At 33.1% G+C, this 72,089-nt stretch overlaps 1 protein-coding gene across 1 annotated transcript; it reads left to right on the top strand.

The window, feature by feature from the left end:
• The first annotated feature begins 11,557 nt into the window (after positions 1–11,557).
• Positions 11,558–51,550, top strand: LOC127726239 (carboxy-terminal kinesin 2-like). Its single transcript, XM_052233546.1, has 9 exons — positions 11,558–11,644; positions 15,700–15,747; positions 23,249–23,432; positions 33,514–33,816; positions 40,889–40,952; positions 42,579–42,616; positions 43,345–43,416; positions 44,180–44,230; positions 49,814–51,550. The coding sequence occupies exons 2-9, from the start codon at positions 15,724–15,726 to the stop codon at positions 51,307–51,309; spliced, it is 2,232 nt and encodes a 743-aa protein (XP_052089506.1). The 5' UTR covers positions 11,558–11,644; positions 15,700–15,723; the 3' UTR covers positions 51,310–51,550.
• The last annotated feature ends 20,539 nt before the right edge of the window (positions 51,551–72,089 follow it).

Genomic DNA, 72,089 nt, shown 5'->3' with positions numbered 1-72,089 from the left:
GTAAAAGGATAATGCTAGATAGAAATCGGGGTAAAAATATTTTAAAACATTTGGAATTGCATGAAATCAAACCTAAGAGACACAGGGTGCAAAGATAAGGTAAACGTCTCCTACTATGCATGCATCACCCGTTATGGAAATCCAAATTCATTTAAGATGTCGCAATCAGGAATAGGGCACAATCAGTTTACAGATCAACCGACTATTATCGTATTTTGCGATCTTAAATCAGTGACACCTAGCGCTAGTGAGTTGAGACACAGACACATTGTATCGATCAATTCATAATGGCGTTATAAGAACTCATCAAAGATACTTACGTATACAGTGTAGAATAACAGTCATACAAAAAAAAGTAAAAAATATTTGGCAAGTGCTTTAATTATTTGATCGGCACGACACTCGATAAAACAATCAATTATAGCACAATATTGCACAAACTACTTACATTTACTGAAAGCTAGTTCAAAGCCATTTACAATTGATAAATAAGTCATAATTTAGAAAGACCGAAATATAAATTAGTACACATCCAACGGATTCAGTATGAAAACTCAACATTATATATACCAGTTTTATAGTTTATCACGCCAGACAAAAGTTCATCTAAATTAAACATCATGTCATGAAGACATTAACAGTAGATAGATATAGGAAGATGTGGCATGAGTGCCAATGAGACAACTCTCCAGTAAGGGCTGATAAACAAAAAAACCGAGTGCAATACATATAAGTAAACGTTACCTCAAAGAACAAATAAGTTTTAATGGATCATAACTAGGCATAAGGTCTCTATAAACAATTGTGTTATTAAGTGTGTACAAGTACAACCACCAATGCAAAACAAAATTTTGAATCTATCAATTATTTAGTTATAATGGTCTTGAATAATTCATGGTAACGAAATTTCTGAAAAGTTATTTACCAGATATACATCAATTACTATACCTGACATTTAAAGAGTTACTGCAGACATGGGCACATGGAACGGGCTATGAAATAATTTACACCATAAGAAGCCGTTATTTGTTGTACCGACCCACTAACTGTGAAACTACGTTACGTTTGTACTAAGGTTTCTACAGGTATACCGCATGTGGAACGGAAATAACAAAATCTAGCATAAAACAGATATTGTAGGTTTTTTTTAGAATGATTTAAAGTAAAAACCAACAGTTGAATCTTGGCATTATGACTTGAGAATGTTTGGTAAAAGAGAGGCGAAAGATACCAAAGGGACAGACAAACAACATTATACAAAACACAACATAGAAAACACGAACCCCACCAAAAAATGGGGGTAATCCCAGGTGCTCCGGAAGGGTAAGCAGGTGAAGCTCTACATGTGGCACTCGTCGTTTTGATCATGTTAGTTCATAACCCGGTGATAAGTATAATCGGGGAAAGGGGGAAAGAATTGAAGCTAAGACAATTTGATCATATCCGTTGTCAACCGACCCTTATTGTTTATTTCTAGATGTTAGTTACTTAACCGTAACTGTGTATCCTTTATTTCAGGTTCGATGGGAAAGATACGTTCAACATATGTTATCTACAATGAACGTTGCAAATATGTATAACTACAATAACCATGTAATCAATCAAGAAATCAAACATCATGTCAATTTCAGAGAAATTATTGTTTGAATCAGAATATTTTGTTTAAAATTTAAATCATCAATATAAGGCTAATTCATTTCAATAAATTTGAGTTTTTGGATAAATATGTTATTATATATTACATACAATTTTGTTATGCCATACGTTTGAATAATTAGGTAAACCAGGTTTAAACTATGCAGTTTTTGTTGTAGAAGACTTTGCTATTCCTTGTGCAGAGCAAATCTGAGAAAACATTTGTTGTTCTGGTATGTGACCGAGTACAACTAGTTCAATAATATAAGCCCAAGCTTTACAGCAGAAATACCAAAGACTACCCCAACAACGTGTATAATGTTTGATCTACGGAGTGGTAAGTCGGTCAGCATTGTTGATTCATGTGAACGCTGGTTTCTCTCGGTATTAGCTAGCTACATAACCAGGTTTAATTTTCATCAGGCAATGTCTGTTCCAAGTTAGGAATATGACAATTTTTGTTCACACGTTCAGTTGGCTAATGAGTTTGAGTTTGTCAATTTTTATATACATTTCCTTTTTTTAAATGACTATAGCCTTTATTGGGAATACAATGCAAGAAGACTCGTGGTCAGCGATTATAAATCAGTTTGCCTGTGAGGAAATAAGAAAATATATTTCCGTTAGAACTATAAATACTAGTGCAGTTGACGTCCTGACCTGGACTTAGAAATACAAATCAATGACATAGAAGTCGGATCCGAGTACATACATATGTGTGATATCTTTCAATCTAATGTCTAATCATGCATTAAAATACAAATCTGTGATACCGTAAGACCTCTTGAAATATGTACATTTTCTGAAAAAATATAAACACGTTTTGCTAATTAAAGAAGATAAACTGTTTATCAAAAACATGCATTGCTCGTGATTTCCGATCAAACATCAATGTAAGTGTAAAAAATATTTACCCTTGTCAATACGTATGGGCGGAACTTATCTATAATATAACACAATCCACATTCCAATATAGAAAGTAAAACTACAAGACAAAACGTCCATCACCTTACAAATGAAAACAAAATGCACACAAAACAAATATTTAAAAATATGATATCCATGCATATGGGTCACTAGAAAAAAGCTTATAAAGAAAAATGCATGGATTTTTTAATGAGTGGTTCTATCCTTTATGTTCCTAGAAATAGCATTTTACTAAATACAAATAACATTGTTCCAAATTTTTCCGATTGGGTTCCATTGTTATATCCTCCAGAACTAGAAATTAAAGAAACAACAGACACGGCTTCCTCTGCCTCATTTTTAGACTTAAACCTCGAATTTTCCAGAAGCAGTCAACTCAATACCAGATTCTATGACAAATGAGACGATATTAATTTTGAAATTATCAATTTCCCAAAACTTAGTAGCAATATACCAACTGCACCTGCATATCGGATAAACATTTCACAACTAATTCGGTATTCAAGAGCTTGCAGCTGCTACTCAGACTTTTTAAAACGTCACCAGTGGCTGATCAGAAAATTGATGAACCAGGGTTTTGTCGAAGACCATCTCGTCCTTTTTCTAAAAAAGTTCATCGGATGATACCAAGACCTTGTTGATCGATAGTCCGTATCAACTTCACAAATAATACACGATGGTCTCAGAGTATAGAGTTTAGGTACTGGCGTTGTTTATCATATTAATTACGTGTTATAGTGTTCTTCTATTTGTCTTAGTAAATTATTACTTTTATTTTTTAGTCTATTTTTGGTAATATCCATTTGACGTGGCTTGGTGCTTATACATCCCGTCATTGTGTTATTGTGCTATTGTAAATTTTTGTATTCCTGTCCTTCTTTTTGCTGATGTACTTTGTGTATATACCTTGTCTTTTTCGTTGTTGACATATTTGTTTGTTTTTAAAGTGATTAAGATTATAGCACAATGTTGCCTGTTGTATCCCTATTTTTGACATTTTTACTTATTATGTCTGTTTGTTTTGTTCACCCATTTTTGTCAATATAATGAAATTGTATGTGACTGTCATACAAGTGAGAGGTTTAGTAAGCTATAAAACCAGGTTTGATCAACCATTTTTTACATTATGAAATGCCTGTAGCAAGTCAGGTATATGACAATTGTTATCCATTCGTTTGATGTGTTTGATCTTTTGATTTTGCCATTTGATTAGGGACTTTTCGTTTTGAATTTTTCTTGGAGTTCGGTATTTTTTTAAAATTTTTTTTTACTTTTTACTTCCTGATCAGGTGCTGTTGTTTTTTTTTTTTTTTTTTTTTTGTTTTTTTTTCGTTTTCTTAAACAGCTTCATTTACAGAATACTTGAAAACCATTTTCAAGTTGTTTTTATTTCAGATGTTCTGTTTCGACCATAATTATGTCTGTTTGTTTAAATGTTATTTTCCATCAATGCAATCCAAGAATCCATTTTGATTTACTTTAACAACAATTTCAAGCACAGTTTTACTTTCCTTTCCCCTCCAGTGTTTTCCTAAAATACTATATCATTTTTGTAAAGTATGTTTCTTTAAACGTACAATACTTATAATCGCCTGACTTACTACGAATAAATATTTTTAAACTTTCGTTAATCTTTAACCTATTTACATACATATAGCAGGATTAATCGTAATGTCAAATACAGTTGATGATTTGTTATCAAAGGAGAAAACTGAACCCAAAATGAATATTTTTATATATTTAACGAATTGATATATCTCAGTTTGTGTAATAGAACATGAAAGAACGAAATATCAGATGTGAATTGATCAATGAGAATTAAAACATTTCATACTAACCGTTTATCTGTATTTAATTTCAGGCGTACTGAAAAACATAGTAAAATGGACAACTGATAAACACAAGTGTTCTGATTAACTAGCGTCTATCTCAGTGAGACGTGAGAAGAAATGTTACGATCTTGACCTTTATAAAACTTTGTTAACATGTTGATGAACTTTTAATAATAAAGTTCTCAGCATCCGCTATTCTATAATGTTATATTATCTACATAATTAATCAGTAAGTGCAAATATCAAGAAAATCGGTAACTTTCACTGCTGGTGGACGTTTCGTCCCCGAGGGTATCACCAGCCCAGTAGTCAGCACTTCGGTGTTGACATGAATATCAATTATGTGGTCATTTAAAAACTTCCTGTTTACAAAAATATGAATTTTTCGAAATACTAAGGATATTCTTATTCCAGGCATAGATTACCTTAGATGTATTTGGCACAACGTTTTGAAATTTTGGGTCCTCAATGCTCTTCAACTTTGTACTTGTTTGGCTTAATAACTATTTTGATCTGAGCGTCACTAATGAGTCTTATGTAGACGAAACGCGCGTCTGGCGAATTAAATTATAATCCTGGTACCTTTGATAACTATTCATTCCGAATTACTTTATCTCACATGTTTGATTTTCGTCTCATTCAATGAAAATGTTACGTCATTGATTATGGTTATTAACAATTTATATATGTTTTGCCATTACTTTTACACATAACCAAGTTAGACAATCAGGACAATGATACCTCAATATTTATCTTATTTTTACATAATATGGGGATTATTATGCCCCAACACTATCGAAATATACTTTAAACCAATATTAGGTACTAACAATGGGGATAATTATGCCTCTGAAACACTCATTAAAAAACGACATGATGTTGTCGTTGACAAAAAAAAGAAGATAAACTGACATGTGTAAATTATCGGAATATATTCATGTTCGGGATTTATTATTCCCCAACACTCTAACGCACTAACAATAATTAATCAAGATGCAAGCATATGCAAATGTGTATGCCTAGGTACATTATGTACATGTAAACACTAAATCGCCACTCGACTAATGCTTGTGAAGCTTGTTTTCCCTTTGACAAAGATGTTCTGATATATCAATTATCACATTGTGAACTCTAACGTCCGAGTGTCTGAATAAGGTGATCTTCAGTTTTGTAAACCTTCTGTGCAACTAGCCCTAATGCGAAAGCTATGACCATTATTCAAATCTGAATTGTATACAAGTACTAAAAGTATCTTTTTAAAGCTTTTCTATTCTCCCTCACAGAAAAAGCGTCTTGTTTGTTACTCTTTTTAAATTTTCTATAAAGAAATTCCACGTAACGTTCCAGAGATAAGACAGGACAAAGCGAAGCTCTCGAAGCAAATAAATCAATATCAGCACCTTCGAGAAATGGGTCTGTTTTGGAAGCTTTCAAATGAAAGGTCACTTTATCCATTTGAAAACGGATGTTTTCGATACACACATTGCATTCTGAATCAAAAGAATTTAATACTGTAAATTTACCATACAAACTATGCAGTGACACATGCTGCTTCCAAAAGAATGTCTATATACGGCGTGTAATAGCCTTTCCTCAAAAACTGACAAATATCATTTAGTATCGTGGAAGTTATTGTCAGTCTAGGTTTTGTTGATTTTTTTCTCATTTTCTTTATTCCTCTATATCAGGTATCGAGTCGATAAAGTTTATCAGAACCATCGCTAAATATTGAAGGCTTCCCAAGCTCTAAATATTTATATCGTATTCCACACATATTTCTTTAAATGGTATAACATTTAAAATGCAAGTTTTTGAAACAATATGTAGTGAAATAAATTAATGATTCATCAGTTAACGGAGGCATATCTGAATTTCTCCAAATCACCCCAGTCATTCGTTAGAAGGTGGCATAAGCAGAATACCTACACTCATACTGTGTACGTGTTCTGGGTGTTATTGAAGTTTCAAGTAAAAAGTTAAATCACAAAAATACTGAACTCCGAGGAAAATTCAAAACGGAAAGTCCCTAATCAAATGTCAAAATCAAAAGCACAAACACACCAAACGAATGGACAACAACTGTCATATTCCTGACTTGGTACAGGCATTTACTTATGTAGAAAATGGTAGATTGAACCTGGTTTTATAGCGCTAAACCTCTCACTTGTATGACAGTCGCATCAAATTCCATTATATTGACAACGATGCGTGAATAAAACAAACAGACATAATAGGTAAAAATGTCAAAATAGGGGTACAGCAGTCAACACCGTGTCACAACCTTAATCACAACAAAAACAAATAAATATTTAACAAAGAAGCACATTTTTAACACCAGGGCTTTGCTTACTTGAAAATGTGAAATTGTTTTAATTGCAGCTAACCAAGTGAGTCTACGCATTAGTTTCATAATATCTTGCACCTTTGATCGCCCTTTGTTTTTCTTAGATAATGGTATATTCAACCTATTAAAAATTAAGGTGATAATTGCCGTAGTTCTGTCTCCTGAAGGGTCAGTTACTTGAATAGTTAAACAATCATCAATTAGATGTAGTATGACTGGAATATTGTAATTGTTCTTGGCTATCCAAAAAATTGCGACCATAAAATTGTCAAAAATTTTAGGTGACGATCGTGAGCGACAACAAAGACGCACATTATAGTAATATAAATTTCTCCTTTTGGTACAGTGTACATGATGCTGCTCCCTTTTGATCCCTAATTGTTAAAATGCATCGGCCATGCCAGCCTTATTTGATATTGAAAATCGTCCGAATTCTTTAATTGCGTTGATAGCATATGCCAGCGAGCATATATCTTTATCGATTAAATCATTAATACTTGAATGATCTTGACTTTCATGTGGAGACGACAAATCAACAATTAGCCTCTTTTCCCCCAAATTTTTGCCTTCCACTTACCCTATTTGGTTCACACGATACCTATCAAAAGAGAGCTTTTGAAATGGTCCCATGAGATAACCTTTATCAACCTCTTGTTTAATTATACTATCAACGATGCCAGGATTTCGGAAAGCTGACTGTAGATTTTTAAATTCAACTGTTGGTAATTTTGTTTTCGACACTGTCCTATCAAAACCCGTCTAAAAAATATTTTACAAATTTGACAAATCTGGATGTTTTGTTAATTCTTCCTTAAGGTTATTTACGTTGATGTGAGATAATGGAAACTACGAGTCACCTAGCTGTTTTGACTTTCAGCTTATCAGCAGTTTTGTCTTGATTACTGGTATCCTAGTTATTATTAGCACATGACTTAAAGCCATGACCTCTACTTTTACACTTAAGACACCCATGCGTAAATTTACAATCTTTCACTTTGCATGTTCCATAATTGAAGTTATTGCAAAGACCATAACCCTCTACTTGAACTATGCTCCTCCCATACCTATCTTTTGTTTTATCTACAACGCGAGCGTTCGTCGTGTTTTGTTGGGCGTATTAAGGAGTTTCTTGGTATACTTGTTTTTGACAGAACTTTTATGTGTGGTCATAATCTCAACAGAGTTCGCATTCTCTACTTTGCAAACCATTCATTAAAAAATGCAAAAGACGATCGTCTACCTTTCCCCCAATTAATGGCGATGTTATTTTTTATATATAGCTCGCCTTTTACGAATTAACGTATTTAATTCACGAAAAGCGTAGCTTTGAGTGGATTGAATATTTTAATGAGTAAGGCGTGGCTATATATGATTTGTAAAATTAATGGCCGATGACACATGCAGGGAGTTAAACTTAACTGTACTTTTCATGAATTAAGTATGTCAATCAAATAGTGGCGCTTTCTATGACAAAATGTTTCTAATTTTCAAACAATGAACTCATGGATCGGACTTTTTAGTAGGATTTGATTTAATGATAGATTGAAATGTAAACGAATTGTTGCCATGATACTTTCATCATGGTCTAAACCCCCTCCCTGGGCGAAACTTCTTGAGGGGATTGATGCAAATATTGTTAGACGTAAACCATGCTGCCTGCTTTCAAAACCAATAGGACTTGTAGTTTTAGAAGAGTTAAAGATGAAAACTTTTTAAAACATATTGTGAAGGTATTCTGCCTTTCCAAACACCATGAAAATGATCGATTAATAGAGGGACTTTTGGTTGTGTAAGTCAGATCCAGAAATAAATATTTTAAGCATGCTTAAATCAAGGAAATATTACTTTAAACATTGGAGGAAATGAAACGACTAAAAATCCAGTGACAATCTTTTGGAATATTAAGTTTGACATAATAAAAACAAGTATCCATCAATTCATTAATATTGCCTCTTTTTTATAGACCACGTTATTCCTTTTTGTAGCTTTCCTCAGGCATTCATTTGTTTCAAGTATAGGAAACCATTTGTTATTTAGGGTTAGGTTTACAAGTTTGGCTAGTTTAAGGGGAAGCCTCCCCCTTTTTCCCGATTTTTTTTTAATTTACTGTTGTGTATGCATTTCTTTTAAAATTTATTAGGACATTTTATGATCATTGATTTCATTGTTTACTAGGCCAAAGAGGCGGAGCTAGACAGTGAAATAATAAACTTGAGATGGAAGTTAGATCACTGGTCTAAGCTCCTCCCATTCTTTGCTTTTCCTATGACAAGCGACACACGGCGGGACTGGAGAATGCAATAACTAAAAAATCATTCAGTTAACGCACTCCTCTAAAGATATCTGGAGTTAACTCACTTGAAGATCAAAGGAAAAATTACCATTCATGTTACAAGTTCTATTATAGCATCGGCGGCATAAGCCGAAAATAGTTTGTGATCTCGATAAAAGCTTGGTCCAAAATGATAGGCAATATCATTAATATCGGCCTCTTATTAACCGAGTTCATCTAGACGTTGGAAGTACACTTTAAAAATGATGTTCCTCAATTTCCTGAAAGCCTTGTTGACTCATCAAGTGTCAGACTTTTTTCAATAGACGAGGATCCCTCGGAGCTGATATATTTACAGTTAGCCCTTCAGAAAAGACAGAGCGTGTTTTGGGAACCTCGTTATTTGGATAAAGTAGAAATGATAAGTTTATGTACTTACCTTCTAAAATTTGTTTGCGCAGGGAAGTCGACACGTAGCCCATTTATTGTTGCTGCTTGTTGGAGCATCTTCATTTGCAAGAAGTCCTACAACCATAGATGACATCGACGACATTGCTTCGTTTGCCGACATAAATAAAGTCAATAGTAGTTTACCGTTGATAAGTAGTTATAAATCGATTTAACTGAAACAAATCCGTGTCACAAAACAAAGCCGGGGGAAACACATCAACTAAGAGGAAAACAGAAACACTGAACTGCTACAAAAACAAACGCCAACATACAAAGAAAGTTCTAAAAATTGAATATAGATTGGGATTGTGTTTTTAATGTTTCTTTCTAACCATAACAAGTATATAAATATTGAATTGTGTTAGTAATGGTGTAAATATTTGTATATTCTAACCATGTCGGCTTTTCCTCTAAATCAAACTGTGTAAAAACAAATTAAACGCGGAAGTATTGTCCTTCAGCATTTCTTCTGTACGTGTCGGTCCGTTATTCTCATTTGCGTGTTGGTTAGTCTTCACGAAAAGTTGCTCATTGGAATCGACTGGCACATCATTGACATTACTATCATTTGGTTCCGGAGCAACAAGGGGATCACTTTGTGTTGCATTTTGAATGTCCTTTTGATTTACAAAATAAAGTTGTCGCATAATGTCCAATCTCCAGATAGACATAACGGAAATTCCTATTTTCTTCAATTGGCTTACATTATGTAGTTTGTTCTAATGCTTGGGATCATATTGAACATACCGCGTGGGACGTTATCAGGTCATCGTCCACTCATAATGAAACGTTTGGACAGATCTAGATATCAATAATCCCAGTAAATATGAAAGTTGATAATGAATGAATATGAAATGATATTAAGTTTAGTCTAAATAGAATCGACATGACAGCTCCATTGCAAATTATCACTGGCAAAGGTCATGTGCTATAAGTACACCCTTCATGCACGATGCAACCTAAGGTTGAAAATAGTTGTTTGTGTATAAAACCAATTTGTTTCAGTTAACCTGTATGTATTACCTCTATTCGTAACAATGAAATAAACTTTTTATACATTTCGTACTTCTGAAGCGCTTTTCTAAAACGTATCCGTTAAATCATTTGCAAACTTGTATAGACGAGTAGGGTAAACAATCATATCTAAATACAGAATAAGAGGAAATTTTTTTTAGTTAATATCTATAAATAACTGCTCTAGTTATTTTCTGTTTGTGTTCTAAATCTAAACATTATATAAGATAAGTATATTATCTAAAATACATTCTTAAAACAGGCATGCTACTTCCAACAGCTACATGTTTTTCCGAGAAAATTTGATAATTGATATTTCATCAGACCTTTTCTTCATAAATTAGGCACTTAGATTGGATATAGGTTATTATGCAGGTTAAACAGTATATACATTTGGACAGTTCGGATACAAGAAGGTGTGTAAATATATAAAGAAGTATATGTAATGACAAAACTAACATCCACACATTCTAATATTGTAAAGGTACTCTGCAAAGGGGTATACATAAGAATGATAAAATGTTGTATGATTATCAATGAGAAAAATCTCTCCCCAACTCAAATGATATTAAAGTTAACAACTATGGCTGATTATACGGCTTTCAACAATGAACAAAACCCAGGCCGCATAGTATGCTTTAAAAGGCTCCAAAACGACAAATGTAAAACATTTCAAATGAGAAAAACAAACGGCCTGATTTAAGTACAAAACAATAAAATAATAAAAGAGTTGTTTAATACATTAACAATTCTAGTAACACGAATTCATAAAGTATCTTTGCGATTAACTAAGGCCATGTAATCTACTTGTTCGTTTTTACAAGTTAAATCGATTTTGAATATTTCATTATGTCTTTTTTCAAATTGCAACAATTGAGACAATGTGGAAATTATAATACATGACATGTTTTGATTCTCGGATGTAATGCATTATCGTATAAATAGGACAAGTTTAAGTGCATTTTCAATATATTCAAGATAACGTTAAAGGGTTACAATATAAATTATTACCTGTAGAACTAACTGTAACTTTAGAATGAATGATATATGGTATTCATGTTTGTGTGTTAATACATTTAAAGGGTACATCATATGCACTCAGTTCAGGAATACTTGTATTTGTTTTTTTCGGACTTCTTCGAATCAGTGTGCTCTTATTCATAATTAAAGGTAGGTTGAATTTTCAGCACATATCTAGTTTGAGTATTGTTTGACAACGACTGTCGCTTTATTTTAATTTTAGACAAAATAGCTATGAATGCCAGACATTGATGGATTTAACCTATAAAGCAATGTAGCAGGAAGATATATAGTGGTTTGATGCCTTTTATTTTACTGACATTTCGTTGTGATATATTTTTTCAAATACTGCTATCGAAGAATTTACTGTAATATCATGCAAAACTGTTGATACTGGTAAGTATAACGCCGATCTGATTTATCTTTAGCATAGTGAAGATAAAATAAAATGGTCCCAATACAAATTCTCTGAAAATTGCGAAAGAATTCTTCATGCATAATACACTTCTTGATATACGTGTGAGTGGATGTATACATTTATAGAGTACGTAACCTGACCTACAAAATATTGTATGAATATAATTTTTCTGTTGGCTTTTAAAAAATGTCTTGTTTTCATATACAAAGGAAAGTATGTACATTTTTTAAAGCTTATTATATTTAAATTATAATTGATGTTACTAACATTCTTTCTATTTTGTTTTTTATAGTCTAGTCAGAACATGAATTTAAAACAGGTAGTAAAATGTAAAAATTATGTATACTGAAAAACGTTAAAAACGCAACGCACATTTTGGTGATTTCTTTTATTACTCCTTTTAGAACTATTATTCATTATTACCATACTTCGTTCTGGTTTAAAAAAAATCAATACCTGACTTACCTCATGTTATTGAACATACCGGATTATTGAAGTCAAAAATTTGCAAACACAAATTGGAGAATCTTACATTGTTGGGCTACATTGAGACGAGTTACACATATATTATGGTGTTAGCCTTGTATTACCACGTGTTATCCACTGGAGAATGTCTGTCATAAAGGTGTCAACTGTTAAGACGTATATAGTGCTTGTATTTACTGTTTTCCTTATTTAAATATTGGTGTTGTTTAGTACACTTTTTCGTCATATAATTATATACCGAGTAGTTTTTTAAAGCAATTGCTTTCATGCTATGGCATATAGCCATCTTTTTTACCCAGATCAAGCAAAAGTGTTTTGAGCAGATTCTTCGTAAAAATCCCGTGCATGTTTTTTAATGAAATACATTAATTGAAACAGTAGAAAAAAAATTAGTCGGTATGTGAGGTTTCAACATATGTTTTTGTAGATGTATTATTGTTTTTAAGAGGACAACCAGTTGACTATCAAAAACACTTAAAAGTCCGAGTGAAAAAGTGAATTTGTATACCTGCGATTTCGTTCTTGAGATGTTTCAACAAAGAATCGAACCATGTGTCAGTTGTTGATTCGATATTGAATATTTGGCTGAATTATCTCTTATACGGTTTTATGTTGTTTAATTCGAGATATGTTTAAAGAGTTCAAGGATTTCTTGTTTATTCATAAAATTATCGTTCATACATAAAATTATCGTAAACTCACTACGCACGTTATAGTAATGTAATCTTATCTCGCATTATTTGTTTTAAATTAAATGAAGCACAGTTTACGCGAATTCTGATTACACTTACCCTGTTTTTAATACTTTCTTGATATTACAGGCCCTGTTATTTATTATTAAAGATTTCCGTAACTGCTGTTGATACTGATAGACTCCACTCTGTAAACAAATGATATAATGACAGGGTCAAATGTCATAATGACCCTCTAGGCAATTGAAAATAATTTCTCTAGATATACGTATCTAAAAACAGACTGATCATAACTGACCTTGAAATGTTGTTTGCGCAAATAATTTTGCGGAACGAAACCTGTGTTAGAAACACATTACAAGAAGTTCGTTTTCCTTTTTGGCCATAATTTCGTAAGATTAAAATCTTATAGATGAAATGGACCCGTCCAAACGTGAAAGACACCAAGTTAAGAGTAAGAGATATTCTCAAACAATTTGGAATTTTCATGTAACATAGATTAAAAAAAAAACAGATCGTCCATTTGGATATCAACAATGGGAATGCATGAAAAATTAAGAAACTGATATCCTGTCTTTCCAGTAGACGAGTCTACTTCGTTTTTTACTTTTATATGCGAACGACGTTTTTTGCAATTTTATTTCACATGTTTTCGTGCTTGAAGATCATTATTCATCGTGTTTTCTGAAAGTTGATAAAAAGTAACGTGGAGCTGTTTTTTTTCTTGTTCGTGAAATGACGATTTAATTTTATGTTTGGCCGTGATACCCCTTTTTTCAAAAATATGTGACGATGGCACATATTGTATGTTTAAAACAGCTGAGAAATATATGTTTGGGACTAAGATTTGAGAAATGATGACATAGTAGCATACCAAAAATATTGTTAGTAAGCTGCAATATATAATTATTTATCATATATTTATGTCTTGTAAGATATATTTTTTCCCGACCGACCGGACTTTTCCATGTGAAATTTCTGTAATCCAACAAATAAAAAAAAAACCCTGGCCTTAGTGATGAAATGGATAAAGCCTAAGCTAGTTCCCACATTAATCGACAGTTAACATGCATTTTATAAAAATTGCAGAATCCGGTCCCATCTTCAAAATCGTTAATCGCTTAAATCGGTATGTATAAATAAATGGATCTTTTAAAAAAAACTAAGCACTCGCGTCATGAAAGTCGAAATCATCAACTGAATGGTTAAATTTAATGAAGCTATGTCCATGGATTGTCATGTAAATTATTGCCAAGTAATAAACACTCTACAAGGGGATAATCTATTATGATTTCTTCGGGTGTTATACATTTCCGCACATATATTTGCCTTCCCTGTAAGCAGGATAAACGTGTCGTCCCCCTGGCAAATGTAAAACATTTTAAATATGACTTTCTGCTGGAAAGTCTTTTATTGATATAAAGTCATCCTTACTTCTCACAGGACAAGTCTCCTGTCACGTTTAATTCTTTTACATTTGGATGAAAAATAAAAATAACACAAGTTTGACCTTTCTAAAAAGCTTTGGACTGCTTCGCTCTATCCTAATTTAAGGTAATAGGTGTGCATGTGGTTGTTGATTCAGTATTGGAAATGTGTTTTTTTTTTTAGATATTGATTGATATAAAATGGATTTACATTAAGCTTGTGCGTTATACTGTACACCCATGCTTTTAAAATTTTGTTCACTTTACTTGTTGAAAATTAAAACTTTTACAAATAGACACGACTCTGTAGGTGTGCTTCTCTGGAGATGTGCCTAGATTGGCAGAATTATAAAATACAGATAATGAATTTTTGTAAACATTGTATAGGAACACTGTTGAGCAAAACAAATCGTTCATATTGCAGATTAACAAAGCAAATAAACGCGTATTAATTATTGATATTATAATATTGAATTTCAGTGTGCAATATATGCATAATAAAAAAGAACATGAATTAATGACAGTTGATCGGAACTGAAATACACATAGTTAATTTTCCGGCATTTGATGTCTTATCCTGGGACGAGAAAAGTCTGTAATTCTTTATCTCATTTAAGCCAATAGCTGTTACTGTTACTCAGCTGCATCATAAAGCAACCAATCAGAATCTATATGTGAAAAGTAATTATTTCAAGATGGCGTGTATATCGACTGAAACTAATAGCTCCGCCCCGTAATGCGAAGCAAAACAAACATTAACTAGGCAGCAAGTGCTTTGACAGCCTTTAAGGCTTTGATTTCTTGTGTACAGTATAGTATTTCATAAAGATCAAAAGCCCTTGTAAGAAAGATTGTTTACTTATTTCTAGATACATATGTTTATATATGTATATAATGGGAATACAAGTATACAGAACTTTTCCATTATGCATATTATGTATATGTTCACTGTAAAGGAAGGAGGCATTTCTCACTGAAGGGTGCCTTAATTATTGTTCGTGATCAGTTGACCGGTCAAAGAAGACATCACCTGTTTACCATATATAATAGCACGTTGGACATGTTGCGTAATACATCAAATTGCGAGTTTTTCATACCTTTCATGCATTTACTTTAAATGTTTCTCCATTAAAACATAAAAACATTTTATAGAGAATATATATGCAGCTTATCTAATTTCAGATATAAGTACTGTCAACCATCGCAATGCTTGAATGTCATTGGCCATTAGTAAGTATACTGTTCATTATAATTGTGTTGCAATATTGGATCAGCTCAAAAACGCTATATACAGTTGCGAAGAAGATGGCATTACACATTGCAAAAAATGTAAGTACGGACATGGTGTCAGGTCATACGAGTTTAACAAGATTAAAATAATTACTTATCTATAGAAAAGATATTCAAAACTTTCACCTATAAATACAATATTTAAGAGATCTTACTATAATGATAAATTGATACACATTTAGCAGTAACTTTGTTCAAATTATATTGAGTTTACATGGATCGTATCTCGAGCTCGATGAACAGGATTACCGTTAAAGTAAGACTTGTATGTCCAGTTTAATCAATTTTCTACTGACTTAGTCATATTTTCTATAAAATTAATTTTAGGTAGCGCAATCTATAAATAAAAAAAGAAGGGATACTTTCACCGGACTTCAAATTTAAGACGGTCCTTCGCACCGCTTTCAGCACCTAGGTGCACACAAGCATCTCGAACGTGTTAGAAAAAATACCAATTGTTAACCAAATTATATAACTTTTTTTTTAAATGTGTATCATACGTTATAAATTTTGATAGTTGGATACAAAAACTACCAGAACGTTATCCCGTTCTCGTTAACCATAAGCATAAGATAATAATGTGGTTAGTACTTGTTAGTTAACGTATTTCTAAAATATATATGTATATATATTTCTAAATTATAATATATCCAAATAATACGTATATCAATATAAAATGATCAGTATTGTTGAAAAAGAAGAAGAAGAAAATAAACAGATAAATAAAAATCACAGCAATTTGGAATTTTGGCAATAGCAAAACAAGCCAAAAAAAAAAGATTTCTTACTTACAGCATTCATCAATCGGATTTTTATAGTATGTCCAAAACATGTGCTGAATATCTTCATTAGCTTCAATGCAGAAAGTACATTTATCTGTTTTTTATCGTAATTTTGAAAAAAAATTCATGTGTGCCTATGATCCTATGTATAATCTATATATGTACCCAAGAAGATTTGAGCTTTTTGTGGAGTAAAGGGACATACTGTGCACATTTTTCTAGTTTACATTTTTTTTATTAATCATAGAGACCAATATACGTATTTTTTTAGCCTTTATTATTTGATAAAAAAAAATGTTATAATGTTATTTGGAAGAATTGGTCCATGAATTATAGTAAGACTGTCTAGAGAAATATTATGTTTGATAGATTTTTTATATGAATTTATTGCTGATATAACACCATTTTAAACAAGAAAGTTAGATTTAATTTTATGAATATTTTGGCATTGCTCAAAAGACATTAGCTTACTCTCATGATTTGGCTGATCATGTATCAACACGATACCTTTATCAGCCCAGTCTTTATAGAAAATAGACGTGCTACCTATTTTAGTATTTTCATTATTCCAAACTGAGTCTTTCTTTTTCATTTTTTTATAAGTTTATTTTGCAATTCTGTCCTTGCTTTAAACACCTCTTTCAAAGAAGGGTTTTAACATCTGATAGATGGCCATGAAAATACTAGGTTTTAAATATTGATATTTTCTGTGCTTTCTGCAATTCATTTGAAATTTTTGTAACCATCGGACCCATGTTAGTTTTAGCCCTTTAATTTATTCTTTAATATCAAACATTTTCAGCCCTCTAAATTTATTATTCAGACATAACATTTCTCTTTTAATCTTGTCAGGGTTTATTTTCCAAAAAATGAATACATTGTTGTCATAAGTTGTTCAAGAGAAGTATAGCATGGTGCTTGTAATGTTAAAAACAAATGATTTAATTTTGCAATAACTAGTGTCTTGATTACTGTTATTGTTTTCCATTGCAGTTAGTGTTTGTTTAGACCAAATTGTAATTATATTTTCACTTTTTTTCATGATAATAATTAAAAATTCCATTTTTTGCAAGATGACCGAAAAGTGTATACCTAGTAGTGTAATCCTACTGGAACCCAATTCCCATCCCCATTTACACAAATTGTGTCTTGACTATATTTTTTTACCTATACACACCACCTCGTCTTGTCCAAGTTCATATTGAGACCAGAAATTTCAGCATATTTATGTAATAAGCAAAGCGATGCAATTAGATATTCCGGTGTACCGTCAAGTGTAATTAAAGTGTCATCTGCACTTTGAGAGACAAATATTCTAGATACCAGACGAACCAGAACTGGACACTTTGTCTGAATGGATCAAAGCTATTCGATCATGCATTCAGAAGCGCATTCAAAAACTACGATGCAATATGAGCACAAGAGTTACTAACCCTTTCAAAAATCAGGATGTTGTGGATGCTTTATTCTCTTTGCATGACAAATATGTCGTTGTTCCTGCAGATAAAGCCTCCAATAATATTGTCTTCATATGTAAAAACCATTATTTGCAATGTCTCACAACAGAGCTTGGAATAAATAGAACTACTGGTAACCCTACATATTCTTTATCATCATTTACCAAGGACGAAATTTTACAAAATCACAAATCTATCCTTCTTTCTTTTGGTATCAACATCAAAGAAAACGAAGAAAATTTACCATCATTATACTGGATACCAAAACTACACAAAACTCCATATAAAGAACGATACATAGCTGGGTCATCAAAATGTTCGACTAAACATCTTTCTAAAGTACTGACTACTACTCTTTCAACAGTTAAAGATGGGCTTCAAAAATATTGTGATGAGATATATTCTACCAGTGGTGTTAAACAGATGTGGATTCTCAAAAATTCGAAAGATCTACTGCTTAATCTTCGATCACAATCTTTGCAATTTTGCAGCAACATAAAAACTTTTGATTTTTCTACGCTTTACACTACTATTCCCCATGCTCAGTTGAAAATTCGACTTCACCATCTCATTATACAGTGCTTTTTCTATAAAAATGGGAATCGTAGATACTAACTTCTTGTTTTGGATTACAATAATTCATATTTTGTGAAAAACCACACACTACCAGAAAATATACTGAAGATGATATTATCAAAATGCTGGACTTTTTGATCGACAATATATTTGTTGAGTTTGGAGGATTTATATTTCAACAGACAGGCGGTATTCCAATGGGAACTAATTGTGCACCCCTACTGGCCGATTTATTTTTGTACTCGTATGAAGCAGAATTCATTCAGAACCTTCTAAAAGACAAAAAGAAAAAGCACCTTGCGAAATTCTTTAATTTTACTTTCCGATATATTGATGATGTTCTATCATTAAATAACCCATATTTCAGCCAATACTTACATCTCATATATCCCAATGAACTTGAAATTAAGGATACTACTGATACTAGAAGGACTGCTTCATACCTTGATCTTTTCCTCAATATTGACACAGATGGACGACTTCACACGAAAATCTATGATAAACGGGACGATTTCAACTTCCCAATTATCAATTTCCCATTTCTCAGCAGTAACATACCCTCTGCCCCTTCGTATGATGTTTACATATCTCAATTGATACGTTATTCTCGTGTTTGTTCACACTATATGGACTTCATATACAGGAGTGTGCTCCTTACGCAGAAACTGCTCCAACAAAGTTATGAGGAGGACAGATTAAAAATGACACTCCGTAAATTTTACGGACACCATCACCAATTGGTTGATTCATACGATGTGTCTTTGTCAAATCTAACTAAGGACATTTTTACCACGTGTTAGATTGTGGTTTGTCATTACGTCGTCTGATCTTTAAATTACCGAACGTGAGTTATTCCCGATTGTGACTGTTTTGCTGAGTGTGAAACCTCATTGCTATAAGACGTGCCACGGTACCTTTCTATCCCAAACTCATGTATTTAATTTTGATGTTATATTTGTTGTTCTCGTCGGATTTTGTCAAATGTCTTAACGTATTTTGTGTTATGGTATAGATAATTAATCACCCCCTTCATTTATTAGATTTTAGTTTGGTTCAACGAAATTTATACGATATATTTGGTTTACAGTTTGATTCAGAAGAAACACCGACATAGCTAGATAATACAATTAATTATCTAATTACTACCACAATTTGATATTAATAAGTATTGTAATTTTCATTGTTATTAATAAATGTAATGGCAGTATTACAAATCTATCTTGAATCAATCCTAATCCTATCTTATTTTTGAGAAATATTTTTACAAATTCATATGTGACGTCACTTTGTGTGTTTTTTTAGAATTTCAAATGTGACGTCACTTTGTGCGTTGAGGCTTTAGCTAACTCGGCTGTGTATTTTTATATGTTGGATTAAGTTGTTTTATGTAATGTATCCGTTTTTATTTTGTAGTTAGTCCCCACTTTGGTTTTATCATGTATATCTATTATATAGTCATTTTATGATATTTACTCTTTGCAAAATTATAAATTATTCTAAATAATAAGGATGTTCTTGTCCCAGGCAGAAAATCCTGGCCGTGTTAGGCGCAACTTTTTGGAAGTTTTGGTCCTCCGTGCTCTTCAGCTTTGTACTTTCAAACTTTTTTTATCTGAGCGTCACTGGTTCTCCCATTTATTTGTATTGTGGTCCTGTCATGTGAAGTTGTCGTTTTGGTGTTGTTTTTGACGTTGCCATAAAAGCGGGAGGTTTGGCATGCCACAAAACCAGGTTCAACCCACCATTTTTTTCTTAAAATGTCCTGTACCAAGTCAGGAAAATGGCCATTGTTATATTATAGTTCGTTTCTGTGTGTGTTACATTTTAATGTTGTGTTTTTGTTGTGTCGTTGTTCTCCTCTTATATTTGATGCGTTTTCCTCAGTTTTAGTTTGTAACCCGGATTTGCTTTTATCTCTATCGATTTATGAGTTTCGAACAGCGGTATACTACTGTTGCCTTTATCTATAGCATTTATTATTTATCATTTCTAATAATTAGTAATATTCCAAGTAATTCTGCACGTAAAAGAAAGATGTATGGAGAGATAAAGGATCTCCTTGTCTACAACCTCTTTGAATTTCAAAGAAATTAAGATAAATAAAAAATAATTTTGAGAAACTGCAGAACTTATTTTTGTGTAAAAGGTCCTTATCCAGTGTTTTATAGAGGGGCCAAAATTGAAAAAATTCTAAAAACGTTTTTATTTATATTCCATGATACAGAGTCAAAGGCTTTTATCAAAATCAATGAGGAGCAGTCAGTTCTGTATGAAACTAAATATCATTATAATTTGAGGTAGAACTAATTTTATACGCTCTGCTATGTAGTTCAATGCTAATTTATATGTGGTATTTAGTACGTTTATTGGTCATGAACAGTCTTTGTTTATCTCCCTTTGGTATACAGGTTATAAAACCTTGTCTATGAGACATATAGAATTCCCCATTTTCGTTACCATTAATTATAAATCTCTCCAGAAAACTTGAAAAATTCATTTGTAAAACCATCTGACCCAAATTACATAACTTTGTATGCACTACGTTACATCTCACTGATAGATAGACTGGTATAATTGGATACACCCGGAATTCAAAGCAATGATTTGTTCCATGGATGGTTGTAACTTCTTCAATTAATATGTTTTAAACCATAAAAATGTCCTCCTCTTCTCCATGTAAAATATATAATATTTTAGATTCACACCAATATGAGAATGAATATTCTGTAATTCAAATATTTGAATAGAACTATAATCTTCCGTTCGTCAGTAATTCATACACTGTACTTAAAAGCTAAGTTAACTGCATCTCGTCGGAAATGAGGATTTCAGTATGTACGTTTTATTTGTTTATTTCTTTTATATTGGGCTTTAAATTTATCAAATGCAACTTCGAAAAGTAGATTTTCTTCTGCTGCCTCCGTTATAGAGGAACCATTCAACTGGGCAAATGAAGGCCAAATATATAACGTGCTATATGATTTTGCAAACTGTTTTTTGGCATTGTATGCTTACTGTATAGATGTAGCAATCCCTTAGTTGTCTGAATCAAAACGGGTTTATGCATTACCACCACTACAGCGTCTTACGATAGTAATGGCAAATAAGAAAATATTTTTCCAAGTTACAGACTTCAAATCGCACAATCCATTGGTTCAAATTACCTTTTTACTATCTTGTCGAACACTTCCAAAACGAGTCTATTCTGGTAGTTATTTGATTCTCGGGGGTCACGTATATAATACCCTTATTAACCGTCGTATTATGTTTAATTGTTAGCGGACAGGCATGTTTTCTGAAACATCATTTCTGATGTGACTGTCATACAAGTGAGAGGTTTAGCTAGCTATAAAACCAGGTTCAATTCACCATTTTCTACATAAGAAAATGCCTGTACCAAATCAGGAATATGACAGTTGTTATCAATTCGTTTGATGTGTTTGTTTTTTTGATTTTGCCATTTGATTGGGGACTTTCCTTTTTGAATTTTCCTCGGAGTTCAGTATTTTTATGATTTTACTTTTTTCTACAGGTGGAAAACCGTCGATAACATTGACCTGTGTTCAGCTATTTTTATTTATTTAGTATACTATACAGACCTGCCAATAATCTGCTAACATTATCAAAGAGACAGTATCATGATCATTTTTTCTTTTAAAGCAACCGCTACAAACGTTTTTGAAAATAGTAAATTAAATTTTTTGGGTAACTGATCTCCAAGAGGCGGATAATTATTGCCTAGTGACTTTAGAAAAGCCTTTCTTTTTGAAAACTCTGCTGATAGATGTAATACAATTAGATAAGAAGAAAACAGGAAAACAGCAATTTCTATCTTCTTAAATTGCCAAACACTGCTTCCGTGTTATTCCTGTTAGTCAGGCAGTGCAAATCAAAATAATCTGTTCAACTAAAAATAAGCATAAAAAGGAAGATATCACATAACAAACTTATTCTTTGTCTTTCCTGTACCTTATCTTGTCTGTTAGGTTCATATCATCAGGTTCTAAAGTATGAAGTTGGTATTTCCAAAAATGATCCTGAGAAAAAAAAACCTTTTGTATCTACCAGCTCCATACTGGTCAACCCTAATGATTTAAATGAAAAAGACGAGAAAATGTATAGAAAAGATAAAGAATAAACCATTATGCGGCCTCGTCCCTGATATCTCTGTAATATTGGTCAATGGACATTTAAACCTTAACTTACTGCAACAATAGTTTTCGAAAATAAAATGAATAATATTGAACCTCTTCCAGTTTATTTATTAAGCAGCAAAATTATATGATCAGTAAGCTGCAAAAATGTCTTATGTGCATCCGATTTCACCTGGATAGATGCACTTGCGATGAAGCTAGTTTGTTAACCGAAATATTGCATTTATTTTCATATCGCATTGTAAATATTTTATTAAATTAAAATTTACTTTCAAGATAGTATTTGAATTCCATTGTGAGGCAATTTATATATATATATAAATACATGTGTGTTGGTATGGGTGTGTGGGTGAGTATTTCATCTAGTAACTGTAACTACAGTGTTGTATGGTACGCAATATGTTGCGATAAAGTGCAAACCAGATTTTAAACCATTTTATACCAAATAAAATTATATTGCTTTATTTTGCAGATTTTTCTATTGGTGTCTACAACTTATTCCTATCTTTTACAATGTCCAGATTTTTCTCAGAGACCGTTAAGGGCAATGAGATATTGCACGAGCAGTTTAAGATCAAGATACACATGTCTTTATGATACAAATAAGTTATCGTTTTCTGAGCAGTGTAACAGAAATCCAGATTTCGTTACCCCAGGTAAGGATACAGAGAATTAAATGCTTAGTCAAATGTTTTTGTGTACAAGAAATGTACATGATAAGCTGTAGTATACAGTCTCTCCGTGACAGCCTTGCTTCCATCATAACATTGTATATATATATATATATATATAACCAGTCTAAAAGGGTACAACATCACCCAAAAATAACAATAAAATGAACAAATGTAACTATAAATATTTCGGATAAAAGATATCCTTCATCAGTATGATCATGATGTAAAATGAATTTTACCAACCTATTCTGATTATAAAACTATAGCAATCTTGAAATCTATACAAAAAAAAACAGTTTTACCAGAACATCATAGAGACGCTAGTACAATTTCTAAAACTTCTAAACACGGCTCAACGACATACCTAAAATAAAAATAGTAATAATTTGCGATATGAGCTTGCACAACTTTAAAAAAGGTGACGACAGTTAAGATGTTACAACAACTGCGTGGAAATACATTCTCAATAAACAGCAATGACCGATCTAAGCTTGTATAATATTTCAAATTTGACAACGGTAGAACCCTGTAATTAAAACTAGTATAATTAAAACAATCTTTAAAAATGTAGGAGTCTAGTACAGAAAAGGAGTTACTGGAAACAAGTGATGGCAGGAAAATGAGTGAAACATTCTATCCAGAGGGCATACATGAAAAAACATAGAATGTTTCACTCATTTTTCTGCCATCACTTATTTTCCTGCCATCACTTGAAATATTATACAAGCTTAGATCGGTCAGTGCCATCACTTGAAATATTATACAGGCTTAGATCGGTCAGTGCTGTTTATTGGGAATGTATTTCTACGCAGTTGTTGTAACATCTTAACTGTCGTCACCTTTGGACTTTTAAAGTTGTGCAAGCTCATATCGCAAATTATTACTATTTTTATTTTAGGTATGTCGTTGCGCCGTGTTTGGAAATTTTAGAATTGTACTAGCGTCTCTATGATGTTCTGGTAAAACTGGTTTTTTTTTTGTGTATAGATTTCAAGTAAACCATATCCGGATTTCGACAGTTAATGTCTCTTCAGTGATGTTAAGGATCGAAACGGTATTTGGAAGGCAGATTTTCGTAATCTATTTCAGACTATAAGACTATACGACGTCTCCATCTATGTCGGATTTAAGATGTTTGTTATCTATTTCAGAGTATAATACTAGAAGGTGTCCTCATATATGTAAGACTATAAGATGTACTCAATAAAAATAAGGAGATGTGGTAGGATTGCCAATTTGACAACTATCCACTAAAGTTCAGATGAAGTGAATGTGAGCAATAATAGGTAACCGTACGGCCTTTGACAAAGAGAAAAAACCCATACCGATATGAAAAATAGTAAGCATTTTAATTGAGAAAAGTTACGGCGTCATTCATCACAAAACAATTTACGAAAAACATATATGACAGACATGTTCCAACGACAACTACTGAACTACAGGCTCTTGACTTGGGACAAGCAAATAAAGAATATTTCCGGGTTGACATGCATGTGAGCCCTCAACCCTCCCCTAAACTGGGATAACACATAAGAACAAACAATAAATATCTGTTGAAAAAAGCTTTATACCACATCGTCTTTTTAATATTAACTCATCAGATCGATTTTCACATCCCTTCTTTTAAAGTAAAATATGAAAACAACACGTTATACATTTCATGCGTTCGAAGCGCTTTTCTGAATTTACATTTATCAGGAAAGCTCAAAGCCGAATATTTGAAAGCCAAAAATGTATAATAACCTAATAATATTCTATACAAAGCACAAAAATGTCGTCATTCACCTCAAAAGCTAACCAAACCTTTAAACAAACTTAGTCACAGGAGATATAGTTACGATAGTATCGTAAAACCATTAAAGATGGCATTATTTTGGAATTAATATTGATTCACTCTCAGGGTTGAGATCACACAATACATGTTCAATCCCACAGCCGTTTTGTGCCTGTCCCAAGTCAGGAACCTCTAGCCTTTGTTAGTCTTGAGCGTTTTTGTTTCTTAAATAGATTCATTTGTATGTTTCGGGGTTTAGTGTGACGTCAATTTCGCTGAAATAGTATACATTATTGTTTAGGGGCCACCTGAAGCCCGCTTACTGATACGGATTTTTCTCGATGCGTTGAAGATCCATTGGTAAGTTTGGGCTGTTTTCTGCCCTCTGGTCGGGTTGTTGTCTCTTTGACACATTCCCCATTTCCATTATCAATTTGATCATCAGTAACACTTGATTAAAATCTGTTAAAGGACAAAGTTTAGTACAATGTTGAAGAGCACTGAAGACCAAAAATTACAAACGTTTATGTCAAATATACATATTATGATATTATTACGTAATTATTTCTGTATTGGCCTTGTTATTGGTCCGAGGTTTGCTGTATTGGCCTGTGGCGAAGCCGAAGGCCAATGCAGCTGGCCGATGACCAATAACAAGGCCAATACAGAAATAATCAATTAATGATATCTTTATTAATTAACTACAGTGTTTACCTGGGTTTGTTTTGTGTTTTATTTCCTTTTACAAGATTTTAACCTTGATTTACATTGAAATTTAACTATACAAATCTGAGTTACTCAGTTTCCTTTTATTAGCTGCAATGTTATATGATCTGGTGCTGTTTGGAAGTGTCTTCTACATATTTTGATGATTTGTTAACCCTTTTCAGTCACTATAAAGTGTTTCAATACATATTTAGACGCAACACATAAATAGTAATTGAAAAGGTACCGCCATTGCATGTGAGATTCAGAAACAAAAGGATGAAATAAAACTAGGAGTTAAATATATTGCAAATAAGACGATCCATAGACCATGACCAAAGTACAAAGACTTAAACAAATTACAATAGATTACAGGTCAACCTACAACAATCCATATGCCTGGTTCGGGTTGAAAATTATATGATACATACACCTAACAAAAACATGAGAAGCAAACACAGGCACTTGTTTCTATCCATTGGAAGATCCACTATCAACGTATATTTACGAGAAGGTACCAAACTACTTTTTTCAACTGTCCGCTTCAGAATGTTATTTTGCTGTCAATTCATGCTAAAATTTCTTGTTCCATACCCAATTCTATTCGTAAAGGCGGACTAAAAACGATCACATGAAAATTTATTGACAAATCTAGTGTATTGCAGGTAAGGAGTACTCTAAGGGTAATTACAATATATGCCATGTGAAAGAAAAACATTTCACGAATAGAATGGGGGTATGGAACAAGAAATTTGAGCATGAATTGACAGCAAAATAAAGTTTTGAAGCGGACAGGTGAAAACAGTAGTTGGGAACTTTTTCGTAAATATGCGTTGATAGTGGATCTTCCCATGGATAGAATCAAGTGCCTGTGGATGCGAAAGTAAACAGTAGATTGATGTCGACAAGAAATTCATGAGCTTTGTGATAATCTACAGATCGACTTGATGCCCGAACTTGAAATAAATCAAAAAAAAGTAAAATAACACAAATTCCGAACTCCGAGGAAAATTCAAAACGGAAAGTCCCTAATCAAATGACAAAATAAGAAGCTAAAACGCATCAAACGAATGGATAACAACTGTCATATTCCTGACTTGGTAACAGGCATTTTCTTATGTAAAAAAATTTTGGACTAAACCTGGTCTTATAGCTAGCTAAACCTCTCACTTGTATGACAGTCGCATACAAATCCATTATATTGACATCGATGTGTGAACAAAACAAACAGACATAATAGGTAAACATGTCACAAATAGGAGAAAAGCAGTCAATATTGTGTTATAAGAAAAGCAGTCAATATTGTGTTATAATCTTAATAACTATAAAAACAAACAAATATGTTAATAAAGAAAACTAAAAATGCATATTGAAAAAGCACATTAGCAATAACGAAAGACAAGAATACAAAAATTTACCATAGCACAATAACACAATGACGGGATGTACAAGTACCGAGCCGCGTCAAATTGATATTACCAAACGACAGTTTACATTAAGTTTGCGTTTATCAATACTTTTGAACTAAAAACTAGAGACGTTTCGAAATCCTGTATTTGCCGGATCAGAACTCGGCCAATACAGAAAAAAAATCAATATTGGCTGAGTTAACACTTTTGTATTGCATAGGCAGTCTTCATCATATTAAGTCATATAACAGAGTAGTAAATCAATAACCTAATATATTGCTGGGTAGACAATCCTTATTATTTCTTTAGTTTTTTAAACAGTTAATATATAAGTTCTACCATATCAATGATATATTAAACATTAAAGTAACAACATTCAATACACAATGCAGTCATGACAGCACGTAGTTGGTGCATTTTCGTTGGGTGGTTTCAGTTTGGTGCAGCGATCACGATCTTGTTTCCATTCTCGATTCTACCAATTAATATCTATATTTTGCTTCTGCACAAGATCGTGATATGCTGCACCAAATTGAAAATGCATCAATTATCGTGCTGAAAATAATTAATGTATTGGATAACTTAACTATATAAGTGTCCTTACAAACACCGGTATATTACTGGGTCTTCCAAGTCCTCCATGAAACCTCATTCTAAATAATTAACACCAATTTTTTATGTGTTTCCCTCGGTTTTTGACCCGAATTTGTTTCTGCTTAATCAATTTATGACTATTGAACAGCGGTATACTACTGTTGCCTTTATCTATCAGCAATCAAAGCCCGGGTTCAAAAAATCTTTTAGTGTACATACAATCTAAAACTCTTTCATCTTTCAGTAGTATTAAAACATTTGACTTCTCTACAATTTCACAAGTATTCCCCATTCCAAACTAAAAGACGAGTGGAAAGAGTTGGTCCTGCTTTGTTTTATAAAAAAAAGTATGGCCAACGTAGATACAAGTATCATGTTTTAGGGAGGTATAAATCATACTTTCTAAAAAAAAAACCATTCTGATTCAAACAAATCGTTTCTCGTTTTTTCTATAGATTAGACCGTTGGTTGTCCTGTTTGAATTGTTTAACACTAGTCATTTTGGGGCCCTTTATTGCTTGATGTTCAGTGTGAGCCAAGGCTCTGTACTTTGACCTATAATTGTTTATTTTTTACACATTGTGACTTTGATAAAGATTTGTCTCATTGGCACTCATACCACATCTTATTAAAAAAAATCTCTGAAACTGACATTGTCAAGATGCTTGATGTTTCGAGGAGTTTTTTTTTCAACAAACAATCGGCATTCCCATCGGAATCAACTGTCCCATCTGCTTGTCAACTTTTTCCTTTATTCATATGTGGCTGACTTCATACAGGAACTCTTAGGAAGAGTGTTTAGCTATATAGATGATGTTCTCTCACTAAATAATTAAAAATTTGGAGACTGTGTTGAACGCATCTATCCCATCGACCTTGAGATAAACGATACAACAGATACGGTTAAGTTTGCCTCTTATCTTGACTTACATCTAGAAATTGACAATGAGGGTCGGTTGAAAACAAAACTTTCTGACAGAAGAAAGAGATGATTTCAGCTTCCCAATTACCATTTGTAGTTAGCAACATTCAAGCAGCGCCTTCAAACGGAGTATATATATCCCAGTTGATAGATATTCCAGGGCTTGTATTTCTTGATAGAGGATTGCTGCTCACAAGAAAGCTATTAAACCAAGAGTTCCAATTGGTGAAGTTATAGTCATTCCTTTTTAAGGTTTACGGACGCCATCACGTATAAAGTCCTTTATTTCTTTTAATGATAATCATGAAATTACAAACAAAATAACAATAAAAGACAGAACAGGCTGGTCATTAATCTACATTTTGAAATATCAAGTTTAGATTCCTTAGTTCCCATTAAAAGCATGCATCCCGCATGTATTATTTTCTTCAAACATTTCTCAATCTTTTAAATGTGTTTCTTCTATCTAAAGAATACTTAAAAATATTGTTTAACGTAAAACAGCTAAACAGCTATCTTTTTGCAGATGGTGGTATTTTGGGCAACTGCCTGGGTTGTTATAATTGGCTGTGTAATTAGCAAGAAGCGCCATTGCAGTAATTTTATGATGTAAAAAACTTCCTTAGCACTAAATGAAATGTGTTTTTTGGTATTATGGTGATTGACAATTGAACTACAGACAAGTATTTTGGTTTTCACTCATTTTTATCCTTTTCACCGGAATTTCAGGGAAAAGACGCTATTTACGTCATTAGTATTTTAAAGTGCGTTTGACAATTGACGACTATTTTCTGTTTTAACAGTTTTTCATATTTTCATACAGAATTTTATTTAGATAACCGAATATGCATAATTGTTGATGTATTGTAAAATAGGAAATTGTCTGTCCTTGACCTTTCATCATGATTTGACTGATTCTCTGACACACTAAATAATTCAAAATTTGGTGACCGTTGAACTTGAGATAAATGATACAACACATACAGTTAAGTCAGTATCTTATCTTGACTTTCATCTAGAAATTGACAGTGAGGGTCGGTTGAAAACAAAACTTTGTGACAAAAGAAAGAGATGATTTCAGCTTCCCAATTACCATTTGTATTAAGCAACATCTAAGCAGCGCCTTCAAACGGAGTATATATCTCCCAGTTGATACGATATTCCAGGGCTTGTATTTCATATCGTGATTTCATTGATAGAGGGTTGCTATTCACAAGAAAGCTATTAAACCAAGAGTTTCAAGCGGTAAAGTTGTGATCATTCCTTTGTTAGTTTTACGGATTCCACCACGTGTAGGTTGACCATTATCGAAAATCCGTTTCCCAGATGATAGCGGAAATGTTCTTATGTCGTAACTACAATCCAGTCACCTTTTCTCGAATGTGACCTACCGAATTATGCGTATTACCGAATTTGTATTAACATGAGCAAGACGACGGGTGCCACATGTTGAGCAGGATCTGCGTATCCTTCCGGAGCACCTGAGATAGCCTCAACTTTTTAGTGGGTTCGTGTTGGTCAGTCTTCTGTTTTGTATTTTGTGTACTGTTGTTTGTCTGCTGGTCTTTTTCTTTTTTAGCCATGGCATTGTCAGTTTTTTTTCGACTTATGAGTTTGAATGTCCCTCTTGTATCTTTCGTCTGTCTTTTATAAACATACCATACATATCTAAGAAGGACTTGTATGTACAAAAACCTAATACTGTTAAAAAATGGTAAAAATCATAATACTCATGACCTGATATTTTGTATCCAAATACTATATGTTTTGCTAATATCTTGTTTTGAAAATTGATTTTTGCTAGAAGATAATGCAGTTTCTCCCAAAAAATGTTTAAAAAATGACCATGTTGTAAAGAAATGTATGGGCAATAATAAATGCAAATAATATACTAATCAATTGAAAAATATAGTTATCGTAATAATTGTAAAACATACATATAATCTAAACTACCAACAAGCGTGATATAGACACTCAGGCGTCGACTGTCGCACTTCAGCGTGGCCGTCAGACTTCGGCGTTCCCATCACACTTCCGAGTCCTACATAAATACTGGCCAAACGAATGTTTTCCCTATAGAAAAACGAATTAAGCTTGCATATATATTTTGATAGTCATGTTTATAGCAAACAATTGAAATGAAAGGGCTTTAATTCTAACAGGAAATAAATGATCCTTTCTTTCAAATCATTCAAATCGTACAAAGTGTATGGATCTTTTTTCATTAACTGATATACATTGATAATATAAACTAAGGCAACAGTAGCGTACCGCTGTTCATTAGTCATAAATCGATTAAACGAAAACAAATCCGGATCACAAACCAAAACCGAGGGAAACACTATAAAAGAAAACAACGGAACAACAGAAATACTGAACTGCTACAAAAACAAACGACAACATATATAAAAACAGACTATTTGTTAACAACTGCCATATCCCTGACTTGTACAGGACATTTTAAGAAAAAATGGTGGGTTGAACCTAGTTTTATGGCTAGCCAACCCTCCAATATTAAAAAATACCGCTTAAATGACATGTTCAACATTACGTGACAGGAATACAGTACAAATAAACGAAAAAAACACCCAGGACAGAAAAATACATAAATAAATAATATAATAGTACATTACAACATGTACACCGCAGAATAACAACGGACACCTTCCACACACAGTACACCACAATAAAATTGTGAACTGTGCGTCACACAAATCTATCTAAGCCACAAAGAGTGACGTAACAGGTAAATTTCTAAAAATAGAAGATAAAATTAAGATTAAGTTTGTAATGGTGTTATTTTATGTATTTTCTAACCATTACAAGAATATTAATTTAGAATTGTGTTAGTAATGGTGTAATTATTTGTATTTTCTAACCATGTCGGTTTTTCTTCTAAATCAAAACTGTGTAAAAACAAATAAATCCTCTACATATAGTTGCCTGAAACTAAAATCTTATAAGTGAACTAGCTGATTAATTATCTTAACTTTTACATACATATAGAAAATAAAAATAGAATTCAAACCACAAACAATATCGAACCAGACTTACAAAAGACACATCATAATTTAATATATGAATGTTGGATGTATAAATACCGAGACACTTCGTATAGCAATGCGAATTCACACTCGGCAAAACAGTCATAATCGGGAACAGGTCACGTTCGGTACTTAGCCGACTAGCCGACGTATATGGTAAACCACAATCTAAACGTGGTAAAGATGTCATTAGTTAGTTTAGACACAGACACATCGTATAGATCAACCAATTCGTGATAGAGTCCATTAAATTTTCGGAGTGCCATTTTAAATTGTCCCTCCTCATAACTCTGTTGGAGCAGTGTTTGTGTAAAAAGCACACTCCTGTATATGAAGTCCGTATAGGGTGAACATACACTAGCATAACGTATCACCTGAGATATGTAAACACCATACGATGGGTATGTTACTGCTGAGAAATGGGAAATTGATAATTAGGGAGTTGAAATCGTATCGTTTGTCATAGATTTAAGTGTGAAGTCGTCATTCTTTGTCAATATTGAAATAATCAAGGTATTAATCAGTTCTTCTAGTATCAGTAGTATACTTAATTTCAAGTTCACTGGGATATATGAGATGTGAGTACTGACTTAAATATATGTTATTCAGTGATAGGACATCATCAATATATCTGAAAGTAAAATTTAAGAATTTCGAAAGGTGCCTTTTTTTTTACTTTTAGAAGGTTCTAAATGAATTCTGCTTCATACGAGTACAAAAACAAATCGGCCAGTAAGGGTGCACAATTAGTACCCATAGGAATACCGACTGACTGTTGAAATATCAATCCTCTAAACTCAACAAATATATTGTCAATCAAAAAGTCCAGCAGTTTGATAATATCATCTTCTGTATATTTTCTGATAGAATCAGTGTGGTTCTTCACAAAAGTATAAATTATTATAACCCGAAACAAGAAATTTATATCTACGATTCCCATTTTATAGACAAAGCACTGGTTAAAAATATCTCATCACAACATTTTTGGAGACCATCTTTTTGCAGTGATATTTTCGGTGCTGTTAAAGTGTGTTTGAAATTTCTGTCAGCAAGTTAACATTATCAGTATATCAGGTGTCCTTTATTAAATATGTTGTTGTTTAAATTATTCGTTAATCAAGCAACAACCAATCAAATTGCTGAAAAAAATCATAGAACAATATAGCTTACATACAAGCCACATTCAAATATACGTTTACACCGGAAACTCTAAGCAACATCTCTAAAGTTCCAAGCAATATGAATAACAATAACACACTTGCCATCATGGGACACCTTGTGTTAATTATGGTTTATGTTACTGAGAGGTTTCAGAAAGAAAACGGCTTTCTAAAAAGTACACAATACATACACATTGATTCAAAATTAAGTGCACTTCGTTAACACAAACAATACGTCGATAATAAGTTAAGAGTAATTTAGCATTGAGAAATATTGAAACAGATTAATAATGTAGAAGAATTTCAAAATGTATATAATCCAGATTGTTCAGTTATCGTTATGACTTTTACTGTTTTATAGTTTATAGTAATGGTTTTCATTTATTTTTTAGGTACTATACAACTGCTCCATATTATTTTATTATTCTTGACCTAAAATCTTAATTTAATTTCAGGTGAAAAATATGTTATAACTGGTAATCTGCGAAATGTAGACTGTTCGTCAGAACGATATCAGCCTTTCCGGTTATGGTCAAATGTAAGTGGAGAGTGTTTGAATCAAAAGTCGTTGTGTGAAGGAGAAGGCCAAGTTATCGTCAAAAATGGGTCGCTCATTGGAGATAGAACATGTCGTTGCGATTACACGAAAGGATATAAATTCATCAAACGACCAAAACAGAACTGTTCTTGTTCACCATTACAGGAGGATTGTTCATGTTACATCAGTAAATGTCCTGGTGGTTCAGTTTTGACGTCAGGTAAATTTTAATATGACATCAAAGAGAGGAGGACGGTACCAAACGGAAATTGAAACTCATAAGTCGATGTCAAACTGACAAAGCCATGGCAAAACCCAGAAAAAAGCTAACGTAAGACAAACAACAGTATACAAATCACAACATAGAAAACGAAAGTGACTGAGGAACACCCCCCCCCCCCTCCAAAATAAACGAAAAAAAAAAAACGCTGATGTTATCAGTTGCTCCTTGAGGGTAAGCAGATCATCCTCGTCACATGGCAATCGTCATTTTACTCATGTAAGTTTTAACTCCGTTTTAAGTCTAATTCGTTGGTTTTATATTCGATGACAAGAAAACGAGAGTCTGGTTATGACAGTTGCAGCATTTCCATCGTCTACTGTGAAATAGATATTTCAATACGGTCAACCAAGTCCGTAACATTTTCGAACGAATTACTTTAGCTGCACCACCTAGAAGACCTTGGTTAAAAAGCTTCCTTGTAAACACCAACTCACTTTTAAGGAAATCATGATAGGAAATGCAACGAAGTATCGTTTCAACTGGGAAATATAAACACCATATGTAGGCGCTGCAGGAATTTTGCTACATAGAAATGGAAAGTGCATATTTTGATCTTAATCATCTCCTTTGTCTCAAAATTATTTATTGAACCATCCCGAATTGTCAATTTCTACAGGTAAATCAAGATATGATGCAGCCGCCTTAAATGTACCTGGTGTGTCCTTTAATTTAAGTTTGCTAGAATAGATGCATTCAACATAGTCATCAAACGTTTACCTAAATAGTGAAAGAGCATCCTCTATATGGCTGAATATAAAGTTAAAGGATAATGCTGATTTTTTTTATTCTTCTATAAAGAAGGTCCTATATAAATAAAGGAACAAGCCAACAAGAAGATAAGAACAATTTGTTTCAATAGGAATGTCGATTTTTTGTTGAAAAAAAAAACACAAACTACAAACGTAACAGTTTCAGAGTGTTTGATGTTTTAATCAAAGTTTAGTTTTGATTGTGCCTTCTTCAAACAAGATTTTTGTAGCTACGTTGGTCATACTTTTTTTGATATAATAAAGAGATAATTGATTACCTTTGCAATTCTAAATTTTAGTTGTGAAGTAGTATACAAATGGTTTAGTAATACACAGTAGCAATAGAAAGATAAATCCTCAATATGCAGTTGTTACATGTGTGATGTAGGAATTAATCATCAATACAAAAATAAGAAGACGGGTGTAATCTAAATGAGACAATTAATCCTCAACCAAAGGACAATCGTATGAACAATTTAAGACCATCGTATGCCATTATATATTGAACAAATCAATTAGATGACATTGAAATCCAAATGTTAGATTCGCCGTTCTTGTACTTTATCACAGGCCTAATATCTTGCATTACTGCATGGATATAACAAAATAAAATGCTTGTCGAAAAGAAGTAGGATGCAGACATTGCTTAAAATGTCTGACCTTTTTTTTCTGTGTCATTTAAAAGAGAGGCGAATGATTCCAGAGGGACATTGAAACTCATATGTCGAAAATAAACAGAAAGCGCCATGGCTGCAAAAGAAAAAGACCAATAAACAAACAATAGTATACAAAAAGCAACATAGAAAACTAACGAATGAGGAACACGAACCCCCCAAATCTCAGGTGCTCCGGAAGGGTAAGCAGATGCTGTTCCACATGTGGCACCCGTCGTGTGACTCGTGGTATTACAAACCCGGTAATAAGTCTAATTTGGTAGGTCACATTCAGGAAAAGGGTACGGGATTGTAGTTACGACATTAAGAACATATCCGTTATCATCTGTGAAACGGATATTCCATAACGGTCAACCAACTCGTGATGGCGTCCGTAAAACTTACGAAGGGATGACTTCAACTTCACCACTTGTAACTCTTGGTTTAATAGCAACTTTGTGAGCAGCAACCCTCTATCAAGGAAATCATGATAGAAAATACAAGCCCTGGAATATCGTATCAACTGATAGATATATACTCCGTATGCAGGCGCTGCTGGGATGTTAGTACATAGAAATGGAAGGTTCACCATTGGGAAGCTGAAATAATCTCTTTTGTCGTAAAGTTTTGTTTCCAACTGACCCTCATTGTCAATCTTTCTAGATGTAAGTCAAGATATGAGGCAGACTTAACTGTATCTGTTGTATCCTTTAATTGGATATATGCCATCAAGTTTGTTCATAAATGTTTACTTTTCATAAACAAAAAGTAAATTTGATCACTTTATTAATAGCAAAACTGATACTACTAGCTTCAATTCATTTCTATTTGGAAATGCCGTATTTGTAGTCTTCCTCATTGAAGAAAACGAATAAGTCGACAAGCCAAGTATCGAAGTTAGCTCTAATGTTTTAAAACAATACTTAACAAAACATAATTAGTTTATTTTCAATTAAAAATACTGGTGGTACTAATAAGAACTTAAATTACCTATGATCGACAGTGTAGGAACAAATATTATAGATCCTATCAATATTGCAAACTACTTAAACAGTATTCAAAATATGATGAAAGTAACAAGTACATCAAAACGCTCTTGCCATAAGAAGGCACACATTAACAAAACAATCAGCTTATCAAAAGTCGGATGAACCCAATTAGTAATTATGACTTACAGCAACTAACGGCGATACTCGTTGACTCCGCTATGGACAGACACATCAAGAATGTGTCGACGTTAAACATGTTTCTTAATCTTTGATCGGATCGAAACTAAGAAACATAAAGGAAAAGCTACCTCCACAAAAGTGGTTCTATGAAAAATTACAGTTACTGAAATTGATTGCAAAGCATAATTTCAACTAATAAATTTAACCATGTTCTGACACACTCCACAGGAATTCAATACGCATCCAACATAATTTATGTAAGAATATAATGTTGGAAAATAAGTGTGAATTACTTGATATCGTTATATTTTTACTTATGTTCAACTATTGGAAATTATATTAAAGTTCAAAATTTATTATCTATAATTATCTAAGTTATGAGAATTTTCTGATTTTTTGTTTGTTTTTATAATTACTATATTAATGAACATTTTTGCCAGTGAATGTAAAAAGGGTTCGAGTTCATCTTTATATCTTAATCAATATGTTGTCGATGAATTAACAGCAACTATGTTGGAGTATTTCAAAATTCACATTACGGACATTGAAAGAATTTCACTACACTTTACACTTGGTCGCAAATGAATTTACAGTAAATGAAGTATGTGATTATATAAATTAATTAATCAATATCAAATTATTTCATTATTTGTATACTACACTTCAAAATTGTTTGTCAAAAAGAAATGATTCTTTAATTAAAGTGTTTGTGAGAATTCAAATGATCCTAACCTTAGCATTTAAACAGTACAACATTTAAACACACTGTAAAATGTCAATTAAGTAGAAGGACTTGATTCATAAGATCGGTTCTAATCTAAGAACAACACCAACAATCAGCATGACAAAGGTCAGATAGCTATTACAAAGCTCAAATTATCATAGTTAATGATTTGAGTTTTCGGATGCTTAATTATCAGCCTAATTCGGGTTAAAATTAACAAGTCATCAACCGTATAAACAACATGATTATATGTAGGACGATCAGTTTTCATAAATGAATGAAAATACATAATTAGGTCTGTGAAACTCAAATATCCAAATAGAAAAAGACAAGTATTGCTATCAATATAAGATCAATTTAAAGTTAGTACCATCGGGAAAATTTCTGCGGTGTTTTTATAATTATTAGAAGATGTGGTATGAGTGCCAATTAGACAACTCTCCATCCAAGTAACAATTATAGGTCAAAGTAGGCCGTCAACACGGAGCCTTGGCTAACACCGAACAACAAGCTATAAAGGTAAAAAAAATGACTAGTGTAAAACAATTGAAACAGGAAAACCAACGGTCTAATCTTTATAATAAACGAGAAACGCCTATGAACCACCCCAAAAACGACAACCACGGAACAACAGGCTCCTGACAGGTGCATACAAATGCATGTATTACGGTATAGTTCCTTATTATCTATAGCCAAAACATCATCAGTATTAAGTGTACATGCCATAAACTATTTCCTAAAAAAAATAGAATAAAGACGGACGTTTACTTTACATCCATTTCATAACAATACAGGAACAAGTATCTTTTTAACAAGGAGCCAATCGAAATAGCTACAGCCTCATCCTTTTGATACCTCTATTGCCTAAATGTTGATAAATTTTGTCCATGAGAAAATACACAGCCTCAATCATCTTATCACAGTTACCATACGCATGTATAATAGAAAAACAAAGTATATTGGGTATCCATTCATAACACAAAATCAGTACATGCACAGCAAAAACACACGAAAAGCAAAGGAACAGCGCTTGTATTGCTGTTCTTCATCTTAAAGTCACCCTAATATTGACTTCTAAATGTTATACCAAAATATCTGCTATATTTGTTTATTTGCTCAAATAATTTTTTGACAGATTCCTTCTAGATCCGTTTTCACCATTTTTAAGAATAAGATGACAAGGTATCTTAAATGACCTGCTGATTTTCTATTCAGCTAATGTTTCGATTGTGAACGATATTTTGATTTTTTTTATCAGAAGGTCTAACTTTTCTCAAAACAAGGGATGTTTTAATGTGTTAATAAGTTATGAACTATATGACAACAAGGGATTTAATACAGTTTGGTCAAATTAATATAAAGTCAACTTTGCCTTAGCAGGTTTGAGCCTAGCGTTGAATAATATCCTGATTTTGAAAAAGGAGTTTATTAGAAATTCGAGGGTAAACGTGTTTGTTTACAAACAATCAGCATTCCCATGAGAACCAACTGTGGTCCTCTTCTTATCGACTTGTTCCTTAATTCATATGAGGCTGACTGCAAAAAAGAACTTCCTAGAAAAGAGGGGCAAAGGATACCAAAGGAACATTCAAACGCATAAGTCGCAAATAAACTGACAACGCCATGGCTAAAAACTAAAAAACAAAACAAACAAAAAATGAGCAACATTTGTTCAAACCCCCCAAAAAACATGATGTGATCTCCGGTGTTTCGGAAGGGTAAGCAGAATCTGCATCACATATGGCACCCGTCGTGTTGCTCATGTTAGAACAAACCCGCTGATAAGTCTTATTCGGTAAGTCACAATCGGGGAAAAGATGACGGGATTGCAGTTACGACAATTTGAACATACCAGTTGTCTTCTACAGTCCTATCCCATTTCCCCCGAATGTTACCTATCGAATTAGAAATATCACCAGGTTGAACTTGCATGAGCAACAAGAAGAATGCCACATGTCGAGAAGGGTTTGTTTACCCTTCAAGAGCAACTTACATCACCCCCAGTGCTTGGTAGGTTTCGTGCCGCCCAGTCTTTAGTTTTCTATGTTCTGTTTGTGAACTGTTGTTTGTTGATTGCTCTTTTTTTCTTTTTTCTTTTTTAGTCATGACGTGGTCAGTTGATTTTCGACTTTTGATTGTTCCTTGGTATCTTTCGCATCCCTTTTAGTGCTTAACCATACTAAAGAGATTAAAGCAATCAACACCTATGTTAAAAATATGTATATATTAATTTAAGAACATGTATTAAAGACGCATTAGGTACGAGATATAAAACAATTAAAATAAGATTTTCGTTTTTTTAAATTTTTAATGAAAGTGAAAAAAGTGAAATAATAATTCACTTTTAGAATGCACGCGCAGCCAATTTTGTTCAATTTTGTAAAAATAAACTTCTTTTTAAATAAATCAAATACTATACTTACTTTAAATAAATCAAATATATACTGTAATTAGATCTTTGAATATTGTTTTTATTGGTTTTAATATTATTTTTGTTATCAGTAAATTAAAATCAAACTAATATTATTTTTACATACATATGCACATTAACAATATGTCGATACCTGTATCTTAGCATTGCACAAGGTCATGTTTTTCTCTTGATTGTTTATGAAGTTTTTAGACTAAATCCATTGGAAGTTGGATGTGAACTGATTTATATTTTAGTCTTAGATGCATGATTTTTTTTATTAGATAGTATTGGCTTTGAACTAGCTGTCAGTAACTGCGACTACTCATAGATCTGTACTTAGTGCCTTTATGTTTGTGGGGATGTATTAGTACCCGTCCACATCCACTTTTTGTTAGATGTACATTTTTTGTATCCATCTGATGAGTTAAGCCTTTTTCAACTGGTTTTTAGAGTTAGTTCATATGTTGCACTGTTACACCACTGTCCCAGGTTAGGAGGATAGTTGGTGCCTTCAAACGAGTTTAACCCCGCTACATTCTGTATGTGCCTGTCCCACGTCAGGATCCTGTAATGTAGTGGTTTTCGTTTGATGCTGTGTAACATGTTCGTTTATTGTTAATTATTTGAAAAAAATAATTAGACCGTTAGTTTTCTCGTTTCAATTGTCATTTCGTGGCCTTTTATAGCTGATTATGGAGTATGGGATTTGCTCATTGTTGAAGGCCGTACGGTGACCTATAGTTGTTAATTTCTGTGTCATTTGGTCTTGAGAATATGAGAATTCGTGTCAAATCGATGAATATAAATTTGACAGCTAATGACCATTTAATGAACTTCAGGTATAAGTTTTTGAAGTTATGTAGTCTGTCAAATGATTAGTACTGCGATGGGGATTATTGTTAACTGTGCAATTATGTTTATAGATATACTCCTTTAATATAATGGATCAAACTCACAATGTAAAGGCCTCTTAAAGATACACCACTTGAAATACACTGTTAAAGATACCGAAAATTATTTTAGCAATGCAGCTTTTGTAAATAATCAGGACTTTTTATAAATAAACAAATTAAATGTTTTTACCACATGCCAATGTAACTACTATTCAACGTTAATAGTGGCCGATGCCATTTTTAAGACCTTGATATTGACAGTGAATGGTAAATTGTATCGTATAATATACAACGAAATTCAAAAATATGGATTGCTATATGAATGCTTATGGATTAGTGTCAGGAGTTTCAAGGTCTTCTTTAGATACACATTCACTGTTTTGAAAAAAAAATATTTATTTGTTTCAGATTATAAATGTGTTGAGGAAAAACACCATGTTGACTCGAAGTGTCCTCTTATAGTTATCGAAAGGTATGGCTTCTAAATAATTGTCTGTCTACAAATAAAAGAATTTAGCGGTCCCTTCATTATATAGTATTTCTACTGAATGTTTAAAATAGTGCTGTGGAATTAAAGGTCGGAGAAAAATGAGTTGTTATTTGTGTAAAAAGGAGATATCCGGCGAGCAACATTCATTTAAGAGAGATTATACCGGCAGAAAAATAAAATCAAACATTAATCCATTAAACACTACACGAGAAACCTGAAATGTAGACATTCTGTTCCAACTGATGGTATTTTACAAGTTCATATTCGGTAACAAAACATATTCAAAGATATCATTCCTGCGGAAAAGAGAATGAAGTGAGTTCATCTGATAGAAGATATCAGATTTAGAAAAGGACCATGTCCTTCGACAACTGCAACATACTTTTAGTCATCCGTCAAGCTGGCAAGAAATTTGTATTAGTCTTAAACAGGCATTTTACATCATCTGAAAAGTCTTAACCTAAAAGTCCTGTGAAGGGCTTAAATTATTTTTCAGATGCAAATTCAGTACTGTGTAGACATTCGGCTTGGAGTCAATCCATTATAGTTGAGAAAATTAAAAACAAATAAGTATGTTGATGTACCGTACAGGTGAATGACAACTACTTGCCTGTCTGAACATAGCCTGAAGAAATCTGAATTGACCCCTAGCCAATATTCTAAACAGTACGTAAATGGCTGCATTGGAAAAGTCTGAAATTTACTAAAAGAATGAACATCACTTTATTATATATTGTACAGTCTTTTATGAGCTGTTCAGATAAACAAAGATCCATCTAAACTAAACCAAGATGGACGATTTCGTAAAATGTATACTTCGATCGCATCATTTGTTGCGTAAGAAGCGCTTTTGGGTATTTTATTTTCATCAACATGAACGCACCACAAAAGAATATGCCATTTTAGTGTGGTCGGTAAAATAGGATGCAAATCATGCAAATCTTTGCAGAAAATAATTATTTTGACAGTAATATTTTAAGGTTTTCCTTGTCGTATAACACACATTGTGGTGTGTTATACAACAAGAAAACCCTTTAAATATGCATTATCTGTAACTCATTCTTCAACAATAGAAAGAACTGGTGTTTCATAACACTTTGTCAAATTCTAAATCATTCTTAGCTATTTAAAGGTATTGAGTACATCAACCAGGAACGCTTAAAAATCTGTTGCAAAATAATCAAAATAACAATAAGTTGACATAAGATAACCACTGGTGAGGTTCCTGACTTGTGACAGGCACACTTGTGCATGTCGGGTTTCAACCAGTGTTGATTAGATTTTCATTCCTAATCTTAATTTCGATAAGTGGACTAATGTGCGTAAAAATCAATTTATGCAACAAATATTAAAAAATACACACACAGTATTACAGTATTAACTATTATCTTGATTTTAAAGAATGTCAAACAAAGATAAATGTAAACTATGATACCATTATAGACACGTGATTAATATAGTAGCAAAAAACCGCATGTTACTGCTTCATTGAGGCATATAACTTTTTTTTTAATTTCACAATAAAAGATGGTAGTTGTAACAAGGAGATTTAATACGACGAATTTTTAGATTTTCTTCTGCTATATTTCGTTTGTGCTTAATTTGTAGAGGTGGTTTACAGATTACAGAAGTTAAAACGAATGCGGGTAAATATGCATAATCGGTTTGTTGCCTTTTCCGCCATTCATTCACTTATAACTGTGTGCTAACTATAAACAACAGACCTATCACCAACTAAACCGGTCTTTAGAAATAAATTTAAACTGCTTTAAACCTACGTTAGGGGGTATCTTATTTGTTTTGTAATTGGGAAGTATTTTTCAACAAATAAGTCGCCCGTCCAATGGAAACAACTGTCATGTCAACTTGCTCTTTGTTCATTTGAGACAGACTTCAGGATCTATACAGGAAGAACGAAATAAAGCTAACATTATATGTAATGTTATGCTATATATATGATGTCGGCTTACTCTTCTGGAGCATCTGGGATCACTCCCGGTTTTTTGGTGGGATTCGTGTTGCTCAATCTTAAGTTTTAAAAGTTGTGCTTTGTAAACTGTTCGTTTTTTGCCATGGCGTTGTCAGTTTCCCTTCGACTTACTAGTTTGGAATGTGCCCTTGTTATCCTCCGCTTCTATTTCTTTTTGATACGAATCTGTCACTTGAAAAACATAATAAGCCTTAACTGAAACAGTTACGAACTTAAATTATTCATTATTACATAAATTGAAAACTGAAATACTTTTGAAAAAACACCAACCAGTTAAGTTCATACGCATACGTTCCTTTGCACCTACACACAAATTGTTTTACTCCTGCAATAAGTTTCGCATTGCCATTTCATTCATAATGATGAATCTTAATTACTCTTTAGAAAATGGGAAACAGCTGCGGACCAGTTCGATTGCAGCGAGCACAATTATTCTTCTGATTCTAGCATATGCAGGTACAGTTTTATTTGGGGGTTATTTTGTGTAAATCAACGATTTACGACAGTGAGCGGTACGAAATTTATTATTACAGCTATTACCTCAAATTCGTGCAAGTTGTATAATCCTTAAAAAATGAATTCCAAAGATAGATATTTGACCATTAACATCTTTTTTTTTTGTTTCGTTTGGTTATTACATAATGTTACTTATATGCACATAGACTTTAATTGAAATATAAAAAAAAGGATAAAATTCAATAAATCATTGATTCTAATGGCTTAGTTTAAAGAACGAACTAAACAAAGGCTCAATATAGTGGTGTTTCCCATACACGATATGAAACTAAAGAACTAATGAATGAACAACTAAAATCATTATGAGATCAATTTAAAGAACAGGATTATGTCAATTATTCTTTAAAGTGAAATATTGTCAAAATAGTATTTATTAAAAATTCATATATCTTATTGTTGTAGATTAATGTTGAAATTCAACCAATATGAATCAAGCGTATGTTTTATTACAAACATGATTGGAAATCACTTCTATTTTATTGTTGAAGAGTCAAACAGTTTTTGAATGGTTTATACCTCCCAAAAAACATGTATGGTATAGTTATGTATTTAGTATTGTATAATTGTGTTTGGTATAATGGTGTATGGTGTATAGTGGTACATTTAGAATAGTGTATTGTGCATAAGGAATGTTGTGTAGTGTTTACATTTAGTTCGTATCATAAAAGATGTTTTGAGGATTTTTGTTTTTATGTTTTTGCAGCGATTGTGTTCTTCGTGTTGATTACAGAACGTAAATTAGGAAAGAAAAAAGGTAAAAGTAACTTGTTCATCTATCTGGTTCCTTTACATCCTTCACAAATATTCGTCTTTGAGTGTTCCTGATCAAGGTAAGTTCAGAAATGCGCTTCGGACGCATGAAATTAATAAAGTGTTGTTTTCATTTTTTACAGCACTTGGTTGATATCAAGGGTATCATCTTCTCAGTAGTTAGTGCTTGCGTATTGACATGATTTATAACAAGCATTATTTAACATGTCCGTTGATAAATAAAGAAATTAAAATAGAACTAAGGTTTTAACTCCCTCAGGCAAAGTCAACCTTAGATAAATTTGGCTATTATTTCAAGGTCCGTTTTAGTCAAATAACTCTTCAACTGTTTCAGGTCTCAAGCCTCGGTCACACCTTTACGGATAGCTCGAACGGATGCCGAACAGATAACTTTTTTTCAATCCGTTCATGTCTATTATATGTCCGTTTTTATCCGTTAGACGTCCGGCCATTTCCGTTTCATGTCCGTTTAGCGTCCGTTTTATCCGTCGAAGTCTGTTCTGACGTGAGGAAAATTTTGAGCATGTTCAAAACTTTGAACGGACGTCCAACGGATGAAGTGTCCGTTGAACGTTCGGTAGGCGTCCGTTTTGTACGGTACTTGTCCGTTTCGTTTCCGTTTTCTATCCGTTACTTGTCCGTTATACATCCGTTAGAAGTCCGGTAGACAAATTCACCAACGGACTTCTACCGGACGTATAACGGATAAAACGGATGATGAACGGATGGGAAACGGACATGAACAGAAGGATAACGGATACCTACCGAATGTAAAACAGATAAATGCCAATTTAAAATTTCGCGTTACTCAGAAATAACAATTATTGATATGTCAGATTTCTTGAGTGTCATGAAGTCTATTACTCATGATGAATCTTGGAGTAAAAGCATGTCTTCACTATCAAGCAGCTCTTATTCAGGTCCGACTGAACTTAAATGTTGCAAATATAAACCTACTAGTTGTCGAAAGGAGAAGAAAGAGAAAACAAAGGAGATGGTGGGCAAGATCATTGCTTAGTCCTGAAAGATATGTATTATTATTATCGCTTTTAATTTTCCGCTAATCTTGTTCATTCGTTTTATCCGGTACGCTTCCGTTAGGTGTTCGTTTTATGCGGTACTCGTCCGTTGGATGTACTTTCGACGTCCGTTCTGTCCTCCGGTACATTTCAGTTTCTCGTACGTTGCATATCCTGTGAGTGTCCGTTAGGCATTCGTTACCCGCTCGTTTTCTTTGATCAGTATACCAACGGACACCCAACGGATACAAATTTTGTCAACGATAAACTTTTTTTTTCATCTGTCGGCGTCCGTTCGAGCTATCCGGTAAGGTGTGACCACAGCTTTATACATCCTTGACTTTTAAATATTTAGCTTTGAACATTCCTCAGAAAATCCAGAAAAACGCTTTGGACGCAAGAAATTTATAAAGTGTTGTTTTCGTTTTTTAATGAATACACAATGGTTATGGCTTTTGAATAAACAATAAAAAGTTGTGCGATGAAAAAAATATGAAACCTGTTCGAAAACAAATAACTTCAATATTGGTTCTGGAGAACAGGAGTCCTTCAATTCATTCACATAATCTACCAAACTGAGTCGAAAGAAACAGTGACGAGCCTATTCTCAAAGAATAATCCTTTTTATTCCATGTTATGAAATGTGTAATATGTCCAATATATATTATAACAATTATTAGTAAAATTAAAATTGTACAAATTTACATTTTACGAAGTCAAAAGAATTTAACTTTTTCACATCTGTTGTCAACTGATGTAAAATGTTTATTGCCAATAATAAACAGGTTCTGTAATAACACGTTACCCTCTGTTATATGGTTATCCAAGGAATCGCTACACTCACAGTGATGCCCGATTGGTGCATCTTACAAGCTGCTACGTCATCCCGGATCAGAGAATTAAAATGTATAATTGCTTGAGTGAGTACTGGTTTCAAAAACTTTTTTTCTAATAAAAGGATACTAGAAATAAAGATCCAACAATGAAATAACAAGATAATGCGTTAACAACATTTTTTTTTTCATATGTCATTGCGAAAGTTTATCAGGTAAAGGTGTTCTCGTCGAGGTCCGCATTCTTCGAATGTAAATATTGCGTTTCAAATAATAATTTTAGTAATAAGTGTATCTGGCCGATCTGTGTATTTTTGAATGATTGCCCTGTCTTATGGTGTTACTATATCCAAGCTCCTTCGTCAAGTCCGTGTATCTAGTGATTTTATATTTCAATGAACATAAAGTATGTATCACAGGTAATTTATTTAGCCAGGAATTTCATTACCCCTACTTGAAACCTTTCCTAAATTATTTTATATATACAAATTTGATTTGCAAGGTTCGGTGTACCTGTAGAAAAAAATAGTATAAAGGGGATATCACATTTTAAGTTGTATGGTGATATTGTTTATATTGCCTGCAAATTAAGATACAATCTCTAAAAACCTGTGGATGAATTAAATAAACTTATTCTAAATTAAAGTTTATCAATTTAACATCATAATCAGATCTTTGAATATATTTTAATTTAAACAAAACTAAATCAATGTATTAATGCTGTACAGCTATTGTCACTCACTGTCATACATTCTTGCATTTTGACATTGCATAAGACAACGTTTTTCTCTGGACGTTTTAGTCGTTCGTGACGTCTTTACACTAAATCAATAGGATGTATACTGATCAATATTTTTGTCTCGATACATGATTTTTTTTTAAATTGTAGTTGTTATTGGCTTTCAATAACATGTAGCTTTCTTTATACTTAACTGCTATTATTTTCAAGTCTTTATGTGTCACATATCCTTTTGTTATTTTTTTTTCTTGTGTGTGCTTTGTGTCGATCTGTGGAGGAAAGTCTTTTTCAACTGATTTTCAACTCAACATATATCGAATTTGAAAAGGGATGAGGATAAACCAAAGAAATATTCAGTCGTAAGTCGAAAACCGACTAAAGATGACATGGCAAAATAACGACAAACGACCGAAAGACAAACAACCGGCTACAAAACACTGAAAAGAAAACAAAAGGTTTTAGATGGTCTTCTTGTCTTCATGTAGGACTATTGATGGTGACTGGTCTGTTGTGTCAAGTTTCTTTCAACTGATTACTATTGCTTCATCTTATGTTCTGTTGTTAAACCACTATCTCAGGTCAGGTGGAGACAGACACAAGCCAACATGTCTAACCCAACAACATTATGTATGTGCCCGTCCTGAGTCAGCAGCATCTAAGTCCGTAGTTATCATTTGTTGCTGTATTTCGTATTTGTGTTTCGTTTATTGTTTTGTACAAAAACCATGCTGTTCATTTTTTGTTTGATTTGTTTTGATTTTCATGTCAGGGCCTTTATAGCTTGCTATGCGGTATAGGTTTTGTTCATTGTAAAACAACGAAATAAGTTGCTTACTCCTACGACATATGGTCTCCGGTGAAGATTTCCTGCAGTGGCAATCATCTTATTGAATTAGGGCAAATACACCTCCCAACAAAATATCATTAACAAATAATTATAAATTCCTCTGAATTTGACCATATCAAAATGATTCACATATCAAGAATGAACAATTTTCAAGATGAATGAACATTGACTAGAGAATGGGGCTTTGTAATATGTTTACTTTATTAAAAATAAAATCAAATTACATATTACTGAAGATTATAATCAAATATCTTACCTCAATTTTAAAATGATAACCTCCAAGTATAATTTTATTTCATGGCTAATATCTAAAATCACAGAGTATGATGGGATATTTTGTTTGCAATAACACAAGAACAGAACAACATGGACATACGACGAAGCCACATTTACCACTAAAAACTATGTATACATATCCAATACGAAAATAAATGTTACATAAAACGATATCAAACATACACGACATGAGAAATGATACTGGAGCAGTAAAATTATTTGTATGTTTGTTTGAAATTTTGAGTCAAATGTGTTCTATTTTTGTCATGTATGTTTACACAGTTTTGGCTGTTGGATCCAAATTATTTTCACATTAAAAAATTGTGTCTGCTTGCACTGAGATGACGACATAGTTTTGTCAATTAAATAAAACTATTAACATTTGTTATACAGGTGGGAGTTTTAGCTAGCTAAGAAACAAGGTTAAACCCACCATATTCTTTGGAAAATGCCTGAACCAAGTCAGGAATATGTCAGTTGTATTCCATTCGTTCGGTTGGTTGGTATTTTTGTAAATATTTGGGACATTGATATGATATATCATGTTAATGATACAATGTAACAGTTTTCCGGAGTTCGTATTCCACATCTAACAGTCAACTAAAAAGTACTTAAGAAAGCTAATGATAAAACGGATTGAAATATTTTAACAACATTAATGCGATACGACCAAAACACTAGAACAATACAAAAAATATTAAAATGATTTAATGATGATTTGTATTAATTTGATTTGATTTTTGGTGTTTTAACGCCTCTTTTTAGCACCGCTTTTGGGCTATTTCGTGGCGGCCAGTTTTTATTGGTGGAGGAAGCCTGAGTGCCCGGAGAAAACCACCGACCTTCGATAGGAAAACTGACAATCCTAGTCAATTAAGATTGGAGTCGAGTGCACCCGCACGAGCGAGGTTCGAACTCACAAACTTGGTGTGGACTGGCTAGTGATTACAGTAGTAACTACTAAGATGATTTGTATTAAGCAATTGTCTATCATTATATATCTCCTTTTTTGATAATGGCAATACTATTTTAGAAACAATATGGTTAAGATGTATTTTTACATTATGATAACATTAAAATTGATTACTACATAGACAAAGATCAAACGTTCCTAAAATATGATATTTTTTTCAAAAGAGGTAAGACAAAAATAACACTTTATGAATTTTAAACTTCCGAAGCGTTCGTCTTTATCTTCAATTTGAACACTCACATCCGAATAGTTGAAAGCCCAGTATGTACCAAAACAAATTAAGAGCTAATTTTCAAAATGGACTTAATTATAATAACTAAATCCATCTTAGGTCAACTTTGCCTGTTGATTTCTAAATCTTAGTTTCTTAATAGTGCCTACATTTATAAACGGACAATTTGAGAAAGAAATGTTATAAATCATTTCATTACCGAAGCATTGACTACTTAGCTGATTATAGCTTATAGTCCACCAGTTGAGGTATGCTACAATAAAAATGAAAATACATTTCATGTGTCCAAGTCACTTTTCATGATTTATCTTAATCAGGAATGCTCAAAGCGAAATATTTAAAAGCCAAGGATGTATCATTACCGATACAAGAGAAGAACTATATGACCAAAAGGGACATGAAATAATAGCCAAATCCATCTAATTGTCGATTTTCGATGTTTATTCACCACATTCAGATCAAAGGGGTAAATCGTTCTTTTAATCAGTTAAACAGATATTCATAAGTAAATCCTAGAAGAGGGAGATGGTAAGGTTGTTACATCTATAAAAAACACAAAACGTTAACCTTAAATCAAACCTTTGATAAATCATTTGATAAACCAGTATGTAGAAAAAATGATTAAAATAATACACTTAAATCAACAGGTATATCCCATGAAGTTGAAAATCTTGGAAAACCATCGATAGCAAATAACGAAGAGGAGAACTCAAAAAAAAACTTAAAATCCGTAACATCAGTAGCCAAACTGAAAACAAATGATGAAACAATTATATCAACACATGCAGTGGAAACCACAGGATTAGTAAGACATGCAGAAATCAAACAGGAAACTACATCAGCCGAGGAGAACTTACAGAGTGATCTAAATGCACAGCTGGAATCAAAGGATGCAGCATTGAAGAAAACCAAATTAGAACATAAAAAGGTCGTTGAATTAAAAGATGCTAAGATTCTGGAACTTGAAATGTTATTGAAAGAAAGAAATGAATATATGAAAAAGAAAGAAATAGAGGATCAGGAGAAAGAAGCACAAAATCGTGAAATTATCAGAAAACTTGAAATGGAAAGACGAAATTTGCATAATAAGATTCAGGATTTAAATGGCAACATAAGAGTATTCTGTAGAGTTCGACCATTACTTAATCACGAAAAACAAGGAAATAATTGCACCATAGATCACATAAATTTTCCTGATCAAAAGACAATAGAGGTTGTCAAAACTGGGCATGCGTCAGAGAGTAAAAACAAATTGCAAAAAACGTTCAATTTTGACAAAGTATTCAGTAACAAAGCCACGCAAGATCATGTGTTTACAGAAATTTCACAGTTAGTTCAGAGCGCACTGGATGGTTTTAACGTTTGTATCTTCGCTTACGGTCAGACAGGTTCTGGTAAGACTTATACAATGGAAGGTACTTATGTAAATGATGATGATGAAAATAGGGGAATGATCCCAAGAGCAGTTCTACAAATTTTCAATACAATAAGAAAGCTAAAAAGTGAAGGTTGGAAATATAATGTAGACGCCTCATGCTTAGAGATATACGGAAATGTAATTAATGACTTGCTTTGTGATTACAAGGTTGGCCCTAAACCTGAAATTAAAGATAATAATAATGAAGTTTATGTTTCCGACTTAACAATTATACCAGTCACTGAAGAAACAGAGGTATATCTATTGTTACAAAAAGCATCTAAGAAAAGGAAAGTGGCAGAAACGAAGAGCAATTTGAGGTCATCCAGAAGTCACAGTGTATTCACACTAAAATTAACGGGAGAAAATTCAATTACCAAAGAAACCACTAAAAGTACCTTAAACCTGGTTGATTTGGCTGGTAGTGAAAGACAAAAAACATCTGGAACAGAAGGTCAACAAATTCAGGAGGCTATAGCTATAAACCTATCATTATCTACCCTAGGTAAATTCATCAGAGCTATAAAGGATAAAGACAAATTTCTACCTTACAGGGAGTCTAAGTTGACTCTCTTGTTACATAGAGCTATAGGAGGAAATAGTAAAACTCTCATGTTCGTCAACGTTTCTCCTAAGATAGATTGTGTTGAGGAAACTATTAACTCTCTAAAGTTTGCCACAGAGGCGAACCAGTGTAAAAAGGGAATTGCACAACAGAACAAATGATATTAAGAATGTATTCCTGTTGTGATGATGCCAATGTTGACTGCATACGTGTCTGTTGTATTGTTGTATCCATTTTTGTCTTGCTATTGTTGGATTGAGCACAATTAATTATTTGTATTGATATCTTGGACATATTATATTGTAGTAAAACATATAAAGATGAACAACTTGCATTGTCAGATTAATCTTACAGTATTTGTACCAATAAACTGATTTTCGGATCATGGTCTGTTCATATTCATTTTGGCGTATGTTTCTAATAATTTTCATGAAAAAAAATATTATCGAATAAATACTGTAAACATTGTAAAAAAAGTTAGAAACGTATGATTGCTAAGATTACAAGTCTCAAAACTGATACGTTTGACTGCGTTTGACTCTTTAATATGTACATATGTTTTTTTTTATTTGCTGCAGTGTATTGTCATAAATCTTTATCATTCAGTTATTATGTCACCCGTACGACAATGTCGGGTGACATATTGCTTTTCCTCCGTTTCTTTATTATGGAACCCTCAACGGAGTTGGGGTGACATCTTGTTATTCTACGTTTCTTTTTGTTCTTATTTTTATTATTATTATTTTTCTTCCACTATTTTTGTCCGGGGCAGTTCTCGTAATTGAATGGACCAAAGTTGTTGGAACTATGCTATAATGTTGACCACCATGTCAAGTTGTCCCTCTGACTTTTGAATGGCAAGATGGCCACGGTTACCATGGAAACTGCTAAAATGCGAAAAAATTTTAAAATTCTAAATCTTTTATTATAAGTCATAACTGGATGAAACTTTATGGAAATGCAACTTGGCTTGCCTAGATGTGCACACAATATTCAGAAGTTCCAACATGGCCGCCATTGTCTTGGAAACAGGGCAAAAAATTAGCATTAGCCCTATGAGAAAATACATAAAAGCTGCATTTTCTTAAGGAATATTAGAACAAACCTAATGAAACTTTAATATGTTACGTGGCATGTCCCAAAGTGGCACCTGTCTTTGGAATTTTGGAAATAGTAACCGCTACCATGGAAACAGCAACAATTTCAAAAACTTCAAAATGCTCAAAACGAGATGAAATTTTACAACAATGTTAACAAACATGTGGGGGGGGAGGGGAGGGGGGGCGAGAGTGCCATCCGTTATTGCTTGCAATTACAAATCTAGTTATGGCACACTCAACGGAGTTGGGGTGACCTATTGTTATTCTACGTTTCTTTTTTTTTCTTATTATGTCACCCGATCGACAATGTCGGGTGACATATTGCTTTTCCTCTGTTTCTTTTTCTGTATTATTATTATTAATATACTTCCACCTATTTTGTCCGGCTGTTTTCTTGGAGCCTTGTGAAAAAAAATCAAAATTCTAAATCTTTTATTATAAGACCCAACTGGATGAAACTTTATGGTAAGTGTCGTGAGGGTATATGTTGAGTTTCCAAGTGAATTGTCAATACCTAATTCATTTATCAAGCAGTTTATGTAATGATATTTACACACAAAAACCCTCGTTCAAACCAATACAAACTTACAGCTATCATTTCGGATATTGCAAGTCACAGACTTTTCAAACCAGTTCGCATTGGAAAAGATGAAAAAGAGAAAAGATCTTTTCTTAATCTTTCCTTTGCCAACAAAGGTCTCGATGGCGTCAACTTAGGCAATATCCTTCATCATAAATGAGTTCACTCGAAAATACCTCCTTATTTTAAAGATCAGTCTGTACCAATAATTTCTTATACCTATACCAAACCAATTGCAACTAAAATTTTCAATTACAAACACGTTTTGCAGGATCTCAACATTGACGACTTCAAGTCTAAACCTCCTGATTGCACCTGTGCTAGTTCCCAATTCACATATAATCCGGCTGGCCACGTTATTACCGGAGACCTCAACATTGTCAATAACACTTTCCTGCGAAATTTGTTATCCAAAGGTCCGAAATATCGTGAGCCTAAATCCATCAATTGGAAATACAACTTCAAAATACTGATGGATTCAGTCGAGGATTATGCCAGGCAATGGGCTAAACGCGAGAAAGAAGACGTAGATACTCTTTCCGAATGGATTAAGGCTGTGAGGTCGTTGATACAAATCCGAATTAAGAAACTAAATGGGCATATCAATACCCACGCTACATCAATTTTTAAAGACCCAAATGTTGCAAAACACTTGACCTACCTCCATGACAAATATGTTGTTGTCCCCGCATATAAAGCCCCAAACAACATCGTTTTTGTGTGTAAATATCATTACATAAACTGCTTGATAAATGAATTAGGTATTGACAATTCACTTGGAAACTCAACATATACCCTCACGACACTTACCAAAGAGGAATCCTGGATAATCATAGGTCTGTTCTATGTTCCTTTGGAATTTCAACCAAAGATGAAGAACTGGATCTTCCATCACTGTATTGGATACCTAAACTACATAAGTGTCCTTACAAACAACGGTATATTGCTGGGTCTTCCAAGTGCTCCACGAAACCTCTTTCTAAATTATTAACATCTATTTTATCAGCAATCAAAGCCGGGCTCCAAAGTTATTGTGAAACTGCCTATTCTAGAGGTGGCGTGAATCAGATGTGGATACTAAAAAATTCCAAAGATCTTTTATAGTACATACAATCTAAGACTCTCTCATCTTGCAATAGTATTAAAACATTTGACTTTTCTACACTTTACACAAGTATTCCCCATTCCAAACTAAAAGACAAATTGAAAGAGTTGGTATTACTCTGTTTCATTAAAAAGAATGACGAACGTAGATACAAGTATCTTGTCTTGGGGAGGGATAAATCCTACTTTGTAAAGAATCACTCTGATTCAAACAAAAAATTCTCTGAAACTGACATTATCAAGATGCTTGATTTCTTAATTGACAACATATTTGTTATGTTTGGAGGACGTGTTTTTCAACAGACTGTCGGAATTCCAATGGGAACAAATTGTGCCCCTCTTCTTGCCGACTTGTTTCTTTATTATTATGAGGCTGACTTCATACAGGAACTTCTTAGGAAGAAAGATAAGAAGTTAGCAATATCCTTTAACTCTACGTTCCGCTATATAGATGATGTTCTCTCACTAAATAATACAAAATTTGGTGACTATGTTGAACGAATCTATCCCATCGAACTAGAGATAAAGGATACTACAGATACAGTTAAGTCTGTCTCATATCTTGACTGACATCTAGAAATTGACAATGAGGGTCGGTTGAAACAAAACTTTACGATAAAAGAGATGATTTCAGCTTCCCAATTGTGAACTTTCCATTTCTATGTAGCAACATTCCAGCAGCGCCTGCATACGTAGTATATATATCCCAATTGATACGATATTCCCGGGCTTGTCTTTCCTATCTTGATTTCTTTGATAGAGGATTGCTGCTCACAAGGAAGCTATTAAACCAAGAGTTCCAAATGGTGAAGTTGAAATCATCCCTTCGTACATTTTACGGACGCCATCACGAGTTGGTTGACCGTTATGGAATAACCGTTTCACAGATGATATCGGATATGTTCCTTATGTCGTAACTACAATACCCTTCCCTTTTCACGAATGTGACTTACCGAATTAGACTTTTTACCGGATTTGTAATGACATAAGCAATACGACGGGTGCCACATGTGGAGCAGGATCTGCTTACCCTTCCGGAGCACCTGAGATCACCCCCAGTTTTTGGTGGAGTTCGTGTTGCTTAGTCTTTAGTTTTCTATGTTGTGTCATCTGTACTATTATTTGTCTGTTTGTCTTTTTATTTTTGGCCATGGCGTTGTCAGTTTGTTTTCGATCTATGAGTTTGACTGTTTCTCTGGTATCTTTCGTCCCTCTTTTATGGGAATATTGCCTGGCATGCCAAGATGTGCTGACCATATATAGAAATTCCAAAAGGGCTGCCATTACCATGGAAACCGGTAATAAGTTAACCATTGAATCCTATGGGAAAATTCCTAAAATAGAATATACTCACTTAACATGGTAGGTCAAACACCGTGATTCTTTCATGGAATATTCACTGTCATGTCCCAATGTGGTAACTGTCTTTCGAATTTTGGAATTATTCACTGTTACCATAGAAACAACACAAATACAAAAATGTCCAAAAATTTCAATATGCCCCAAACTTTATGAAACTTTACAAAAATGTTAACTGGCATGTGCAGAGCTGCTATTTGACTTTGGAATTTCCAAAATGTCCACCGTTGCCATGGAAACAGCAAAAGTGTCAAAAATTTCAAAATGATCCAAACTTAACGAAATTTTACAGAAATATTAATTGGCATATATATATTTCTGATGTTCGACTTTGGAACTTTCAAAATGGCTGCCGCTTAGTGGCAATGGGGGTGGGTGACATCCGCTATTGCTTGCAATAGCAATTCTAGTTTTTCTTATTCTTCTTCCACACATTTTGTCCGTCGTGTTTCTCGGAATTTAATGGACCAATGTTGATGGAACTTTACTATAATGAGGACCCCCATGTAAAGTTGTGCACCTTGGTATGGAATGGTTCAAGATGGCCGCCGTTTCCATGGAAACAGCAAAAATGCGAAAAAAATCAATGTTTCCCAAATGGAAAGACACTTCACAGAAATGGTAACTGGCATGTGCTGATTTGCAGTTTGACTTAGGAATTTTCCAAATGGCCGCCCTTACCATGGAAACTGCAAAAATGTCAAATATTTCAAAATGCTCCAAACTTAATGAAACTATATATGATTGTTAACTGGCAAGTATAGATGAGACTGTTTACTTTAGAATTTCCAAAATGGCTGCCGTTGCCATGGAAACGGCTGAAATGTGAAAAATTCCAAAATGCTCAGAATTTACTAAAAAATTACAGAAAGATGTATAGCAATGCATATATGTGCATTCACTGTTTAAAATTTTCAAAATGGCTGCGCTTAGTGTCAATGGGGGAAGGGTGACATCCGATATTGCTTGCATTGGCAAATCTAGTTATTATTATTACTATCATTATTCCACCTTTTTTTGTCCGTCCGTTTTCTCATAGATCAATGGACCAATTCTATTCAATGGGTACCATAATGAGGACCACCAACTCTAGTTATGCACGACAACTTTGGAAGTTTTTAAATGGCCACCGTTACCATGGAAACCAAAGAAAGTTAAAAAAATAAAATTTTTGAGTTTGGTGGATTATTTGGATATGCATAAACTTAGAATCATGATATTTCAATGTAGGTGCCCACTATATACTGGTTTTGGATGATTTTGGCAATCACTGGAGCTACTATGTTGCCATGGAAACTACACAAAAAAATTTCAAAAATATCAAAATGCTCAAAATTTAATGAAACTTCATAGTAATGATGAGCAACATTTGTAGATGTGGAATTTGGCGTTGGAATTTCAAAAATATCTGCCGTTACCATGGAAACAATGCAAAACAGGTCAAAATGATCCAAAAACCTTAATGTAGCATTTCCTCTCTTAAAATGGTAGGTCAAATCCATTTAAACCTTGATGGTATGTTACCTCCAATGTACCAATGAGGCATCTGTCATTAAAATTTTGGAAATAGTCTCTGTTACCATGGAAACCAGCAAAAATGTCAAAATTTTCAAAATGCTCCAAAATTTATGAAACTTAATATAAATGTTAACTGGCAAGTATAAATGAGACATCTGGCTTTGGAATTTCCAAAATGGCCGCCGTTGCCATGAAAACAGCAAAAATGTGTAAAAATTTCAAAATGCTCCAAATGTTCTGAAAATTTACGGAAAGATGTAAAGCAATGCATATATGTGCATTCACGGTTTAAAATTTTCAAAATGGCTACCGCTTAGAGGCAATGGGGGGAATGGTGACATCCGCTATTGCTTGCAATGGCAAATCTAGTTGAAACTATTTTTGTTGAATAATGTAACGTGCAAGGTCATAACCCTGACTGTGTGATGTGTTATATAAATGTTACAATGTGTTACTAATACTGAATATTAATGTTATTTTATAACATCTGTAAGTACAGGGGATCCTCTTTTTCTCATGATCAATACGTTTCGAGCAATTATCTCTGATGACATATATCATATGTTCGGTTTGTAATGAATGGATTGACCTTTACTGAATAAATTTTTTAATATTATAGAAAAAGGCACAATTTTTTGATGAAACAACAAACTAAAAGAGAGGCAAAGGATTCCAAAGGGACATTTACATTCACAAGTCGAAAATAGACTGACCTATAGTTGTTTAAATTTTTGTCATTTGGTCTCTTGTGGAGAGTTGTCTCATTGGCAATCATACCACGTCTTCTTATTTTCATATTAACATCGCTATGGCTAAAAAGAAAAGACAAACAAACAGCGGAACACAAAACGCAACATAGAAAACCAAAGACTGAGCAACACGAACCACAACAAAATATGGGGGTTATCTCAGGTGCTCTTGAAGGGTAGATCCTGCTCCAACTTTATGACAGACAGTTTCCATCGAATAACCCATTCTTATACAGGACTATCACCATAACACATATATGTATATAGGCTAAATATTGTTTAAGCTAAGTCAGAATAGATTGATATGATTCATTTACATCGTCATTTTCATACTGATTAAGGATATCTATTTTTATTAATATTTAAAGATACTTATAATCATTGTTTCCTTTTAATCAATATTGTATTGCGTAATTTTTTCTTAATGATAGATCTGCTATTTTCCCTTAGCGGGATTCGAACCCTGCATGTTCGGAAACGTGACAACACCGCATACTCTGTGTCCAGCGCCATTAATCACTCAACCAACTAGGCTATATTAAATGAGTTGTATTGGCGTTATATAGGGTTGTAACACAGTACACGCTGTAAAGTGGCAAGTAGATGGTATACATTGTAGATAAGCTGTGTTTTTGGTCGTAAAGGATGATCAGTTACCTACCATGCCGTCACACCAAATTTTAATTCTATTATGTACGTCTAAATATGTGACAACTTTACGACAGACGTTCCCCACCGGATGACCAGTGTTTATACAAGGCTAACATGATAATTTATATATACTTCATATCAAATAAAGTCCAACAATGTTAGATCTTGAAATGTGCGTTAACAAATGGTTCTTCTCCCTTAGCGGAATTTGAACCCTGCATTTGAAAAATCGTGGCAACACCGCCTGCTCTGTGTCCAGTGCCGAGATCACTCGACCAATTTATACTTTACCATAACGGTGTCAGTTTGTTTTTGACTCATGATTTTGATGTTCCTTTGGTATCTTTCGCCTCTTTTGTGGCATAACCGGATGGAACATATCACAATATGACGAAAAAATAGTGCATATCAAAAAAGCTATCGAAATGTAAAGTGCGGGTTCATATTTTCCATCGCAAATTTTTTTTCTGAATTTACAGTATATATACTTGATTCTTTTACCTTTTGCAAACATAATTTTCAATTATTTAAAAAAATGATCAGATACTAGAAAGATCTTTTCTTTGTCAAGAATGGTTGATTTTTGACCTTACCATGTAAAGATATTTTACGACAATGGTTTTATAAATGATTATATATATGAAAATTGTCTAAAGGACGAACTTCGTTGATGTTCCTAGAAATATCATTGAAGTTAAATACGAATAACATGAATGAACATCTTGTATTTTTCTTAATATATGACAATTAAGGAGATCCAGGGATCAAACCTTTGTTGGGTTTTCGTTAAAGAGGGACAACAGAAACCAAAGGGTTATTCAAACTAATAAATCGAAAACAAACTGACAATGCCAAACTTAAAGAAAAAAAAACAAGACAAACAAGAGTACACAAAAGACAACATAGTAAACAAAAGGTTAAGCAACACGAATGCCACTAAAAACATGGGTGAAAAGTAAAATCACAAAAATACTGAACTCCAAGGAAAATTCAAAAAGGATAGTCCCCAATCAAATGGCAAAATCAAAAGTTCAAACACATCAAGCGAATGGATTACAACTGTCATATTCCTGACTTGGTACAGGCATTTTTCTTATGTAGAAAATGGTGGATTGAACCTGGTTTTAAGCTAGCTAAACCTCTCACGTGTATGACAGTCGCATCAAATTCCATTATATTGACAACGATGCGTGAAGAAAACAAACAGACGCAATAGGTAAAAATGTCAAAAATAGGGGTACAGCAGTCAACATTGCGTTATCATCTTAATCACTATAAAAACAAACAAATGTAACGAAGAAGCACAAAAAGGCATACATCAAATTTAACATCCTCATTTTGCTTATATTATACGATTTTATTTATCTGTGTAAAATCCATTCATAAAGGATGGAAGGTTTTAAGTACTGACGTAAAATCGCGCGCTTGAAATTCGCTTAAAATAATTTTGTCGTTCAAAGAATGACGGGATACATAAATACAGAGTCACGTAAAATGGATATCACAAAAAAACAGACTTAACAGTAAAAGTTATATTAATAAATAAAATAATTGTGTTGTTCAAAGTATGACGGGATACATAAGTACAGAGTCGCGTCAAATGTTTATCACAAAAAACAGACTTAACAGAAAAAGTAATATTTATAAATAAAATAATTTTGTCGTTCAAAGTATGACGGGATACATAAGCACAGAGTCATGTCAAATGGATATCTCAAAAAACAGACTTAACAGTAAAATTGATATTAATAAAGACAAATAAAAGAATACTATAACACGTTATTAAGATGATAAACAACGTCAGTACGCAAAATCTGTACTTCAAGACCATCGTGTATTATTTGTGAAGTTGATACGGAATATTTATCAACAAGTTCTTAGTACCTTCCGATGAAATTTTTTAGAAAAAGGACGAGACGTTCTTTGACATACCCCTGGTTCATCAACTTTCTGCTCAGACACTGGTGACGTTTTACAAAGTATGAGTAGCAGCTGCAAGCTCTTGAGTACCGAATAAGTTGGGAAATGTATATCCCATATGCAGGTGAAGTTGTTATATTACTACTAAGGTGGGGGAAATTGATAATTTCAAAATTAAAATCGTCTCGTTTGTCATAGATTCTGGTACTGAGATGACTGTGTATGTCAAATTCCAGGTATAAGTCTAAAAATGAGGCGGAGGAAGTCGTGTCTGTTGTTTCTTTAATTTCTAGTTCTGGTGGATATATTAATGGAACCCAATCAGAAAAGTTCGGATTGTTAATGGAAAGAACATCATCAATATATCTGAAAGTGAAATTAAATAACCTGGCTTCTTTGATCTTCTTGTTTTTGACAAGGGTCTGAAGGAACTCCGATTCATATGAAAATAAGAAGAGGTCGGCAAGGAGAGGCGCACAGTTCGTTCCCATAGGAATGCCGACAATTTGTTGAAAAGGTCTACCTCCAAATTCAACAAATATGTTGTCAATAAGAAACTCCAGCAGCATACTGATCACTTGTTCCTCTGTGTAGCATGTTTTACCCTTTTGTTCACTATTAACAAATATGCCTTATGGTATCCCAAAGTAATAAATTTATAGCGTATGCCACCATTTATATGATGAAAAACATTTTGGATTATTTCTTTTAGACGGTTTTCAATTTCACATGGGGAATGGTGGTATACAAGGTTGAAAAATCAAAAGTTTTGAGAGAACTAATTTCAGAAAAAGACCGAGATTTAAAATTATCCAGAAATTCTTTAGAGTTTTTAAGAATCCACATATGGTTAATACCACTACGCGAGTAAACAGTTTCACAGTATTTCTGAAGACCCTCTTTCACTGCGGACAGAATTTTAGTCAATCTAATGGACAATTCTTTAGTGGAACATGCAGATGAGCCGGCAATGTACCGTTGTTTGTACGGAATTTTGTGAAGTTTAGGTATCCAATACAAACAAGGTAAGTCCTCCGATTTGTTGTTCAATGCAATGTTCATTGAAGCCATGAAGGACTCATGATTCGCCAAAATCTCATCCTTGTCAAATGATATGTTTATGTATGTGGGATTACCTGAGTGCTCATTTATTCCTAATTCTTTTACAAGACACTCGTAGTAATACGATTTACATATAAAGACAATATTATTTGAAGCTTTGTCCGCAGGAACAACAACATACTTATCCTGAAGAGATGATAGACATTTCACAACCTCTTTGTCTCTAAAAACGGACTTTGGTCGATCATTCACACAGTTTTTCAACTTATGAATGCGACGTTTTATCAGAGACCTGATTGTTTTGACCCATTCTGACAAAGTGTCCAGTTGAACTTCTTCTCGTTTAGCCCATGTTCATGCGTAGTCCTCAATGGAATCCATAATTATTTTGAAGTTATGGTTCCAATTGATGTGTTGGGGTTCTCTAAACTTAGGACCATGAGAAATCACCTTTCGGAGATTTTCATGTTGAATTATGTTTAGATCCCCAGTAATAACATGGCCATAGGGGCTGTAATTGTAAGGCGAGTGGGAACAGTCACATGTCAGAGGGTTTTTTAGGTATTGGTAAAAATCAAGGTCCTGTAATGCTTGTTTATAGTTAAATATTTTGGGTGCAATAGTTTTGGTGTAACTGTAGGATACAATAGGAACAGACTGATTTTGAAAATAAATAGGAATTTTAGATGTTACCTCCTTGTGATGTAGAACGTTGCTGATGTTGATTGCATCAATCCCTCTATTGGTAAAGTAAACAGGAAGAAATTTCCACTTTTCCTCATGATTGTAATTGCTCTGAAAGGATGACGAATTCCTGTTTTACATGTGGCACCCGTCGTGTTGCTCATATAAGTACACACCCAGTGGTAAGTTTAATTAAGTAGTTCACATTCGAGAAAAAGATGACGGGATTGCGTGCATTACAAATTACTTAGCAATTTTCTTTCAATCATTACAAAAAAACAATTTCCGAAAAAGGAGTCAGTTGGAATGTTGGTGAATTCGTGATTTCCATTTGCAGAACCTCAATGTAAAATTTACGTCAAACAATAATGATATCATTAGCAGCCTTATCAGCCGGGACAAAAACAAATTCCTTGGCAAGTTCCTTTTGGCTTATGTTTGATACGAGAAATAGGGCTATTATGGTTGTTGTCAGGAGTAAAATGTTCTTTAGAATGTTTAATACGAATATCAACTATGTTCATTACTGAATTAAAAAAAGAATTTAAGGATTTTTTGTCAGCATTTTTTCGTTTTATCTATTTCGAGCAGTAAGTATTGTACATATATGTCAATCAATACTCAGCAAAATCTGCAAAAGTATTTGCCTTTGATTTGTGTTCAAGAGAATATGATTATAACTATCAATATCTAATTACTCTACTATTCTAAAGACTTATTTGTGAAAATATGTTTCAGAAACTTGGGAAAGATCAAAATCCACATATAATACAACAACAGCCAATAGTGTTTCAAAAACTGAAACAAATGGTAACTTTTATTTTCGTTTATGAGAAAACGGCTTACAAATATGTCAGTAACTGCAAGTACTCTCAGATCTGTACGTTGTGTCTTTTTTAGTTATTGGGGTGTATAAATACTCTGCCACGTTCGATATAAGTGTAGTTTTTTTTTTTTTTTTTTTAGTTTCAAAATATAGCTATAATGAAGATATCCAAACCAAAATGTAAATTGCGTTGAAGATACACTGTCGGATTAACATATGAAACAAACTAGTTATCCTTAATAGAATTAAATCATTAAAATGATCCAGTGTCTCATAACAATCAAATGTTTTCAAAACTGTGCAGATAATCAACCTATATGAGTCACTATGAAAAGATAGACGCATATTGAATGCGAAACCGTTGACGCTACAGATTCCACAAACTAGGCATCTTATATGTCTTTAATACAGAGTCACAGACGGAGTAGAGCAATAACTAGGCCTGTTCACGACTCTAGCAATGCAGGTAAATACAATGCTTGTTTTAAATAATTATTAAAATAAAAAAAAAAAACTTTGACTTGGATATAAAAAGGTGTTATTCATTGAGTTAAAAGAAAGCCCGTATTTTTCACTCAACCAATTTTTATTATCCCATTTTGTTATACCTGTACCTTATTATCTTTGTTTTAGATGGGATATTACTAGAAGTGAAAACAATCGTTTCTTTAATTAGTGGAGGAAGCATTGCAGTAATAGTTACTATAGCGTCATGTTGTTTCAAAAAAGGAAATCTAAACATCTGAACAAATCTAGATCCAAACCAATAAACCGTTATCAATCATCATGATAGAAAGAACATCGAAAGTGCCTATGATTTAATTGATTATGATGTAATTAACGATGATTCGTTGATTCGCATCGTGACAAGCATACCCATAGAACATTTCAACCATTTCTAAATTATCTATACGGCAACCGACCACAAAGATTGGATTTTAAGTACGTATCCGGAGAAAGATTCATCGATAATGGCTTTTTAAATTCTTGTTAGAAAATGGTTAAGTCGACGTATCCGAAGAAAGATTCATCGATAATGGCTTTTTAAATTCTTGTTAGACAATGGTAAAGTCGACAAACATGGTTATCAAATATTAGCGGATGAGACTAAACACAATAGTGAAAAACATATGAATTCAGGATCTATCTTATCTTCTCCATTCGTCTCAACCAATTATATATTTTGATGATGTACATTAGTATACTGCCATAAACAAAACATCCGAATTATGAACAATGTCTGACGTCCAAACAGGGATCAATTGATCTCACATTTAAAAGGGAGAACACATTTGATTGAAAATAGGTCTACCAGCGCAATCAGAAGATGTCAAGAATCATGAAGTTCCTTTGTTGAATATATCAAATTCAAAGAAGATTATATGATATATTACCCATCTTCTATCAAGGGTTGCACAATTGTGACAAAAACAATACTCAAATTGACATAAATCTATAGTTATAATATGGTGAGGATTTTGCTTCAGCTTATTCTTTTGTGTTGATACATTGAATGAAAGAGTTATTGTTGCATGAAACAAGTGTTTATATCTTTAAGTTACTATAAATTGTCCGATAATGATTGAATTGTACTATCTTGTTGTATGAATAAGCCTAAGGATGTTCGCTCCTCTTGTTTTTCAACTTTTGCCAGATATTCGAAATCCTCTGGTTTTATCCATGTAGTGCCATTAAAAATTTTGCCAGCTTACCCCTACTTTTCTTTTCATATTTTTATTACATATAGCTCATAAAGTCATATTTAAAAATCTTATAAAGTCCTTGTTATTTTTTCATTGTTTTTTAAAGAAAAAATATGCCACTGTTAAATGTATGAAAAATCTAGAGAGAAATATTTCCCGCCAAATTTTAATGGCTTACATCTCGAAAACAAGCACACAGACCCTTCATTTTTTTCTGCTTTTTTAGTTTTTTTTATTTATAAGCTATCAATTTATAAAAGTCTATTTAAAAAAAGTTTGTTATTTTGAAACAGAGTAGCAAACATCCTTAACATATTGTGTAGACACCTGTCTATTGTTAAAACACGTATGCTGCTTTCTGAATATTTCTTGAGTTTTTTTTTTGGTGTTAGAGTGCAGTCCGAATTTATTCATACACATTACCCAAGTGCATAGTAAATAATAAGTTTACATTTTGTGTGATGTTGGACGAAGGACGAAGATGTTATGAATTATATGTAATCCGTACGACTGTCAACATGAAAAAAAACACATTTATGCTCAATTGAAAGATCGACTACACCGTCTTATTAAACAAATTCCTCTACCAAACGGGATTTGTTTATACAAATCCCTTGTTTTAAGTATTGAAACAATTCTTATTTTTTTCATAAACCATACTGATTTCAACAACAAATAGACCGAAAATTATATTATCAAAATGCTGGACTTTTTTATCGACAAAAGAGGGACGAAAGATATCAGAGGGACAGTCAAGCTCATAGATCGAAAACAAACTGACAATGCCATGGCCAAAAATAAAAAGACAAACAGACAAATAATAGTACAGATGACATTTTATGGATCTCTATTTTAGTAGACTTTCGATACATCAATGGGTACGAATTGCGACTTTTTTGTACTCAAAAAGCAGAATTCGCACAGAACCTTTTCAAAGAAAGAAACAAGAGGCATCTTGCAAAGTATTTTAATTTTACTTTCCTGCTAAATTGATGATGTCCTGTCGGTCAAACACCCACATTTTAATGACTGCTTGCACCTAATTCCTAAGTGAATTTGATATTATGGATACTACCGAATATAGAAGGTTTGCTTCATATCGTAATCCTTTCCTCCATATTATCAAAGATTTACTTCTTCAATTTAGAATCTATGACAAAAGTGATGATTCTGACTTTTCGACTGTCAACTTCTAATGGTTGTGCTAGCACATATTGACGTATACTCCACATCTCAATGTATTTATACCCGTGTCCCGTGCATTATAAATAATCAGTTTATATATTGTATGATGTTAGAGAATGTGTGAAACGTAGACAATTAAAGGTCAAAGTACAGCCTTCATCACGGAGCCTTGGCTCACACAGAACAGCAAGCTATAAAGGGCTACAAAATGACTAGTAAACACACATGTTCTAATATCGTTACACTGGCTACCCATTCATTACCGTTGCCAATATAAACTTCTTTTATATGTGTAAAAAGCCCAGCATGGCAAGGCTTCTAACTACCTCCAAGATTTAATTACGCCATACAAACCGAGTAGATCCCTCAGGTCGGAAAACAGTATGCTCTTACATCCTCCGAATGACGTCCGAACGAAAAGCTACGGCGAGAGGCGTTTTGACAAGGCCGCGCCTACACTCTGTAACAGTTTACCACCGTTCGTGCGGAGTGTAAATTCCTTAGATGATTTTAAAAAGCAACTCAAGACTCACTTAGTTCGAACTGCTTTTAATGATTTCTTGTAGATTTTATATACTTTTAATTGACTGCATTAATTTTAGACTGTTTTGTATATTTTAGGGTACATGCATTTTTTATTTTATTTTTTTTTTTTTAATTTTTTTAATCTTTATCTGCGTGTTTGATTACTATTAGTTGGTGCTTCGTATTTTATGTTTTATGTATTTATGTTTTTTATTTATTTTCAAATGTGAAGGCTTAGAGTAATTGTTGTTATTATATAATGCGCTCTATAAATATTGTATTTATTATTTATTTATAAATGCTCAATTAAAAGACCGACTACACTGTCTTATCAAACAGCGTTCTCTACAGAAATATTGGATTCGTATATACAAATTCCTTGCTTTCGGTATTGAAAAATCATTTCTCTGTGAGGAACCACACTGATTTCAATAACTAAATCACCTTAAATGATTTCATCAAATTCTGGAATTTTCGATCGACATATATTTAATTTGTAGAGTATGATGGAATGATATTTTAACAGACATTCAATACTCAAATGAGTACTTATTGTACTCTCCTACTGGGCAACTTTTTTGTATTCAATCACATCAGAATTTGTACAGAACCTCTTTAAAGAAAGAAAAAAAGATATATTGATCATGTCCTGCCAGTCAAACACCCGAATTTCAGTGACTGCTTGCATTCCATATTCGTGAAATTGAGATTATGGATACTACCAACAATAGAGGGTCTGGGTGATATCTTGATCTTTTTCTCGATGTTGACATATATTTTTTTACTTCAAACTAAATTCTATGACAAAGTGAAAATTTCAACTTTCATATTGTCAACTTCTTATGTCTTAGCAGTTATATACCCTCTCCCCCCACTGTTTTGCGTAAACGTATCTCATTTAAAACGGTTCACTCGTGCATATTCCCGATTTATCCACTTCATTTACAGGGTTGTGTTTTTGGCAAAATAACTGATCATACAAAGTTGTGAAGAAGAACGACTGAAATCTATGCAGGGCCGTTCGGGTCATAATTTATTTTGTAACGTATACGCTAGAGGTACGCGTAACAGGTCGTTCACCTAGAGGTACACGTAACAGATCGTTTGTGTACCCTAGGGGTACACGTAACACTTTGTTCGCATGACGGATGATCCATTAGAAAAGCTACCACATACATTATTTGATCCAATGTCTTTTTCCAGTCCTTAATTAGCTTTTAAATCACCGTTTGACTAGCTTGTCCTTTTTAAAAAGTACAAACAAAGGAGGCGAAACTGAAAAAGTCGAAAACACATGGATTGATAGTTTAATCTTATATGCATGATTTGATTGGTTGTTATTGGCTTCGAATTAGCTGTCAGGAAAATTATTCTTCATGCGCGATAGATAGATAGATAAATTTAGTACAAGTCATGCATTATATCAAATATGTTTATATGACTGGAGGTTATTTAATCTAATTGTTTTAACGACAAGAAAAACCTTAAATGTATGCATTATCTTACTTAGATATCGTCAACAAACAAAATTTTCTGCAAATATTTTCAGTTAATTGTATCCCATTGTACCGATCACACTGAAGAGAAATATTCTTTACTAATGCGTTCAAGTATAACCACGCGGAAAGGCCCAATCATAGGTGAAGTAAAACTCGATACATAAATTAATGTAAGACACAGAAGCACGAACAAAATAATTTGTTACGGTGTAAGGAAAAAACCGAGGATGGTCCATTGCGGAAAATTAGAATATTTGTTAGTTTGGATTTAAGACGGGGGAAAAACGAACATCTATTTAGTTTATGTTTTATAGATTTTTTCTCTTTTCGATATTCATATTGCCCTTTATTTTCTGTTCTTTTTATTTTGACACCTATCGTTTTCTTTATTTTTCATTGCCTATTTTTCTGTATTACTTATTCTTTTAGCCATCTATTCTGCATTTTTTTTACCATTATTCATTATTCAATTAACCCCATCCAGATCCTTATAGGTCATAATACGAGTAAAAGATACCAGAGCGCCATTCAAACTCATGAATTGAAAATAAACTGACAACGCCATGACTAAAAGACAAAGAAAAAGACAAACAGACAAACAGACAAATAATAGTACACAAAACACAACATAGAAAACTAAAGACTAAGCAACACGAACCCCACCATACACTGGAGTGATCTCAGGTGCTCCGGGAGGGTAAGCAATACGTTGAGATCCTACAAATACATTTTGTAATTGTGGTGCACGATGGCTACTGCATTGAAAAATACAAAAAGGCTTAATTTTCATATATAGCACAATCTTGTCCACGAAATATAGTTTCCATGATAACTGCTAATGTTCACACTGTCTACATCTTACTAGTAACTGGTATAATTTCGAGATTTTTCCTTTAAAAACGATTTCACCTTTTTTGCGGGTATCATTTTAAAACAGTAATACACGAAGAAACACAGTCTTTTTCATTTAGACATATTTCATTTGTTGTATCAGACACAAGTTATCACAATTGATATAGTCCTCTCCTAAATATAATAAGTTAAAATATATAAAAAAAAGACATGCAACAAAAACATTAGATAATTATAAATTTGTACAATAGTTATAGGAAAGGAAAGTTCACAAATTCTCAAATAAATGAACAACAGTCTTATTCAAAAAGGTTATTCAACAACATGCTAAAATTGAGAAAGGAAACGGAAAATGTGTCAAAGAGACAACAACCCGACAAAAGAGCAGAAAACAGCCCAAGGCCACCAATGGGTCTTCAACACAGCGAGAATATCCCGCACCCGATTGCAGGCTTCAACTGGCCCCTAAATACTAATGTGTACTAGTTCTAAACTAAATCTGTTAAAAAAAGAAAGCAAAATATTTTTCTAAAGGTCAAAACGTTCACTTTTACGCATAAAATGCAAGACATCTTTAATTAAGGAAGTATTTTGACTTAGAGTTAAATTTTCGTTTCCATTTAGTAAAGTTCCAAGATCGAAAGACGGAACAAAAAGTATTTTGTTTAAAAGATGAATTCAGACTTGTGAATTAAGCGGACATTCAAAGACAAAATTAGACCGTCTTCAGTAAGACTGCCGCACCGTCAGCTTTGTTTATATATTATATTGAATCTATAAAAGTAATAATTTAGAGTTGAACATGAGTGTTTAAGTCTTGTTGCCATTATGTTTGCCTTATGTTCTCCAACATAACAGTGCTTTTGGGCTTTGGATTAGTGTGATTTCTTTCGTAGTGAATACTTTTTAGAGATGGAATCTACATTTCTAATTACGTTACCGATTTCATTTCATTGCCTTATAGAATTGGGAAAATATGAATGTGCTTTGAAAGTTCCAAACTCGTAATGGTAGTATGAGGCCAGTATTGTTTCGAAGATTATATTTAGAAAATAGTTGAGGCAGGAGATAGTGTTTGTGTTCGTAATTATTAGGAGCTTGTCCATTATATATATTGTAAAAAGTTTTCTTCGATTTCTTCTATCAGCCAAAGTTTCCAACCCGTTTCGGAATATTAAATTTCACTTTTGCAATAATAAGGTAGGTCTGTTACAATTCCTGCAGCTTGACCCTGAAGTTTTTAAAACAGTTCAGTATATGCAATACCACAATTATCCCATACTTCGCAACCATACTCAAATAATGGTCTTATATCAGATGAATAAAGTTTTCCTAGATTTGAACGAGTGAGCTTATATTTCAATTTTCGTAGTACGCCTAGATGTTTTGATATGTTTTTTTTAAATTTTAAGACATGATCGTTCCATTTATAATCTTCACTTAAAGTTATACCCAAGTGTTTGTAATTAGGTACTATCGGAATTACTTGATTGTCTAATCAAAATGAAAAGTTAAGTGGTTAAGGCCTGTTTGTGAAATATATAATTTCTGTCTTTTTTGGATTAAATAAAATTGAGAATGGAAATGGGGAATGTGTCAAAGAGACAACAACCCGACCATAGAACAGACAACAGCAGAAGGTCACCAACAGGTCTTCAATGCAGCGAGAAATTCCCGCACCCGGAGGCGTCCTTCAGCTGGCCCCTAAACAAATATATATACTAGTTCAGTGATAATGAACGCCATACTAAACTCCAAATTGTACACAAGAAACTAAAATTAAAAATAATACAAGATTAACAAAGGCTAGAGGCTCCTGACTTGGGACAGGCGCAAAAATGCGGCGGGGTTAAACATGTTTATGAGATCTCAACCCTCCCCCTATACCTCTAGTCAATGTAGAAAAGTAAACGCATAACAATACGCACATTAAAATTCAGTTCAAGAGAAGTCCGAGTCTGGTGTCAGAAGATGTAACCAAAGAAAATAAACAAAATGACAATAATACATAAATAACAACAGACTACTAGCAGTTAACTGACATGCCAGCTCCAGACTTCAATTAAACTGATTGAAAGATTATGTCTTCATCATATGAATATCAGGCACAATCCTTCCCGTTAGGGGTTTAGTATCATACCATCATAACATATATGAGAAGAACATAACCCGTGCCATGCCAACAACTGGTTTTTAAATAAATGAGTTTAGTGCCGATGCAAAGACCCTATAAGTGAATCAATATTAACGCCAAAATATACAATCCTTAATGACCTGACAACAGTATCGTAACTATATCCCTTCTTAATAAGTCTATTTAAAGGTTTTGTTAGCTTCAGAGGTGAATACTGACATTTTTGTGCTTTATAAAGAATATTTTCATAAAAAATTGGATGTGAAATACCTGAACGTATAAGAAGTCTGCATGTTGAGCTATATTTACGAATGATGTCCTTATACCGATGATAAAATTGAGTAAATGTTTTGACTAGTTTGTGATATCGAAAACCCTGGTGTAATAATTTTTCAGTAATACATAAATTTCTCTCGTTAAAATCTAAAACATTGTTACATACACGAGCGAATCGTACAAGTTGAGATATATAAACACCGTAAGATGGTGACAAGGGAACGTCACCATCTAAAAATGGATAATTAACCATAGGAAATGAAAAATCATCTCTTTTATCATATATTTTAGTATTAAACTTTCCATTAATGATATAGATATCAAGATCGAGGAAAGGGCAGTGGTCATTGTTAGTATTAGCTTTATTTAAAGTAAGTTCAACAGGATAAATTTCTTTAGTATACATACTGAAGTCGTCATTATTGAGAGCCAAAATATCATCCAAATATCTAAAAGTATTATTAAATTTGTGTATCAGATGTTGTTTCGATGGGTCTTTGCTGATTTTTGTCATAAATTGTAACTCATAGCAATACAAAAAAAGGTCCGCAATAAGTGGTGCACAGTTAGTCCCCATTAGAATTCCGATAACCTGACGATATACGGAATCTCCAAAGCGAACAAAAATGTTATCTAGTAAAAATTCAAGGGCATATATAGTATCAAAGCATGTCCAATTAACATAGTTTTTTTGTTTATTGCTACTAAAAAATGACCTAAAGGAGTTTGAACATATATATTCACATTCTGACTTTTTAAATGCCCATTTAATTAGGTGTGTGAATTTTTTCTTATTGAGAATGTGATGCAATGTGGTATATAGGGTAGAAAAATCAAAACTTTGAACAGATTCAAAATCACCAATATATGCATGTAATTTATCAAGTACTTCCAACGAGTTCTTGACACTCCAAAAGTAATTAATTCCACTATTTTCGAAGGCCTTATTTGAACAATTTATTATCAGGTTTTTGATTGTACCAAGTGTACTGGTAAGAAGAATAGACAATTTAGTAGTGGAACAATGGCTTGAAGACGAAATAAATCTATATTTGTAAGGTGTTTTGTGTAGCTTCGGAAGCCAATACATAATGGGACTTTCATTGTATTTGGTTCTGCTTGTAAAGTGGTAGCTAAAAGTTTATGTTTGTTACAGATGTCGTTTTCTGAAAATGGAGTCAGTTGGAATGTTGGTGAATTGGTGATTATTTTTT

This window comes from Mytilus californianus, unplaced genomic scaffold, assembly GCF_021869535.1.
Source record: "Mytilus californianus isolate M0D057914Y unplaced genomic scaffold, xbMytCali1.0.p SCAF_17, whole genome shotgun sequence".
Lineage (NCBI taxonomy): Eukaryota > Metazoa > Mollusca > Bivalvia > Mytilida > Mytilidae > Mytilus > Mytilus californianus.
Note: the sequence above shows the minus strand (reverse complement) of the source record. Positions and strands in the feature narration are given on the sequence as shown.

Bases quoted from the DNA above. Each gene is read 5' to 3' on its own strand.
- LOC127726239 (XM_052233546.1), top strand. From the start codon at position 15,724: ATGCTTGAATGTCATTGGCCATTA. The intron at 15,748-23,248 runs GTAAGTATACTG...TTTATTTTGCAG, and splicing joins TTGAATGTCATTGGCCATTA to ATTTTTCTATTGGTGTCTAC. The intron at 40,953-42,578 runs GTATGGCTTCTA...CTTAATTTGTAG, and splicing joins CCTCTTATAGTTATCGAAAG to AGGTGGTTTACAGATTACAG.